The sequence below is a fragment of the Tachypleus tridentatus genome, chromosome 7 (assembly GCF_004210375.1).
Source record: "Tachypleus tridentatus isolate NWPU-2018 chromosome 7, ASM421037v1, whole genome shotgun sequence".
In the NCBI taxonomy this organism is placed as follows: domain Eukaryota; kingdom Metazoa; phylum Arthropoda; class Merostomata; order Xiphosura; family Limulidae; genus Tachypleus; species Tachypleus tridentatus.
Window position 1 is genome coordinate 71,853,716 of NC_134831.1, and position 60,948 is coordinate 71,914,663.

General features: G+C 34.6%; 1 protein-coding gene across 7 annotated transcripts; it reads left to right on the top strand.

Annotated features, from left to right (window-relative positions):
- Window positions 1-2,452: 2,452 nt before the first annotated feature.
- On the top strand, window positions 2,453-59,738 carry neur (E3 ubiquitin-protein ligase neur). 7 transcript variants are annotated; one of them, XR_013030933.1, is made up of 8 exons: window positions 2,453-2,692; window positions 48,661-49,170; window positions 50,013-50,208; window positions 51,031-51,320; window positions 51,736-51,855; window positions 53,460-53,654; window positions 55,020-57,302; window positions 57,369-59,738. XR_013030933.1 is itself a non-coding variant. In XM_076512406.1 (7 exons), exons 1-7 carry the CDS (start codon window positions 2,650-2,652, stop codon window positions 55,208-55,210), a joined length of 1,545 nt encoding a protein of 514 aa, XP_076368521.1. In that variant the 5' UTR covers window positions 2,453-2,649; the 3' UTR covers window positions 55,211-59,738. The 7 variants fall into 7 exon arrangements, 6 of the variants coding, with proteins under 6 accessions (XP_076368521.1, XP_076368523.1, XP_076368525.1 ...); XM_076512406.1 differs by having other exon boundaries at window positions 55,020-59,738; XM_076512408.1 differs by having other exon boundaries at window positions 53,460-53,639; window positions 55,020-59,738.
- Window positions 59,739-60,948: the final 1,210 nt, after the last annotated feature.

Here is a 60,948-nt window from a genome sequence, read left to right on the forward strand (position 1 = left end):
CTTGTACTGACTGATCCTACATCACACTCTTACTCTGTTTGATGTCTTGTACTGACTGATCGTACAACACACTCTGATTCTGTTTGATGTCTTGTACTGACTGATCGTACAACACACTCTTACTCTGTTTGATGTCTTGTACTGACTGATCGTACAACACACTCTTACTCTGTTTGATGTCTTTCCTTGATCTCTGTTAGATTATGACAACCTGTCTAATCCATAAAAAGAAACATTTTATCAAGTTAGTTACTTTCCCAAACATTGTTTTCATGTTCATCACTCTAATTTCATATCTCTATGTCAAACTTATTTCATCCTTTTAAAGTCTCTCAATAAATACGAATAAAAGATCAAAATATTATCTTTAACTGATGTTTACCGAACACCTATCAGTTTGTTAAATCTAACGAACAGCATCTAATGCTAGAAATGTTTTAAAAATCTGGAAACATACAAATAATAAAGAGTTAGGTCTTTAATGTATTGGCATGGCCAAGCGCGTAAGGCGTGCGACTCGTAATCTGAGGGTCGCGGGTTTGCATCCTCGTCGCACCAAACATGCTCGCCCTCCCAGCCACGGGGGTGTTACGGTCAATCCCACTATTCGTTGGTAAAAGAGTAGCCCAAGAGTTGGCGGTGGGTGGTGATGACTAGCTGCCTTCCCTCTAGTCTTACACTGCTAAATTAGGGAAGGTTAGCACAGATAGCCCTCGAGTAGCTTTGTAAAATTCAAAAACAAACAAACTTTGTTTTTCTGTGTATTTTGAACCTATTCTATATATGAGATACGACAAAAAGTACTTTCAAAGATTTTGTTTTCCTCATAAACCTATAGAAGGCATCAATTTTATTATACGAGTATAACTAACTAAAGTACTCCTTCCCTAAATGGAAGTTATGTAAATTCATGATTAATGAAAGGTGATATTGGGACATGAAAAGTTGTTTTCCTTATATGTAATTGTAAAAAACGAAGAAACTGCAAAACACAAAATATGACACCGCAATTTACGTGTGTCTCCACAAAATACAAAACTGAAAATTTTCGTTTATATTTTATGAATCCAATGAACACCCATACTAAATTCGGTGAAGATCCATTCATAGGAGGTGTATGTGTATGTGTTTTCTTAGAGCAAAGCCACATCGGACTATCTGCTGAGTCCACCGAGGGGAATCGAACCTCTGATTTTAGCGTTGTAAATCCGTATACTCATTGCTGTACCAGCGGGTGACCCACAGGAAATGAGGTAGTAGTTAAAAGAAAACGCGATAACGCCTAGAAAAATCACAAAACGGAAAATATAAAGATGAAAATTTGCATTTTACCCAGCCTGGACTTAATAAACCTCCATACCAATTTTGATGAAGATTTTAACTACACTCTGTTAAATAGTTACATGGAGATTCAACAGACAACAGATGATATTATTATACTCATACAGATCAAACATATTCACTGAAATTAAGATATATTTATATCAGATATTTCTATAACACTTTATCACAGTGCTTTGTAAATTGATTGTCCATGCAGTGTCTCAGGAGAGACAGTGTTGATTGTTTTCGTATCTGGTGCTCGGACTGTTTAAATGCGAGAAATATTAAATCTTTCGGTTCTATTATCTTTTCATGTGCCAAAATTTTTAAACTACATTGTTTGCTGCCATTTCCTGAACTTGATTTATTTTAACCATTTCTAGTATTTGAGAGGTCCCGATGCCTTTGTTTCTCTGGTGTTGTGTTTGACTGGCTGAGAAATGTTTGGTCCCGTTCCATATGGAATTTTGTTCATTTTTGATAAAAAGATTTCCATCTTTACCCACTTTTGTGCTAATTTTGGCAAATGTTTTACTATTTTGTTCTTTTGCAATAGTATTTGTCAGGAAACTTTTATATATTGTTTATTCAGTAAGTGGGAATTAGAAAAAAATACGATACTTTTCTATAGACCTTCAATTAGCAGAATTATGAGACTGGAAGGCTATAGTGCAAAACTATAGGGCAAAAAATTGGCCAAAATATTTTGGGTTAAATCAAACAAATAATACCCAGGTGTACAACTTCTGAATTCCCTTAGTATGTGTGCAACGGTTCATGTCTATGCTCTCCGTTTTGAAGCTGTGGCGATCACATACACAGAGAGATATGCTCTTTTATTATTATAGATTAATGTTTGGTTTACTGTCTTAGAATACTTACAATTTCTTCCTCTCTTTTTAAGAAAAGTTTGCAACATTTATTTATATAAATTTACCAGTTTAAAAAGTAGTTATTTTGGATTACAAGTTGGACATACTAACAATATGTCACTGTGTGTTGTAGTAATTGTAATGATGATTTTCTTTAATTAAGATTCAAAAACCAATCAAGTCTTGGAAGTTGTATACGTTTTTCAATAAATAAAAATGAAACGGTATTTAACATAAGGCACAGTGGCCTCTAGCGGTAAACACTCTGAGTAGTAGTCGTGGCTCGGAATTTTTGTTGAAAGGTATCGCTGTGCTACAGTTCGTAGTTGTAGTAGTAATAGTATGAAACTTTATGTTTCAATCAATAATTCTAACTTAATAGACAAGTTCTCAAACCTAATATTATGAAAGAGCTTTTAGCGCTAAATAATTTTATTTGATTGTGGAAGACAAGATGGGAGCAACGACAAGCTCTTCCTTGAGCACGAGTCGAATGTGTAAGCATTTCATTTTTAAAATTAATAATTAATTTAATAAGTAAAATGGCATAAGACTTACAAATAATATTTTTTTCTGAAATTTGAAATCACCGTTATTTATGAAATGATTTATAGAAAGTTTGTAAACTTTCAAATTTACATATGATATAAGTCATATCTAACAATGTACAACCTTTTTTAAGAACTCTCAAAGGAAAAGTCAAGCCCCTACAAAATATTTGTGTATGTGCGTGTGTGTGTGTGTAATAAAAAAATCGTGATGAAATTTCTAACTCGTTTTTTTTATTTTTATATTCTTCTTGGTTTGCCCATTGATTATTTCAAATCAGGGATGTGCATATAAAGCGTTTCAGATATTTGTCTCCCACAGGTCACTGTCTAGGAGGCCTTTAGTTCAGAACTAGCATTCGTTTCGTCTCTAGCTGGGATGTTATTTTTACACACATAAACACTAATTTTAGGTCTGTGAGTGTAATAGACAAGTAAAGATTGTGACAAAAACAAAAGAAAAACTCGAATCTCATGCTTATCACAAATAGTATGTTTCAGAAGTTCAGTGCTATGTCATTTCTGACTTTGAGCTTTGAAACCATAATGAATATTTGTTTTATTATGTAACAATAGTCTGTTTTATAAAATAATGAAAAAGTTGTGTGATGAACTCAGTTTAAATTTTGTACAATACACTTATAATAAAGGACAACATATAAAGGGTTTCAGAATTTGATTCTGAAATCTTGGCTGTCTCAGTCTATATACTTCCAAAAAATTGACTTAAGGTTAAGCTCGCAAAGCTAACAATTATATTTCTATTCAGCTAAAATATAGCTCTAAATTTAAGGTCTTTATGACATTCAACATAAATGATTTGCTTTATCCATTATTTCGTGAGCCTTTAAACTGGTGTTCATTGTTTGAATTTAATATTTGTTTATGAAAAAAAAATGTTTCAAGAGTGGATGAGCATTACTAATTGACACTGTTCTAACATTTATAAATTACAAGTTTACTTTTATTATTTTTATATTGTCTTTTACTTTTTATCTGTAAAAGATTTTCCTGTCAGAGCTATGAAAGCATTTTGTAGTGAAAGTTTTTAAATAAAATATAAATAACATTCTTTCTGTCAGGAAGATTTACTCTAGAGTGAGAAATGCTATGAAGGTCAACAGTGCAAGCATTATAATCTTAGACCTATCTTTAATATTTGGATTTTTTGTGTTTAGATGAGGGAAAAGATAAATATACAAGTATCCAAGTTGAACCAAATAATGAGTTCTTAAGAGCATATGAAAAGTTTAGAAATTACACTACAAGTTGTGTGAAAAGTCTGAAACCATGAACACTTCCACAAATTTTATATAGTGTGTTCCAATGTCTTTGTTATTTAAGAAAAGTTTTGATTAACTTGCACATTCCATACTTTGACAACACCATAATAAGTTACATATCTGAAATTAAGAAAAACTCCAAGTCTCCTATGGTTTCAGACTTTTCAGATACCTGGTTATTTTTTTTCTACATGGAATAAAAAGAATTAAAATATTTGAACTTTTTCTGTAGTACAGAACTAGAGGTAACCTCATTTGGGCATTTAATATTTCAAGTTGCTCCTGGTTTGTTGCACTGATGAAAAGATAAAGTTAAGCTATTGAAGTCCACCTCTGGACTATAAACTACTATCAATACTGATGGGCAGATGACAGAACATTCAAAGATTTACTAGACAGTTTCATCCTCTCGCATAGTTGTACGTTAAAATTCATCAGTTGGTCGGGTCCAACTGCAGTCATGTAACGTTAATAATAATTCGAGTCAGTCAAGCTCATTCTATTACCATGTGATAATAAACAGTACTACATAAGAGATGGGTAATTTGTGGAATTTCATAATTGAGTAATTGGTAGGCTTATTAACTGATTAAATAGAACTAGTTTATATTTATTTGACTTGGATAATTTGAATAAACAAAAATATCATTAAATGGAAACAAACACTAATTTTGATTAGTTGGTCATGACACTGACCAATTCATCTGAACAATCTTATATTAATTAATAATAGAAGAGATAATAATATCAATATTTCTATTACATGGATAGTTAGTATAGTAGGAAACAATGATTTGTAACACTAATTACATGTTATAATTTCTAATTTAGATTGTTTTTTTACAACTCTTAGGTAATCGGTTATTTTGATTGAGTCTTGTTAACACCAGTTCTAGTCTTACCCAAGACTGTTAACAGGTTTTTAGTAACAGTAAATTAACAGGCACCCTCAGCTTTGAGTTGGAAGAGCATTCTTGAGGCAGGTAGGTGAACAATGACAGTAGAAATACTACCAGGGTTAAATGAGTACCTTTTTAAGGTATCTTAACTAATGGCATCAGCTTCTTTCCCAAAATTTCTAGGGTATAATCTTGAGATTTGAAACTAAGGGAGAGATTATCTTAATAGCAAAGTCTACTGCTAATATATCTAGCCAGTGTATCAATGTAAGGAGAATACCCTTAAGTGAGAGACCAACATTGAAGAAGATAGTATTCATTCAATGGGTTTCTAGGAGATAGGGTTAATACTGAACTCCAATCCTTGAGGAAACCACCCAAGTCGTCTGGTGAAAACAACAATAAAGGAAAGATGACAATGATCAGTGTTGTTTTTACAATATAGATCTTGAGAACCTGTCAGTTGCAATCATTGTTAGAAGGACTGGAAGACTTCTGCTGTGGTATTACAGGACAGGCAGGAACTAAAATTATGACTGAAGGTACCCTTGAACTGGTTGTACTACAAGGAAAGGCAGAAAAGGAAAAAGATGCAAAAAAGAAGAGGCTTATTTATACATGGAAAATTCACAGATTAAATGAAAGAAGTCATGAAGTAGGAGTTATTGCAGAGGACATTCAACAGCAAAAGGAAATAAAATGATATGATTAAAGTATATGCACTAATAAAAACAATGGTTGGTAAGCAGTAGGAGAATCTTATAAAGATGTACAAAAGACAGTAGTGGAAAACAATGGCAAATGTATGGTAATGATGGGAGATTTCCATATAAAAAATTGGGGTGGAGCAGAAAAGAGAATGAATTACCTTGAATCTTCAACGAGACATGAAATGGCAGAGAAAATGATTCATTGAATTTCCTTTGTATTAACTTAGCATAAAAAAACAAAAACTACAAAAACAAAATCTGCATAAACAGTCTGAAGGATAAAAATTGAAGATCAACAGATGACAGGATAGAGATCTTACCCATGTGTGTCACCTTTAATCAGCTATTGTACAGCTTAATAAAGCAAAAAATCATAAAGATGTGAGATTGGAAAATGAAGAAATACCAGACATTTCAACACCGAAATAGAAAGTACTCTAAAGCAAATGAATAACAAGGAAGGCCTCAAGATTGGATGAAACTGCAAGTAACATATTGAGACAAGGAATATAAAAAATGATTGCCAGGCTCACAACCCAAAGAATATTGCAGGAATAGTGGATACCATTCATGTGGAAAGAAACAACAGTGACGATCTTGTGTTAAAAAGGAGACAAGAAAGTTGTAAAAACCTACATGTCCATATGCTAACAACCACACATTTACAAACTTTTAACAATAGTTCTACTGGCTAAACTTGTGAATAATTTGGATTCAAACAATTTTGCCATGTCCACTTAAAATGAGTGGAATTAGGTTAATTTTGTTAAAAAGTCACTAATTTTTTAGTCATACACTTGTTTCATTCTAGGGCTTCTTATTTGGGTTTTTGATAGCTGACTTCAGCATTCAGTAAAATGACTAGAAATATTTTTGGTGGTTGATTGAGTTAGAGTAGTTGAAGCATCATCACAATGTTAGATTCATCCTGTTCCCACTTCAGTTAAAATCACATTCACGAACATGAACTGATCTGCCCACTTGATACATTCTGGCCCCTCGCTAGTATGGCGGTATGTCTCTGGATTTACAACGCTAAAATCAGGGGTTTGATTCCCCTCGGTGGGCTGAGCAGATGGCCCGATGTGGCTTTGCTATAAGAAAAAAAACAAAACACATGATACATTCTGTATTCTAATTACGACAAGCAAACTACCATTTTGAGGATAAGCTATAAAAGAACAGTTTTGAAAGTCAGTAATGATTGTTTTGAGTATGTTTCAAAGGTCAGTGCTGATTGTTTTGGGTTCATTTTGAAAGCCAGTTACCCTTGTTTCAAATGGCCCAGCATGGCCAGGTGAGTTAAGGCATTCGACTCGTAATCTGAGGGTCGAAGGATCGAATCCCCATTGCACCAAATATGCTTACCCTTTCAGCCATGGGAGCATTATAATGTGACAGTCAATCTCACTATTCATTGGTGAAAGAGTAGCCCAAGAGTTGGTGGTTGGTGGTGATGAATAGATGCCTTCTCTCTAGTCTTACACTGCTAAATTAGGGATGGCTAGCACAGATAGCCCTCATGTAGCTTTGTGCAAAATTCAAAACAAACAAACAAACAGCAGTGATGCTTATTTTTCTCATGAGACAAGTCAACAACAGATTCAAACCAATCTAGAAAATAAAGTGGAATAAGAAAAGGTATTCTACAACTGATAGTATATAAGCCAGGAGCCAACTAATTGATAAAGTAAATGAATATCAAATAAATGTACGATTGTGACCTTGTTGGAGACAAAGACCTTACTGTTGTATTAAAGTTAATATCCATCACAGAATGATTGGCTCAGATCTTGGACAGTACATATCCAGTTAGAAAATGGTTGATATACCGAGACAATACTTTTAAAATAGAGACAACACAGGAGAAGATGTAGATCTTAGAGATAATGCAAAATCAGACTGGAGTATTTTTAAGAAGTGTGTGTGTGTATATATATATTCAAGAACCAGCTTATAATGATCTGAGAAAAGCTCAGTTTGGTGGAGTTTGCTGAACGTTAACCAATGGAAATACCAGTTTTAGTTACATTTAAATTACTAGATAAACATTCTTTTTCCTTGTGAAGACAATGAGAAACAAGGATGTAAGAAAATATAAAAACATGTCTTGAAAAATATATTGTAATCACTAATAGTTAATAATGGAAAAATCATAATCAAATGCTCTTTCATTTGACTCAAACTATGAATCTCCAATTATTCTGTTTAATTATCATGCCACTGTTAAGAAGTGTGAAGTTGTCCTTAAGTTACAAAAGTTTAGAAAGGAGTTAAATTTTATGAAAATAGCTTTGGTGATTTTTTAAAAGACAAAAACTTAATTGTAATTATCAATAAAACCTTTAGCTAATTTCATAAATTATAATTATATTGAAAAGAGACTATAGTTTGTTCTGTTAATGTGAAGAAAATTTTACTAGAAATTTTTATGAATGATTAAAAAGCAATTATTCAATGATGCTTGAATCTCCATTTAGTGTGTTTATGTTTCTGATGGTAATAGAAAAATACTGAGAAAGTAAGAATATTCGTATTGTGTTCTTTATATCTGTACAGATTTTTTTTTTTCAGAATGTGAATTTAAATTAAGAGTTGTTTTTTTTTACTCTTTATGGAGATTAAAACTTGGATTTAGGAAAACAAGTGCTCACTTAATAACTTAATGCATACTTCAAGCAGTTTGCGTTTCAAGATGTAGTGGGAAAGAAAGTCAACAGAGAAAAGAGAAAGAGGGTTCCCTCCTTGGTTTATAAGTTTAGAAAAAAGTGACATCAGAAGCCTTTGGAATTTTAATCATTATGCCAAAAAGAAGTCATAAATGTATTAAGTAACAGTTTAAGTACGTGAATGTATTTGTATATCCCATATGTGGAACATTAGAACAGTCTCTCTAAAGAGCATTCAGGTGCTGAAACCAAGATGATAAAATTTCATGTAAAGTGTGCTTTTTCCAGAATATACACTTTTAATAAAGGGTATTCTTAATCATTATGGGGCCCCATCTACAGAATTCTGCCTGGGGCTCCAGAATGATAAGAAAATTGTAGATTAAAAGCCATAGCATTGAGGGCACTGCTAGAAACCAGGTTTCAATACTCATGGTGGACAGAGCACAGACAGCCCATTTTGTAGCTTTGTGCACAATTCTAAAACAAACCATTTGTGGGGCCCCAGGCAATTGCTCAGTTTGCCCATTAGGTAAGACCATCTATACTTTATTGTCCAAACTGATGCTCATGATGCAGTTCCACAAACAGTCTGCCAGTCATACGGGTAATATTAAAATAAATAAAAAGTGAAACTAAAAACAGAGATGGTTTTGATATCTAATTATGAGACTTGGTTGCTTAATGTCTATTATTTGTCAGATTACTCTTGACATTTGTTCTATTAGTAAGCTTGAATATAGCCACAGTATGTTTTTTTTTTTTTAATTATTAGTGTTCAGTTCTTGAAACTACAGCTAAGATAGTACATGAAAAGCCATACTCTTTTCATTATTGTACTATAGAAAAATGTTTTTAATTTACCTTGTTTTTCCACCTGTCTGCTCTGATTCATCATGTTGGTGCTCTTGTTTTAACAGAAGTTTATGCTTTCAATTCACAAACTATGAAACTGTATCACAGGGATCTTGATAAAGTGCCATAAGGCACTTTCTAGTTTCATATCCCTTGATCATGTTTGTTTTAAAAAGTGTTATTAACTGTTTACCTTCTGTGATGAACCAGTCTCTTGCTGCTCAACCTCAATAATGACCCTAAAACATTATATAATTGTAGCTTGACCATGTGATCTTATTCCTTTGGTTTGTACGTGAAACATTATCGCTATCAAATTAATTTTTTCTTGTAAAAATTCAAAACAATTCTTTCAGTATCATAAAATGAGAAACCATGTAGAAAATACTTTTTAGTACAAAATAATCAACCCTAAGAGCTTTGAGCTCATATAGCTCTAATTTCTCTTCTTTTCTCTATTTTACCCAACCATGGACCACCTGATTTGACTTAAATGATGATCAGGGAAACCATACTCAGATTGAACATCTTGTTTCTGACACAATATGGAGGTGTGACATTTTTGATATGACATTTCATATCAGTTGCATTGCCATTTATCCATTTTTATTCAGAACTTTCTCCAGGACATGAGTTCAAATCTTTCCCATTCTTTTACATGGAAACTTGGAATCCCTCAGGTCTGTCTTGAATGTCATACTTTTCAATATCAAGATTAATGCTGTCACTACACAACTTCCACCCACTGTTGCAAATGGGCTCTGTTGATGACTTCCACATCACGTACCCATCATTGAATACAAGTTTATTGAGCAGCAGCTTGTGACTGCCCTCAATCATCCATTGAAGTGGACCACAACAAACAGTTTTAACCTTTTCTTTTTCCAAAATCATTTATGTTCATTTTTGCCACCAACAAGACATACACTGCTATCTCAAACATCATCTCAATGATATTGTTCTTTAAGCGGTTCCTCAGGCAAAGTTCTTGAAACATATCTTTGACCGTAGGCTTGCTTTCATTCTTTACATAAAACAGTTATATGTCAAATATAATAGGGCAGCGAACCTTTTCTGTGTCCTATCTTCTATGTCTTGGGGAATAGATTCATTTTCTGTTTTCATTTAATCCAAACTGGACTTATAGGTCTTTTTGGCCTTGAAGATACCAGGCCCATTTATCATCTGGTGCTCTCAACACTTCTCCAGTCTAGAGTTTGTACACTGAGTCCCACAAACCTCTGCTGTTTACAACTTTCTGTGAAGTATGCTTTTAAACTTCAATCCTCACCAAAACACCTCACCTGTGGTTGTATTTGCTTTTCTCTTTTGGGACAGACAGTCTGTCATTCTTCCTTTGTATCTAGCTGCATCTGGTTGAATAGGATCTGTTATTAGATGGCATTGTTGTTACCACTGGTCAGCTCATCCTACCATGGCTCATTAACATTCCTACTTGTGACCTTTTTTAGTCATCTAAGGAAGGCCCCCCTCCATGTGAATTCCTGTACGTGGTGAGGAGACCTCCCAGAGCAGGTTCTTTTATTTCAGTTTACCTCCTCTGGGATCTAAACATCCACCCACATGTTTGCTGTGCGTGGCAATCTGTGAACATATTTTGAATCATATTCCATTCCCAAATATATGGATGGTTCAAAATCAGGTGACCCTGTGGGCTCTGCCATGGTTTGTTGTGGTTCACTGGTTGTACACAGAATCCCCTTTACAGTTTCTATATTCACTGCCAAACTGTATGCCATTTCTCTTGCCCTGGATCACATAGAAGCTAAGCAGTACTTGAAATGTACTATTTATACTGACTTGCTTAGTTTTCTATTGACCCTGAAATCATATTAGTTCTCACTCTGTTCTTGCTGATATTCAAAACCAACTGGCCCATTTCTCTTTAACATCTACTTCTCTCCAATTCTTCAGGATACCCTCTGTGTGGATTCCTGTACATGGTGAGGGGACCTCCAAAGTAAGGTTCTGTTCTTTCAGTTTACCTCCTCTTGGATCTAAACATCCACCCACGTGTTTGCCATGTGTGGCAACCCATGAAAGGGAGGAAATGATCCCGGTGGTTGAGGGGTCCAACCCTGACACACACTACTTTCACCTTGAATTTCTGTAGACAGGCAGTCTTGGGGTGTCCACCTGAAGCGTTTATCCACTCATAAAGATGGAATTATGATGCCGACCAATGTTTTTATTCTCACATTTGCATCACCACATCCACCTTTCACCATCAAGGCAGGTTATCTTAATTGCAGAGTACAGCCATACATTCCAAACCCTCTCCAATGTTTCCAGCATAAGCAGTTCTGTCACTCAAAGTCATCATATCATGGTTCCTTGACGTGTGCTCGTTGTGGTGGCAAGGACCATGATGCCTATGAGTGTGAAATGGACTCTCATTGCATCAGTTACAATGGCTCTTATCCATCCTATTTTCATTCTTGCCTTAAATGGTTGAAAGAAAAGAGGTGCAGCATTTGAAAACAATTCTTAACATCACTTATCCTGAGGTTCGAAAATCGCTGTCCACCACCTCATCTCAGGTGTATGCTGCTGCACTTTGTTACACAACTACAGTGGGAGTGCAGACAAATTTCTTTGTGCCTCCAAAAGAATTGTTCTCCAAGCAAATGGAAAGTCTTTTAACCTCCATGGTTAAAAAAGTTGATGATTCAACTTCAACACTCGTCTCTGTCCCTTACATACATTCCAACAAACCCCAAAGTCTACATTCTTTGGTTCAAGGTACAGGCATTTTCTTGGATATATCTTCTTCCACCCCAAGATGCAAAACAATCATTCACATTCTCAGTCACTAGAATCCCATTTCAACAGCAAAGTCCTACCCAATCGACCCAGGACAGGATCCATGGAGGTCTATAGACCTTCCTTGAATAAGGACAGTAAGGCAAAAAAGACATGGTCTAATATAGAAGGGTTCTCCACCCAATTCATCTACACATGAATAAAAATGACCACCCTGATACAATGGAACTGTTGAGGTTTATGTTCGAATCTGGATGGCATAAAAACACTGATTGCTTCCTACCATCCTGTATGTCTTTCCTTACAGGAAGCATTTTTGAAACCTGCCGATACAGTTACCTTTTGGCAGTTTTCTTTGTACAGAAATGACAGGCTGTGTGATGGACGAGCACATGGAGGGGTTGCACTGTTGATTTGTCAACATGTGCCCACCTTGTCTTTGAGGAGTGCGTCTTTGCCACTCGACACACCCTTGGAGGCCATACACATCCGTGTTTCCTTGGGTCATACCATCACTGTTTGTTCTCTCTACCTGTTGCCTGGAGGAACATAAGATCAATCAGACCTTGATGCTCTTGTTGAACAGTTGCCGTCTCCCTTTCTAATCCTGGGGGACTTTAATGGACGTCATCCACTCTGGGGAAGTGCTGATATTGATAGGAGGGGTTGCTCTGTAGAGCATATGCTCTTTGATCACAACCTTTCTCTTTTTGATACTGGTTCTTCTACTTATTTCCATGCATCTAGTGAGTCCTGTACTGTGATTGATCTCCCAATTTGCTCCCGCTCATTATTCTCCCATTTTTCATGGAGGATTGGCAATAATCCACGAGGCAGTAATCATTTTCCTATAATCTTGAGAAAGACTAGCCATGGTCGATGCCACCCTTCCTGCATGCCCTGGTGGAAGTGGGATCAGGCAAACTGTCCCTCTTTCACTGCTCTTGCAGAACTTGATCATGTCATTGTCTGTAAGCCATCAATAGATGACTGTATGGTAGCAGTAACTGACTGTATTATACAAGCAGCTGCTCAAAGTATTCCTAAAATCTTGACATGTTTTCCACTATATCCTCATTCATGGTGGAATCCTGCTTACCACATGGCATGGAAGACTCAAAACAGGCCTGGGATACTTTCCGTAGATATCCCACACTTTCAAACCTCATCACTTTCCAACGGGCCTGTGCACGTGCTAAGTGGGTAAGACGTCAAAGTCAGAAGGAATCTTGGATTAAGTTCACAACTGGCATATCTTCTATCATCAGTTCCAAAGTCATATGGGATAAGATTTGAAAGGTCAGTGGGCAGTACAATTCTGTCCCCCTCTCGGTCTTTCTCTCTGATAGCCAAGGAGTAATTGATATTTGGAGCATCGCCAATACTCTGGGTAAAAGCTTTTGCCAGGTATCTGGCACTTCTGCTTTTTCCTCGATCCTTCTTAGCCATCAAGAGTCGGGCAGAGCGATCACCTTTTTCCTTTCAAGCTGATTGTCCCTATGACTATAATCATCCCTTTACACTGGTGGAAATGAAACTGGTCCTTCATCAGTCTGGTAGTATATCGGGTGGACCAGATGATATACACTATGACATGCTGTGCTATCTCTCTCCTGCTTCTCTTGATATTCTTCTAATTACTTTTAATTGGATCTGGCAGGAGAATGTTTTTCCTAATGCCTGGTACCAGGCTATTATCTTATCTTTCTTCAAGTGTGAGAAAAAGATCCCAAGATTCCTTCAAATTACCATCCAATTGCTTTGAAGAGTTGTCTCTGTAAGACCTCAAAGAGAATGGTTAATGCTCGTCTTGTTTGGTTTCTCGAATCAAATAACCTCCTCTCACCCACCCAGTGGGGATTCTAACAACAGCACTTCACCTTGGACCACCTGATCCGACTTGAAACGTCAATCAGAGAAGCCTTTCTCAAACGACAACATCTTGTATGAATATTCTTTGACATTGAGAAGGCTTATGACACAACATGGAGGTATGGAATTTTGCAAGACCTCCATATATATGAGTTACATGGCCATTTGCCCATTTTTATTAAAAATTTTTAATGAACAGGAGATTTCAAGTTCATGTGGGTTCAACACTTTCCCGTTCTTTTTTCAGGAAGTTGGAGTCCCTCAGGGCTGTGTTCTGAGTGTCACACTTTTCAGTATAAAGATTAATGCCATAACTGAACAACTCCCTTTCACTGTTGCAAACGGGCTCGATGTTGACGATTTTCACATCTCATGTCAGACATCTCGTCGAACATGAGGTGTATTGAGCGGCAGCTACAAACTGCCCTCAATCTTGTACTGAAGTGGACCATGGCAGACGGCTTTCATTTCTCTCTCTCTAAAACTGTTTGCATGCACTTTTGCCACCAACTGGGTATTCACCCTAATCCTGAACTACGTATCAGTGAAGTTGTGCTGCCTGTGGTCTCTGAGACTAAGTTTTTGGGGCTTATCTTTGACCGAGCTGACCTTTATACCACACATTAAGTAGCTATGGGTCAAATGTACAAGAGCACTGAAATCCTCCATGTCCTCGCAACCACCACTTGTGGAGGGGATTGATGTTCTCTGCTAAAGATATATCATGCTCTTATTTGATCGAAACTCGACTATGGATCACTGGTCTATGGCTCTGCCAGATCCTCGGCCTTAAAGATGCTGGACCCCATTCATCATCAAGGACTTTGGCTCTGCACTGGGGCTTTCTGCACTTCCCCAGTTCAGAGCTTATACATAGTCTCATAAATCTTCTTTGCACCTTCACCATTTGCAACTGTCTTTACTATATGCTTTGAAACTTTGTTTCTTATGAAAGCATCCCATCTGGGTTGTGTTTTCCTTCCTCAGTGGGCCATACTTTTTCAGAACAGATGATCTGCCATTGCTCCTTTTGGCCTTCATGTCCAGGCCCAATTGGACGAATTGGGTCTGTCCTTGGATAACATTGCAGTATCCACTGGTCAGCCCATCCCACCATGGCTTATTACAGTCCCCAAATGTGACCTTTCTTTAAGTCATCTGAGAAAAGCAGATACTCCCAATTGGAAGTACCGTCTTTTATTTACTGAACATCTTTCGAACAATTTTTCCATTCCTATTTATATGGATGGTTCAAAATCAGGTGGCTGTGTGGGCTCTGCCATGGTTTGTTGTGGTTTGGGGATTGAATCCCTCTACAGTTCCTTTGTTCACTGCTGAACTTTACACCATTTCACTTCACCTGGATCACATAGAAGCTAAGCAGTACTGAAATTGCACTATTTATACTGACTTGCTTAGTTCTCTACTGGCCCTGGAATCGCTGCACGTTGGTTCACACCCTGCTCTCACCTATATTGAAAATGAACTGGTCCATTTCTCTATAACATCTACTTCTATCCAGTTTTTCTGGATATTGGGCCACGTTGGTATTCACAGGAACAAGCTCACAATGTGAAAACAAGCTTTTTCAGATAAAACCCTGTATTAGACTGGCCATTTTGTTTCTATAAGGATTGGAAAGAAGTCCTAACTAGACTATGCATTGATCACAATTTTTTTTACTTATCATTTTATTTTGTCTGGGACTGATGCAGTCAGGTCACAATAGTTCACATTTTACTGTCATGCCGTGACTATGACTCTCAACGACAGCACTATTTTAGAAATGTTTTGTCCCAAGGTTTACCCCTGACACTGGACATTGTCATTGGCAATGGTGACACTGTCCACCTTACAAATGTTTTTAGTTTTTTAAGGGTTGTGCCTTTTTTAACACTAAGTTTTTAATTCAGAAATTAGACATTGTTTTGTTTTAACATTATTCCTTTATAAAAATTGTATCATTTTACTTCAAATTTTTTTACTGGTTGTTTGACACAGATAGCCTTGTTGCTTTGGACCATAAAACACCAACCAACTGAGGAAGGTGGATACTCCAGACTGGAATGTACCATCTTCTCATTACCGAACATCTTTCAAACCATACTTCTATTTCTGTTTATATGGATGGATTGAAATCAAATGACTATGTGATGATTTGTTGCTTGATGATTTCTCACAGGATCTCCTCTACAGTTTCTGCTGAGTTATATGCTATTTCTGTTGCCCTGGACCATGTAGAAACTGTGAAGTACACTGCCTCTCTTAGCTCTCTACTGGCCTTGAAATTGCTTTACTTTAGTTTTCACCCTCTTCTCATTAATGTTCAAAAATAACTGGCCCATTTTTCTTATCTTCTGTTTCTAACCAGTTTTTTTATACATGTACACTTAGCCTTGTTGGTAGTTGCAGAAATGAGCATGCTGATACCACAACTAAGTCCTTCTGCTCTGGTGCTGTCACAGACATGCCTCTCCCATATATGAACTACAGTTCTGTGTTCAAGACAGGTGACTTGGTGTAAACAAAATGATAACAAGCTTTTCCAGATTAAACCTTCTGTTGCTGTTTAGCCATCTTGTTTTCATAATGATCAGAAGGAGGAAATTGTCCTGGTTAGGTTATACATTGATCTCAGTTTTTAACTCATTGTTTTCTTTTATCTGGTACTGACCCATCATTGTATGGCCTTTGTGTTACTGAAGTTACAGTTGTCCATGTTTTACTACACTGTCATTACATCTGTGAGAGGTGGCATCATATTAGATGTATCTTATCTCTGAAGTTGGGCAGTGTCATCAATGATTGACACTGTCAAACTTAATTGTGTTTTTGAATTTTTACGAACCATTGGCCTTTTTAATTCTATTTGAGTAATTTATCTTACTTTTATACATTGTTTAGTTTTTAACTATTTTTACATTTTAGGGACTTTTACATTTTTACTGGTTATTTGAGGCAGATATTTTTGTGTCTAAAACTGCCATACAGCCTTCAATCTATTATAATAATACTCAGTTTTTGTTTCTCGTACAAGTGTACACTCACCTTATTGTGTAAAAATGCATGTATCAGCATTTCATTTCAGCAGATGTAAATATACATTAGTAGATATTTTGTACAACATCATGCTAAAACTGATCAAATTTCCAAAAAGGTTTAACATTACCTCATAAAATAACAAATTTATTTGTTAATAGTTTTAAGTACAGTGAAGGTTAGCCTTAACTGAAAGCAAAAAACTTGTACAACATATGGTATTCTCTTAAATACAGCCTGTAATTCATAAAAGCTTAATGTTAGGCCTATGACAAATGTACCTACAGATTTTGGTGTATGTGATTAGAATTATTTTGTTTTATTTTAGAAACATCACATTCAGAGAATTACTGTTGCAATAAAGATACTAATTGGGCCTTTACTGGTTTACATTATTATTCTTCATAAACTTATTCTGTGTTCTCAGTGTCATTCAGAGAGAAAAGTAAAGTTTTTAAAGGTGCTTCTGCTGTGGAAATATTTATAAATTTTAACTTGAAGATTTTGTGTATTTTAACAGTTTATAATGTGCAGTAAAATTTTTGGCATAAATATTTACATAAAATTTATGTAATGCATATAAATTCTTTCTATGCTAAAACTAGGTATCTTTCTAAAGTTCTATAATCTTAGTTTTCTTTAGTTTCCCAATTAAATTGTCATCTATAAAATCAGTTCTTTGGTATTTATTGTGAACAGTTGTGATAAGACTAGAATGTAGAATTATATAATCCATTGTTAAATTTGTTACAGAAAATAAAGATTAGAATAACTCTTTTTAAAGTACTGTGAATCTATTTTCAAATCTTATTGATAAAAGAGGTTTGGGATAAGCCTCAGTGTTGGGTATTAAACACAGTGTTGATAAAGCCAGTATATTTTCAATTAAGCTAAAAAAAAAACTAGCAGATAGCTCAACCTAAATTGTTCTGTCTAGGGTTTATACACAGAATCATATGAATCTACTCTTTGTATCCAGCATTTTCAAACTGTCTTTGCCATGTGCTATGTAACTGCAATCACTAGTTTAGCATCCTACTTGCCAGCTTGTCTTCATGCTTTGGTGAGATGTGTTTTTTTACAAACATATAGATAGGCTATTTATACCTTTGGCCTTTCTATCCATGTAAGGCAAAACATAAAATAAGAGAAATCTGACATTTGATTAAACTGGCAATTTTGAAAAGCAGCCCATCACTTCAAAAGTTTAGTTCATAGCTTCAAAGGTTGAAAGTTTCAAGGGAAAAGAAAAGTTTAGGGTAGACTTGCACATTTTGAGGCTAACTGTGTAGTGCTATTTTCTACCTCAGAGGGGCACAATTAGCTGTTGTTACCTGATGATATATCTTTCATTAGATGAATATTTCACAATGTGTGTGGCATAACAGGATTTTTATTCATTTGTTATTGAAACCACAGAGTTCTACAGTATTTTTAAACACTGCTGTTTCTTCTTGTGTTTCATGTAGCTACCAATGAGGATACCTAAACGATGACTTATGGCAAGGTAGTCATAAAAGCTTTTCTATTACTAAGTATCATTAATTGTAATTCTTTTTACATTTTTTAGCAATTCTTGTGGTAGAAGTTATTTAATATGAGGAACAGCCAGTAAATGAAATGTCTGCCCTTTAATTAATAGAAATACATGAAGCGGATTAATAAATAATGAAATAGTACAAGTTATTAAATAAATATATTTCTGATATACTCTAAAATCAGTGGTCTTTGAAATTGTTGGATTCAAAACCATGAATATTGAACTTATGCATTATAAAAGGCAGTAAGTCAGGTAATTTGCAGACCAATAGTATATAATTAAATTAGTATTAGCAAGAAATAAAATTTTTAGACATACTTGAGATGTCTTTGCCAAAAAATTATATTGGTGCTGTTAGTTTTCAATATTCATTTTTTTATAGACTTAACAAAGATAAATATCCCTTTACTCAGACAATTGTAAAGAAGGAAATATTTTGTATCTATTGCACCCTTAAGAGTACATTTTTTTATGCATTCCAAATAGTGTATTGGGAATCGTAAACTCAATGAATGTGCTTTGACAGAAGAAGCTGTTACTACCATCTCCTCTATGATTTGTCTACAAGTAAACACCTCTTTAAGTTAGAAGGTTCTTCCCAGGTTTTACAGATGACTTGAAATCTGTGGGCTCCCAGAGCATTAATAAATGTTCATTCTTTCCATAGGGACTGGTTCAATGTTATCTTTTACAGAGTTTAATACCAATGTGTGGTGTCAATAAACTGAGCATTAAAATATTTTATAATTCTGATGTTTATATTACTTAACTTTTAATTTCAAAAGAAAAAACCTCCATTGTTTCTGTTAGATGATGTATCTGCTCTCTAGATTCAAAATTATAGATGCTATATTTATCTTAATATGATTTTCAGACTGTCCAAGCAATTAGAAACCTAAATTTTACATATTTGTAAGCCTAACTCTAAAATATGAACCTCCTATCTTTTCTATTTGCTGAAGTATTGATAAATTTGTCACAACCACCAGAGAAGCCCCTCCTCTCTTTGTCTTTTTATACTCTTTTGCTAATAGTCCTTACAAAAGTGATTGATATGTTTATAGCCAACAGGAATAACAATATATTCTCTGTAGAAATCTGAGTCATTACTTAGATTTTTCATATTTTGGTTTTGATGATCATAGTACTTTGCTAAACCTTAGATGTTTTTAATTGCCCAGCCCTATAAATTAATTGTATAAAAAGTGATAATAATAATAATAAAAAAAACATTACAATTTGCCAGCTTAATCTAGTTCACACCATAAAGGTCATTGTTCTTGATTATATATATACACAGTATTTCAACCACTAATGTGTCTTTCCCAGCCAACCCAGTGAGCCCTGGTATAGGGAGAAAGGCCTCTTTTGCAATGGATATAGCAGATATTGTGTGGTTGACATATTATTATACATTATTCTCTACTTTCACTTGTAATTTCTCAAAATTACCCTGGAAGTCATATATGAAACATTGAAGGCCTGTCAGAGGAAAAAAAAATTTAGTTGTGTTCACGAAAGGTAAATTACTAAGGATTTCTTACGCGTGAAATACTTTATATTATAAAGCATTCAGAGCTGTCTTTCATCACAGTAATGCTTTATAGCATATTATAAAGCATTAATGTGATGAAAGACAGCTCTGAATAATTTTATGAAAAATCCAGTTTGTTTAGTTAAATTTTAACTATCAGAACAAAATAACTTATTCAGAAGTATTTGTATGAACTTAGTTATTTCATTTAAAAAATTATGTAAAATGATAAGGAAAGAGGCTTCAAACCTGTCCACACTGTTATCATTTCTTGCATCTGTAGTTTTATGTTTATCATTAGAGACTGAGTTTTTTTTACTGTTTTAAATTTTAGTCTGATTTACAGCAAGAAATTGGGTTTCTGATGATAAAATTTGCTACACTTTGTGTATATTCGTCAACAAGTCAGAAAAAGTCTGAATACAAAACATCTCTTGATTGGTTGTAAATTAGAAATGGTTGTTGTTAAAACGTTAAGCATGATGAAAATGTAAAACAGTCGTATAGCAACTTTTTTATTCATTATTTTTATAATAATAATACACGGGTGAAATTCTCAAAAGTAAGGCCCTTCAGTGGTTCAGCAGTATGTCTGCAGACTTGCAACTCTAAAAACCAGGTTTCGATACCGTGGTGGACAGAGCACAGATAGCCCATTATGTAGCTTTGTGCTTAATTCAAAACAACAACTCAAAAGTATCGTAGGGGTACTCATCTAGGGAGGAAGTCCATAAAAATATTTATTACTTTTCAGTTGTATGGCAATTAAGATATTTCCTTCCATCAGGATAAGAAAAAAGTTAAAGCATAAAAGCAACCATAATTGAAGTTTACTTTTTAAATTTAATATGTAAACTGTACACCCAATGAAACATCATTAACTTTACTTTCCATTTCCTCCAGTTTTATTACATTCATATACTTTTGGTTTACCATCGTCTTTTCTCATTCAAAATTAATCTTTAACTCATGCTACCTATTTTGAACTTCATAATTACAGATTTTAACATCTTTTACAAGAAGGAAAAAATATATTTTAGACTCTTTTAATAGCTTAGTGTTTGTTTCTGATAAGAATTGCTGTATATGTCAGCTATGTTCATTTCTTCACCTGTTTTTTTTTCTATCGTTTTCTTGTTAAGGCCAAGTGGTTAGGGGTAACTCGGCTCGCAATCTGCGATACACGGATTCAAACATGCTCGTCTTGTCATTCATGGACACGTTATAATATGACTGTAAATCTCACTTTCCGATTGGCGGTTATTAACTAACTTCCATTTTTGTATCTTTTGTAAATTAGAGACAAATTGCTCAAATAGCCTTCGAGTAGCTTTGCGCAAAATCCTACATACAAACACTCGTAAATATCCATGACGGTTATTTCTCATACTTCGTTTTGACCTAGCTGCATTATGACCTTCATAGTTTACTGCTGTTGTAGACATTTCACGTCGATGACTGAGATTTTTCTCTTTCTGTGCCATGTAGTGTAATTCAATTTTTCGTGTTTTTTTTTTTTGTCAGTTTTCTTTGTTGTAGAGTTCTACTATTTTGAGAATTTTTTGAACATCAAAAACCGAAATATTTTAGTGGAGCTTGTCGACGCGTTTATTCCCTCCTAACCATCATTACCCGAAAGTCCGAATAGCAACTTTTAACTTAGATCAAAACCGAAATTTGCATCGCTAGGTGGACGATTCTAAAGCAATAGAGACTTTATTTTACACACTTTTTTTTTTGTTTTTAATATGGTCTGCTTTAGTAAAATTTCTTATTTTGTGCTTATGAAAGGTATGAAGTGGTATCCTGTTGTAGCGTAGGAAAATAATTAAGGTACGAAAATTATTTATGTAAGAACGGCTAGTTTGGATTTTTTCTCAATCCGAACAACGTTTTTTTACGAACAACGTTTCGACCTTCTTCGGTCATCGTCGGGTTCACAAAATCACTGATTATTTAAGGTACGGTTAACTCTAGCCATTGTGTGTTGAATATGAAGGTTGTTCCTCCTATCTCTTAAAACACCTCAGTATTCCTAATTATGAAAACAGTTTTAGTAAGAAACAGAATTATACGATTTAGAAGATAATTTTTGTCCGCAATAATTACAAGTTTTGGATCATATTAAACGTTTCGCTGAACAATAATTTTTTGTCAGTTTTCCGTTGAATAACTTCATATTTATAAGTTTTTAATGGTTGATTCTATATTTGACAAACATGACACGAGTTTTCTGTAAATTTCGGTTAAAAAAATAACGAGTTCAATCTAATATGGAATAATACTCAATTTCTTTGTGTTCGCTGCAAGCAGTTTCAAGCACCTGAATATAACACTTTCCTCTATCACGTTCAGTTCTCATATCAAAGTGATTCATCGATTCGTAGGTCAGGCATGGTTATGGTTTAGGCACTCGTAATCCGATGGTCGCGGGTTCAAATCCCCGTCGCACCAAACATGCTCGCCCTTTCAACCGTGAGGACGTTATAATGCGACGATCAATCCCACTATTCGTTGGTAAAAGAGTAGCCCAACAGTTGGCGGTGGGCGGTGATGACTGGCTGCCTTCTCTCTAGTCTTACACTGCTAAAATAGGGATGGCTAGCGCAGATGGCCCTCGTGTAGCTATGCGCGAAATTCAAAAACGAAGAAACAAATCATCCATTTGTGTTACAACTCAAACTTCTTAAATAATAAAGTATTAAATGTGGCTAGTTATTTGAGCTAATAGACACTAAACAGTAAACAAAAATTGTTTTAACCGTTAATATGATCTTATATCAAAGATGATAAGAATATTTCTAATTGCTAGCTTTTGACCCTAGAACGTATCAAAGTGTGTGGGTGTTATTAAGCAGCCACCAGATGGCGCAGTTCAAATTTCATTACACTTCTAAAACAGGGACGAAATGTGAAAAGGAGGAGCTATTGGCTCCACCTACAAAAGAAACTTACAAAAATTAATCAATTTTACGCTTTTACTATGTGTTCTATAAACATATATATGTATGTATGTATGTATGTGTGTGTGTGTGTGTGTGTGTATTCAATAAAAGGTAAACCACATAGAACCTATTTAAAATTTGTCTCGCCTCCCAGAAAATTAAATCGCAGATGGTATTGTTGTTGTACAAACAGGAAATGGATCGTCTTAGCGATACATAGTGTTTGGTAAAACATATCCCAGCTGGTTTTGGGAGCCATGGTATTAACCGGAAATTCTTGTTACCACAGGCTATGACAGATATACTTTTCACCTTTGCTTGCGATCATAAGTTCTGAAAATTAGTAACTAAATTTTGGGGGATCTGATACGCAGTATATATGAAATAATAATACGTATGTTTTTGTATTCAGTAAGAATGAAGGGACGTTGATTGTATAGGTTTCGACAACTCCAAAATCCTCTATTGTACAAAGTTACCTGACAGATTTTTCACAACTACTCTACGTATAAAAACAAATGAATTAGAACACCAAAGTATCGTACATAAACACTTTAATTATTTCTATTACAGTTGTTATTTAAGAACATTACTAGTGCTTTAAATATTTTATTAAAGTTAGTTAAAGCCAAATAATTTATAAAGTCTTTACGAATCATGTAGTAATAAAAAGATAAAAGGATAGGGATTTAGTGCGCTGTAGGAGAGCTGTCAGTTTAACATTTACAGAAAGGGCATTTCAAGTATGTACTTTTGACTTGGTTATTGCTAAGCAGTAAGCTATCCCATGGGCTGTCTGTGCTCTGCCCATCTTGGGTCCGTCACACCAAACATGCTCACCCTTTCAGCCGTGGGGGCATTATAATTTTACGGTCTATCCCACTATTCGTTTTACGGTGGGTTGTGATGATTAGCTGACTTCTCTCTAGTTTGACACTGCTAAAGTAGGGACGACTAGCACAGATAGCCCTTGTGTAGCTTTTAGCGAATTCAAGAAACAAACAAAATAAACCTATCATGGGTATCGAAACCCGATGTTTAGCGTCACGAGTCAGGATCCCGACAGATAAATTTTGGGATATGTTTAAGCGTATCTGTTAGGCTTTTTTTTATGTAGATATTTGCACAAAGCTATACTCACTTACTTTTAGCACAATCCGCTAACTCGTAGATCCAAAGTTTTGAACGCAATTTCTTTTTACTTTTGTCATAATGTAATAATGACCCGCTGGCAGTAATAAATACCAATGGTATATATATCTTACGACAACAGAACGTTTCGTAAAATTCGGTAAAATAGAAATTGCATGATATAGTTTGTGTGTGTTTTACTAAAACCACATGAGGCTATCTGCTGCGTCTTGCGAGAGGAATCAAACTCCTGATTTTAGCATTGTAAATCTGTAGACTGAACATTGTCCAAGTGGAAGATTATAGTTTGTAATGTCAGAATTGAGGTAACTCTGAACAAATAAAATATAACTAATCCTAGGAGGAATGATATTGGTGATATTGATGTTAGATATTTAAGACATGAGAGAGGCTGAAGTAGAAAAAAATGTGATGCGTGGCCAACATATTTGTTTTTAACAAAAACATTTAGGCCCGGCATGACCAAGTGGTTAAAGCACTAGACTCGTAATCTAAAAGTCGTGGGTTCGAATCCCCATTGCACCAAACATGTTCGCCCTTTTAGCCATAGAGGCGTTATAATGTAACAGTCAATCCACTATTCGTTGGTGAAATAGTAGCCTGAGAGCTAGCGGTGGATAGTGATGACTAGCTACCTTCCCTCTACACTACTACATTAGGAACAGCTAGCACAGATAGCCCTCGCATAGCTTTGCGCAAAATTCAGAAACAAACAAAAACGTGTGGGAAATGAATTCTTCCATTTTCCTTAGACTTCAAAATCGTATTTAAAGTAGACTACACTGGATGAGGGGGTTTAAAAGAAAGATAAGCAAGGAGATCATTAAAAGTATCCAATTCACTTATTTCTCATTAAACACGCCACAAATACTCCGTTCTTTAATTAATGTATTTGAGACTACAGGAAGTAACTCAGCAAAAGCAAATTAAAAATAAATGTCTACATGCACTAAATAAAATAGTTCTTCGTTTTAGTGCGTGCAAAGTTCTTTTTTGTAATCGTATTAAGTTCTGTATCGTTTGTGATTATGAATAATTTATATAGTTGTTCCATATTTTTATTTTAAAAAGAGCCATCTTCTCATTTTTAAAGACTCCGCATTTTCAGTATTATTTTGTAAAAAGTTATACATTTGTATGCATCCTTTCATGTTTTTTAAAACAATTTATTTTGCAAGAAAGCGCAAAGGGGTCGTTTTATTTCTTTATTTCGTATTTGTTACTTCTTTGTTTCTTAATTATTGTAAGAAGTTGAGAATTAAAGTTAACTGTAAGATTATATTAACCACATAACCTGCTGTATTTAAAACTGACAAGACCTTTCCACTGGTACTGGGTTTTCATCAAATCGAGTGTGATACGAGGGACATAATGGTGTTCGAAATTATTTAACTTATCAAAAACTGTTTTAACAACACTGCTGTGAACTGTAATTGTTGTCAATTTTATTTAGATCATTTACACCTGAAAATTAGGTTTCTGATTTATCAACATAAAATTTATTTAACACACAAATTGAGCATTATTCGCCATTACGAAAAATTATACAAGGTAGGGTTAATATTAATCTCAAAGATATTTGCATGAGATTAATTACAACCGTCATATATTGGTATGTTTATCGCTTGATATTTTATGGCATGGCCAGGTGGGTTAAGGTGTTCGACTCCTAATCTGAGGGTCGCGGATTCGAATCCCCGTCGCACCAAACATGCTTGCTTTTTCAGCCCTAGGGGCATTATAATGTTACGGTTAATCCCACTGATCGTTGGCGGTGGATGGTGATGACTAGCTGCCTTCCCCTCTAGTCTTACACTGCAAAATTAAGGACGACTTGTGTAGCTTTGCGTGAAATTAAAAAACAACAACAAAAAAACTGTCACATTGCACCAATAGGGGACCAGCATGCACACGTATCCTCGTTCTACAGGTTATACACCTTTATCTTGTTGAGAACAGCGGGTACAAAATGTTACATATAAAGTCACAAAGTGTACGCTCATTAGTTTTAACTTTAATCGTTAAATAAATATTTTTTATAACGTAAGGCTTTTAAAAATATGATTTAATTGTTATGTTTAAAAGATGAGTTTGTTTAAAACAACTGTTTCGACAGTGCTTCTGTAGCTTGCGTTAAGGACAGTATTACTTTTGTTTGTTGGTCAACTCAAATTCAGTTTGATTATCTTTAGCTTTAAAAATCTATCATTGAAAAACATAAATTGTGTACGTTTTTCTCTGTTTCAATAAATAAACAAACTTCTTATTCTTAAGCCTACAAACAGCTTTTACTCCGTAGTCATAGTCGAGTAGGCTTTTTTTATTTTTGAGTTAAACAGAGATGTTTTTCGAAGTTCCCAATTATTTTCCACTTTATTGAGTGTGATCATATTGTTATTACTAAGATATTGTTTTTCTGCACCCAATGTTTGTTTTTTAATTCTGCGCACTTACTCGAAGACCGAGTGATATTTTGGTTACATGACTTACGAGGGTCGTGTGATACTTCGAAAAATAACTGAATTATTTCACGATTTTTGGATCTGAAATCGAAAGGGTAAAAAATGTGTGATTTAAAAAAAAAAAAAAAAACGTTTTAATCGCATATACTAAAGTTGTCACTTCTTCGACTTTTGTTTAAAATATTCCATATTTTTATTTAATATTTTGTAACATTTTTTTATTCACAAACTGTGGATCACGAGCTTAAGGAGGAAAACATTGTAAGGTTAATTTTTTTTATAACAAACAGTGAGCCTATATGTTATTACAGTAGCCTGTAGATTTCCGCAACAGTGACGACAGTACGGTGGCCTAGTTGTGCCACTCGTAACCTCTTTCAGCATGAATAAGGGTTCTAAATAAAGGATGTCGTTAATGGCAAAACTTAATGCAATCTTCATTAAAAAAAATGGCATTTTTTTTTTTGTGCTGAGACTGGAACAGCTGTGCTAGTCCAGACAGAGACGTTCATTTCATGGGAATGCAATAAGTCACCACATTCACGTTTGTTGTTTCAATACGTTTTTAATATTTTATTATGTGGAACTTGTAAATATGGTAGAGGGGTGTTTTGTGAGTGCGAAGACCTTTGAAAAGAGATAATGATAAATGTTTGGGAACATTGGCGCAACGGCAAATTACGCTGTAATAAATTCTTAACACCATTAAAACGTACTTAAAATTCAAAATTTGTTTCAAGTGAACATTTGTACATTTAGAAAGTAATTAAAATCTAGTGGTAATTATTCCTCCAGCTCCATATCTATTTATGCCCAGGGTCTTCTAGTTCCATCATGGGCCCAGAAGAAATTGATATGCATCCCTCCCGCAATATTTTTTGGAATGTTGGTGTTTAAGCCTATAAATGATTGAAGGCTTTATAATTGTAGTTGCACTAAGCTGAGGGTGCTTTCCCACCGCCGCCGCCAGATTTTATGTTAAGCTCAGTATGATGTTAGCCAATACTGGTTTATTCTAGAATAAAAATTGTTTAGTAACAGTAATTATTTTGTCCACGTTGCCTTTTGTTTGTTTCTAACCGATTTTTTTTTCTCTCGTTTCTCAATTCCATTAGCTGGGTCATAATCATATGCTTGAAACGTGTTTTCTGTACAAACGCCATTAAGACCTTATGAAAACTGACCTCTCTGTTACTGCAACGTTTCACAAACCCAGCTGATTATTTCGTAATATTAAAAAAAAACATTTCTTTATATCGTTAATAATTGTAAAATAGTACACTAACACTACGAAAATAATTGTTTTATCGAAAAACACACATACAGTTTAAATATGAATCCTTGTGCAGTAACTTGTAATTACTTATTTTTTACGAGATGTTTTGAAGAATTTTTTGTCTCAGGAGGTCAGTTGTGTGTGTATATAGAATGTTAGGAATGTTCTGATATTATCGTTTGTTTAAACAGCGATTGGTAATTTAGTATTGATGCTTATCCGCAAGATATACGTTGAAACGAAATATATAAAGTTAAAGAACATAGACGTGTCAAGTTTTAATTAATTGCACCCATACTTTGTTTTTACATCATATGGTTAACGTACCGGTCTATAGATACCATATCACGTGGTTCGCGCTCTGTTGCCGAAAAAACAAAGCATAAACGCGAGCTACAATTTGAGGCCATAACTATGTCATAAGTGACAGTCAAATTCTACTATTCAGTCTGCCGAGATGACCCTAAGAATTGACAACAGATGATATTAACTAGTTTCCTTCCTTCTGGTCCAGCGGTTTCGAATAGGGGTCGACGAATCACACAAGAGGAATATAATTCAACAGAAGTAAGCGCACACGGATCAAATCATTGTAACATCAGTATTAACCAGACTCGCCTTTCTACACTTTAGTGCGGTGGGAAAAGCTTACTTTCGTGAGCAAAATTCTGTAACGTTGGATATAATGTTTGACTAGTTCAGCATGAAGCCAGTTTCAGTATTCTATCTGCATTAGGGGCGCAAGTGATACTAATCCAGTCTGGCAGAATAGTAAGTGGCATCAGAAAACGAACTGTTTTGTCAATAAGTTCTTTAAACACTCCGGGTTTTTGAATACAAAGCTACATTAATTGATCTATTTTAAACTCTTACCTCAATGTCCCGTCCCAACAAAGCTCCAACAAGTGGTTTGCTTTTTCTCGTAGGTAAACCAGCGGAAAACTCCCAGTTAAGAATGTATTTTCCCTCATTGGCTCAGAAACCATATAGCGTAGTTTTAAGCTTTTCCACTTACTTGTAAGCATTACTTCCATTTTCAGTAGCTGAGAAATCCACAAAAATCTTCCTTTCGGTCAGTATGAAACCTTTTTGAAGGGCCACAGTTTAGGAACCTCTTCTCCAGGCTGTCATTTAAAAATTAAAGGTGACGACTGGAGATAATTATTGGGTGACTTTGCGCAAAATTCAGCAAACATTCATACATTACTAATTTATTGAAAACTCTTTAAATTTTAATTGAATTTATATTTTTCTTTGAAATTATTTCTTTGGACACAATCCATCACACAAACGTTGCCTCTTTAACCATCCAGGTATATTTTTCACAGTTATTATTAGTATTGTCATATTTGGGAAAAATAGAGAGTATTGTTAGATTAGATATTTTTTTTCACTCCAAGACTTTATGTATTTGGTTTTCATCTCTTTAACTGGTGAGCAGTACACACAGCTTTGTGTTTTACAGCAAACGAATAAACAGAGCTTTCGTTTTTTAGTTTGAATGAGCTGAAGTGGTTTTATAGAGAGTGGAACTTTTGAAGAAAAAATATTCTAAGGGCTAAATGCCAAAGAATCTTGCATTCTTTCCGTCCTACAAAATACACGTAAAAAAGTAATATTTATGTTTTTACAGCTGACTTTTGTTCAGAATGGTGTATACCGTGTTTTCCATCTAAACTCATCAAATATGTTAATTTGTTCATGTATTTCATGGTTTTTAATGTTTAATTATTAGGATTTTGCAGCACATAATGCAAATTTCTTATTACGATCTGGTAGAAAAATATATTTTTTGAATATTAACCAGTAGAATGCGTCAAAATTCAACAAAATTTATAGAACTGTGGTATTTTAAGCCACTGCCTCAAGTTAAGGACTATTAAATTCATATTAGACAATCTGTCGGCAGATACATAATTTATCAAACAGTAAGTAACTTTATGTTAGAATGAGTATAGGAGAATACAATAAACGTGTGTGTTATAAATTTATCGATATAATACTTAGTTTTGTATATCTTGAAAATCGCATCTGCATTATTTTAACAGATGTAAACAAACGAAGTATGCGAATATACTTTAATATATTGGAAAATTTGTAAACGAAACTTCCTTGTCAACATTTTTTATACTAGCTGGAGATCCCCCCCCCCAGTGGCTCAGCGGCATGTCTGCGGACTTATATTGCTAAAAACCGGGTTTCGATACCCGTGGTGGGCAGAGTACGGACAGCCCATTGTGTAGCTTTGTGCTTCATTCAAAACAACTGGCTGGATAACCCGTACCCTGAATGCAAGCTGTGTAAATTCATGATTAATGGAAGGTTATCTTGGGACATGATGGGTTGATTCCCTTTATATGTAATAAAACACCCATAAAGACTACAAAGCACAAAATGTAAAACCGCAAGTTTACGTGCATCTCCGCATGGATCCAACAAACCTTCATGCCAAATTTGGTAAAGATCCACCAACAGGGGGTAAAGTGGTTTACGAATTTCCATGAGTGTTTTTGTTATTTTCCCCGAAAGAGAGCCGAAGACCGCCTGCAGTAGTTACCTGTTGTAATCACTCACACCACTCTACAGTAGTATATTGTCTGTCAATCAGTCAACAGGCACTCATGACATCACATAAGGGGACGCTTAACGTTGCAATTTGTGGTCTCGTGACATCAATAAAACGTGCGCATGCCATAAATCACAACAAATATACGCTCTGTAGGCTACAACACAGCATAACTTATGAAATTCAAAAGCAAGAAATAAGAACATTTGTTGCTCTTAATTTTGAATTTTTTTACTCTTCAATCAGTAAAATTTCGAGGACTCCGCAGAAGTCCGTCTAATACCTAAATCTAGTAGTTAAACTGTGTTGCTGCTGAAAACTTGAGTAACGTTAAAAAGTTGCATTAATTTAAATACGGTTATTTCTCTCTGTCTCTCTGTGCTTGAGAGTTTGCGTATATATTTTTGGTTTAAAATTTAGAAATACGTATTGTTAAATGCTGGTGTATACGTGTTAAACCATTTTCTAAAACTTATCAGCGGACGACCGCCGGTCCGTGGGATTTTATAAAATCCAGTAGAATTTTCGTATTTCAGTCGTAATTATTTTTTCATCGATACCTAGAGGTTCGTGCATCCTACTTTCGTCAATACAAGGATTGGAGTATAGCAGAAGACCCTCCAACCAGCAGCACAACAGTATGTCTACGAACTTAAATCGCTAGAAATCGGGTTTCGAGACCCGTGAGGGGCAGAACACAGATAGTCTTTTGTGTACCTTTGTGCTTAATAACAAACAAGAATAACGTATCAAAAAAACAAAAAAAAAACGAACGCGCTACACCACCGCCTCATACGCGCGTGTATCTGTATGGGTGTGTGTGTGGGTGGGTGGGTGCATGAACAATATTTCGGTGGAATGGCTTTCGTCAAGTCCTGTGCAAGTGAAAAAGAATGGCATTACCTGTTTAAGGTAAACGGCGCTTTCATGGTTAAGATGGTGCAAAATAGAACTGTATTCGAGGATGGCTACAAAACATATTACAGGATAACTTGCTGGATGGACAATTAACGGAGGACAACTTGTCAAAACCAATCACCACCAACAGTTGGGTTTTTACTAACGAATACGAAAATTGACCGTCACGCTATAACGCTCCAACGACTGTGAAGGGTCATGTTCAGTGACATAGATTCGAACCTGCGATCGGGGTCTCAATGGTAAGTCTGAAAGCTTGGAACGCTAAGAATCTGGTTCCAATACCTGCGGCGAACACAGACTGCCAATTGTATAATTTTGCGCTTAACAACAAACAAATTGTATTTGAACTTTTGTCTATACTATTATTTGCGTACCATTTCAAAACACGGAGAAGGCAAAGAGGTGAGAATTGATCCGAACACTAACCCCTTCCCCATGTTAATCACCTGTGAGCCCGTTTGGTTAAAATCATTTCAGCAGTTCAACAGTCATACGTGGATTCAAGAACATACATACTTTTGTGAAATAGTGATTTAAGTACAATTCAGAAATAGAACCCTACATTTCATATCGTGACTACAGCCTAATTTGTTATTATTCCAGCCTAGAAATAGATGAAGTAACACTCATTAGCCGCCATGATATTAACTGTGGATTTAATTAGTTTAATATCCAGCGTATTGATGACAGACGAGCACGTCGCCATAAGGCCCGGCATGGCTGGGTAGTTAAGGCACTCGACCAGTAATTCGACGGTTACGGTTTCGAATTTCCATCACACCAAACGTGCTTGCCCCTTTCAGCCGTGCAGGCGTTATAATGTGTACGGTCAATCCCACTATTCGTTGGCAAAAGAGTAGCCCAAGAGATAGCAGTAGGTGGTAATGGCTAGCTGCCTTCACTCTAGCCTCACAATGCCAAATTATGGACGGCTAGCGCAGATAGCCCTCGTGTGGCTTTGCGCCAAATTCAGAACAAACAAACAAACAAACAAAAACGAACGTCGCCATAATTTCAACAGATTCATGAAGAGGTTGGCTTTAAAGAAAGAAACAGTAGAACCAATTCGTTTCATAAATGTTTTAAAGAACACCTCAAAATACAGTGTACTAAAATAAAGAGAAATGGTTTTGAAGTTCTTTACTTTGGGAAGAGGGCACTCCATTAAAGATAGTCAAATTGGATTTTATATTGGATGTTTTTATAATACTTACATTGGGTTTTATTTGTGAATTATTCAAGTATTACATCTTAGTCTTTCATCTGGCCAACATTTTTTTTTTTTTTTAAGAAAATTGTACAAAGTGCTGGAAAGTGGTTGCCATCATTATCAAGCATACTCAAAGGACACTTTGAGTTCAACGAGAACACTGTCGTTGAAAACGTTGTCAAGAAATCATTTAGTTCATCTTAAGAAACAAACTTGTTTAACTTCTAGGGTAAAGTCACTTCAAATTGTCAAAGTTTTCTCCCAGCAAACGTAAAATTCCTAAACAAATCAGTAAAGCGTAAATATCGGCTCTACCACTAGAAGTCTCCGACGAGGAACTGATGGACGTGTAGTTTTCTTATAACAAGTCACGATTCTTTGCACGTGACTTGTTAAATTTAGTCGTCACTTTCCACTGAGCAAAGCAGCTAGCTATGCAGAAATGCTTCTGTAATATTCCAGAGATTTTCCAATTTGCTGACGTAAGTTTGCATAGTCATTAGGCTTAACATATGATGTTAAAATCGATTTTTTATTTTGTAAACTTGGTTCGGTTGCATGAGCCCAGATCTTTGTGAAGTGTTAAACCAATAAAAAAGTTACTGTTTACTTTCTTCTTGTAAAACTAATGAAAGTAACTTTCTACTTATTTTTATCAGATGTTGGAATAAGTGTCAGCGTAGAAAGTTCGATAAAACATGAGCACACACATAGGGTAAATATAGTCCTTTAACAAAGTAACATTATTATAACGTACTTTATTTATAAGATTCTTAATATTCTTTTAAAACAGTTATTTCTTTTAGAATAAAAAAAAGTTGCTGTAAATTTTAAAGGTTAGCACTGGATGAAATAAAATGCAAGTGCAAATGGATGCTGTTTATCAAATAAAAATGGAATGTGTCTTCTGGTGGCACAACGGTAAATTGGAAGGTTTATAACACTATAATTCAGAATTCGATCCTCGCGTATCTGTCTACTGAAACAAATAAAAATAAAGAAGCAAGTTGGATTTAAAAAATATTTTGCTATTACACCCTCCTTTCTCCTAGGTGGCTCGGCAACATGTCTTAGGACTAATTACGTGCTCGACGCAGCAAATAGCTATGAACTTGTGGACAAATAATGTAAGATGTATAAGTGTTTATCATCATCTCTGTGAATACTTTCTATACGTAATTTAACATTCACAAATTTCTTACACTGCTATGGACTTATAAATTTCTCGAAAAGCTACACGAGAGCTATCTACAGTCTAATTTAGCAGCGAAAGCACCTAGTCATCACCATCCACCATCAGTTCTACTCTTTTGCCAATGAACAATGGGGTTGACCGAATATTATAACGCCCCCACGGCTGAAACAGCAAGCATATCTGGTTGGACGGGGATTCGAACCTGAGACCCTCAGTTTACGAGTCAGTCGCCCTAATCACCTGGCAATGCTGGGCCAGATTTTGAGCTGATGGTGCATGAAACCTCTTTGTATTTGTGATGAGTAAACTATTTTATAGTTGAAATACATAGAAATGTGTGAACAACTTTTCGGACAGTTGATTTTTACGTAATAACACGTAATTGTTTCCAATAATTATTAAATAATTACATTAATGGCTAAATATTTAGTGTCAGTCGTGTCCTGAACGATATATTTTCCAATGTGGGCATATACTTCGTTTTTATTGTGGTTATTTTTTAATCTTATACACAGTGATGTACATGTTCTTGTGGTGATAACCACTTGGTGTCGCCACCGTTTTAACTGCCGATATCAAATGAATAGAGAGAGGATCTCAAATGTATAGTTATACCGCCTTGGACACATTATGGGTATGAAATGGTATATGTTATCAGTTGGTTTAACCTGTCCTATGTATAGTAATTCAGCATTATGAGTGAAACACTTGCTTTGTTCTTCGATACCACATCCTATCCACCAGGCCATATTTCAATTAACGTTTGTGTATAATTACAAAAATTAACTAAAAATTTTAACACACTGTTACTTGAAAAGGGGGTCAAAGGACGCCAGAAGGTAGTTACCTGTTTTAACCACTCGCATCTTTATACGGTTGTCTGTCAGTCAGTCAGTGAACACTACAATAATGTCACACAAAGATCGCTTAACGTTGCAATTTGTACTATAGTGGCGACAATAAAACGTGAATTTGCCAAGGTTCACGAGTATATTTATGTGATCTTTAGGGTACAACACACACAGAATGATATATAGGCTTCAAAAGCAAGAAATATAAATATTTATTACTCTTCGGTTTTTATTTACTCTTGAAACAGATCACTTTCGGGAACCCTGTCGAAGTACATCTAATCATAAATTCCTTTGCTTTCTGTTTCACATCATATCACAATATCCTGTTGCAAGGCTTTTCCCAATTATCGAGTTCAGGTGATGCTAGGCCTATAACATGTGGATGCGGTATAATTTTTTGATAACAAGGATAATATTTTATATTTTTTTTTAGAAGTGCACTGCGTATATATATTGTTAATCGTATTAAGTTCTTTGATGATGACAAGAGCTTGTCGGAACCCTGTACATTTTTTATTTGTGATAAAGTGTCTATCATTATCCATTTAAGCCGTTTACAAACTATTTTCTAAAAGTTATAAACAAACCTGTTTACTATTGAACTATAGGCGCGTCAAGGCGTATTATGCCTGGCATGGCCAGGGGGGTTTAAAGCGTTCGACTCGTAATCTGACGGTCGTGAGTTCGAATCCCTTTCACACCAAACATGTTCGCCCTTTCAGCCCTGGGGGTGTTATAATGGGAAGGTCAATCCCACTATTCGTTGGTAAAAGAGTAGCCCAAGAGTTCTGGGTGGGTGGTGGTGATGAGCTACCTTCCCTCTAGTCTTACATTACTAAATTAGGGACGGCTAGCGCAGATAGCCCTCGTGTAGCTTTGCGCGAAATTCAAAACAAACAAGTGTGCTATGTGTTTTCTTATAGCAAAGCCACATCTGGCTATCTGCTAAGCCAAACGAAGGGAATCGAACCCCTGATTTTAGCGTTGTAAATCCATAGACTTACCGCTGTACTAACGAGGGGCCAAAACAAACAAGGCGTATTCGATTACTTGTACGCCTAGTTGAAACGAATACATGAATTATGAAAGATATATATAAATTAAAATATGATAATGGGTATTTTTAATTTTTTTTACATGTGTATGTAAAGTATTTGATTCGTATATGAGGTTTATGCGTGATAAATTCTGCTTGTATGTGTTTTTAAGTTATGGGAATTGAGTCCCATGAGTCGTGAATCAGTGTTACTTGTCCTGCTTGGTTTTTGCTGAAAATTATTTTCTGATAATTCAGTCTGTTTTGTTTCTTTAATAAGCACCATGGAATTACTTTTAGTCTGAACCAGCAAAGTATGAGGTCTGTCTATCCGTGCGTGTTGTATATATGGGAAACTGTGAAAGGAAACGTACTAGCTCGCAATGTCTAACAAAACCTAAACCTAACTGAAAACTGCAGTTTCGAGCAGCTAGTTAAATGTCACGCTCACATCAGCCCAGCTGGGATCGATGGTACATTGTTTTATATGACTGAGATGCGCGCGCGCCCTTAAAAGTTATCTTTTTTTTTTTCTCCTGGTTTCGTAATGTAAGAAAAGGCTTAAAGATATATGCATATATCGCAAAATTACACCAGACAATTTTCTTCACCCGATGTCTTGCAGAGGTTCATCAGGCTGGGCTAACGTGAGCTGACGTTGCTCAAAACTACAGTTTTCTGTTAGGTTTTGGTTTTGTTGCCGGTTGTGAGGTTTTATGGTTTCATTTCACAATTCGCCCCACTGATATGTGGAGAAAACGTGAATAAATTGAGATGAAAAACCGAAATAATTTGAACTTACGGAATTCGAAAATTTCACTCCAAAGGCGCGGTACGCACATTATACTCTCGGTAGTGGTTTATTACAGTGCATTATGACCAGTTTATGCACGTGATATATTTATATGTCAGTTACATAAAACACCTAGTAACTAATTTACTAATCGCCTAACTTCACAAATAATTTTACTGTTGATGTCTTGTTGCACTTTTTTTTTTTATACGCATGCGTACAAATATTTCCAAATACTTGTCTTTATGAGCCAATGTGGCATTATCCCTTCACGGTTAGTGGAACCGTCCACCAGGTGTCTAATACAAGGGAACCACAGCTCGATGCGTCTCCATTGACAGTCAGAGGGACGACTTTGCTAAGCTCTGTTACACGGGCGTTTTCGAACCCCCTCCCGTTAGTGTGAGAACTTCCGCTAGTAATTCTTTACAAAAAAAAACACTTTTTGTATTTTGCCTTCCACCCAACATTGGTTGCATATGTTCAGATTTTTTACTGCATATCGTACGTACGGATCACGTTTGTAAAATCTGCGCCTTTCTGTTTTTTAAATCATCGTCCCTCGCTCGTGGCTGTCGCGAAAACACTACGTACACCTAAGGCTCGCGCGCGCATCCCTGTGGCATAGGAATCGTTACAAAACCTTATTCATCCGTCTAAGTAGAGCATCGGCATATAGAATAGGAGTGTGCGCAGTGAGGGGCGGCATTTGATGCCGTCAAGTGCGACGGAGGAGAGAAACTTCCTCCCTGCACCCTATTCTTGAACGTCCGGCGTGTGCTCTGCCGATGAATTGAATCACGAGGCCTGTCGGGTGGGGTTGTGTCGCCGTTTCCGTCCTTTCCTCCAGCCAAGACTTTCTCTGAGCATCTGTGAAATATACCGACATGAACAATGAATGCGTAACGTCCACGAAGAAAGAACTTAGGGTCAAGGTGCGTAACTACGTTAGTCTTCCCACCCACGGAAGAAAGGTCGAGTGATTCGGACGAAACCCCAACATCTCCGAAAACTGGGTTTCTTAACCCTTCCAAGAAAAGCGATACATTTACTAGTCAGTGGAACTTCTCTCAGGACAGAATCTGGACGTCATGAAGGTACTAAAGAAGATCAAGCGGTTAGGTCAGTGTTTCTATAGTGTTAATGAATTATTAACTAGACTGTACTGACATGGTGTTACACGGTTAGGTCAGTGTTTCTTGTAGTGTTAATGAATTATTAACTAGACTGTACTGACATGGTGTTATACGGTTAGGTCAGTGTTTCTGTAGTGTTAATGAATTATTAACTAGACTGTACTGACATGGTGTTAAACGGTTATGTCAGTGTTTCTGTAGTGTTAATGAATTATTAACTAGACTGTACTGACATGGTGTTAAACGGTTATGTCAGTGTTTCTGTAGTGTTAATGAATTATTAACTAGACTGTACTGACATGGTGTTAAACGGTTAGGTCAGTGTTTCTGTAGTGTTAATGAATTATTAACTGGACTGTACTGACATGGTGTTATACAGTTAGGTCAGTGTTTCTTGTAGTGTTAATGAATTATTAACTAGACTCTACTGACATAGTGTTATACGGTTAGGTCAGTGTTTCTTGTAGTGTTAATGAATTATTAACTAGACTGTACTGACATGGTGTTATACGGTTAGGTCAGTGTTTCTGTAGTGTTAATGAATTAACTAGACTGTACTGACATGGTGTTATACGGTTAGGTCAGTGTTTCTGTAGTGTTAATGAATTAACTAGACTGAACTGACATGGTGTTATACGGTTAGGTCAGTGTTTCTGTAGTGTTAATGAATTAACTAGACTGTACTGACATGGTGTTACACGGTTAGGTCAGTGTTTCTGTAGTGTTAATGAATTATTAACTAGACTGTACTGACATGGTGTTACACGGTTAGGTCAGTGTTTCTGTAGTGTTAATGAATTATTAACTAGACTGTACTGACATGGTGTTATACGGTTAGGTCAGTGTTTCTGTAGTGTTAATGAATTAACTAGACTGTACTGACATGGTGTTATACGGTTAGGTCAGTGTTTCTGTAGTGTTAATGAATTAACTAGACTGAACTGACATGGTGTTATACGGTTAGGTCAGTGTTTCTGTAGTGTTAATGAATTAACTAGACTGTACTGACATGGTGTTACACGGTTAGGTCAGTGTTTCTGTAGTGTTAATGAATTAACTAGACTGTACTGACATGGTGTTACACGGTTATGTCAGTGTTTCTGTAGTGTTAATGAATTAACTAGACTGTACTGACATGGTGTTATACGGTTAGGTCAGTGTTTCTGTAGTGTTAATGAATTATTAACTAGACTGTACTGACATGGTGTTATACGGTTAGGTCAGTGTTTCTGTTGTGTTAATGAATTATTAACTAGACTACTGACATGGTGTTATACGGTTAGGTCAGTGTGTCTGTAGAGTTAATGTGTTGTTGACTAGACTGTACGAACATGCTGTTATATTTGTAGACATTGGGTTATACGGTTTGGTCAGTGTTTTGTAGCGTTAATGAATTGTTAAATAGACCACGAACAAGCTGTTATATTTGTAGATATCTTATTGGGTTATACTTTTAACCTTTTTGCTATTGAAGTGAAATGCGTTAAAGTATATTATCTAGAGAGGGAATAAAAGGGTTGAATCCCTTGTACTGGATAGCAATGCAAAGACAGCGTACGATATCAAAAATACGAAACTCGAATAGGTTTCGCAAAATGCATTATAATTTGTCAGAGCACCTATTTATAGTTTCTGTTCTTGAGAGAGGTGCACGAGACAGGAGAAAGGAAAAGTCGATATTAAACATATGTAGAGGATATATGTCATTTCCTTTCCATTTCATATGTATACCAATTAAATATATTTCATTTTATTATATTGATAGATGTGGCAAAAAGATATTAACATTTCCCTATATCTGTATTTGTTTCTTGACCAAAGTTTTCATGAAGTTTGTTGTTAGTCAATGTGATGTAACACACAACATTAGAGAAACAGTTTCAGTCTTTATGACGAAGATGTCTTTATCTGAAAATATTTCCAGCTCGAATGAAGTGGAAACATTTTCTCAGCCCACAGAAACAATGTCATCTTCTTTACGAGGGAATTTTAATTTCAATAACAATAGTTTTGGTCCTCTTGCCCAATAAACTTCCTTATTTACATGTAGCCTCTAACTAATGCCCTCGTATCTGGAATATCACGATATGTCTGTATTTTTCACCCATGGATATAGATAGCTTACAGCACATAAACTTGCACTTCAGAATAGCAAAAATATTGTATAACTTCCATGTTTTATAGATAAATTACAGGACATTTACTATTCTGCAAAGAAAGTTAATTTTTATATCCTAGTTTTTACTCGGATATAAAAAGTGCAAAAATTAATACGTTAATTTTGCAACTGCTTTATTCACACGTTTAGGAAAAAAATATCTTTACAAGTTGTATATAGCGCAAAATTTCACCTAGCGGCTAGCCACACAGTTATATATAACGACTAAAGAGTGACACGGTAATTGTTTTACGTCACGTTTTGTTTTTTGTAATTGCAGGATTGTTCATTAAACATTTAGTGTCCATAATTTCAACAAAATATTACCGTACATATTTGTTCTAATTCGTTTTTAATTTATTCATTAAAACTAATGTATTAATCGGTACATCCTTTATTTGAAATAAAATCGAATATAGAGAAATAATTGATTAGCATTTTACTTTTTCTAGGCTAGGACGATCCACACACCCTCAGTTAGTCTGTCTCGGATTGACTGCAGTATTTATATCGATTTTTCTCTGACTGTAAAACAGCATTCCACTAGTGCACTCGTTCATCTTACAAGATGTGTTACAACACAGTAAACCAGTCAGTATAAACACGGCAAGCGAATCGTTTGTTGTCTTCGTGGCAAGTGCACCTGTATTATATTTGTGTGATTATTTTACAGGTTTAGTTATCATTTGTGTCGTAACTTCTTTCTATCTGTATTTGTGCTCATATTTGCAAAATTAATTTCCGTGTAAACACGTTCACATTACCATTGTGTCAGTAATCCCGTGTTTAAAATAACAGTAACTTGACAGATGTTTTTTGTAGCAACAGAAATCGCAGATATAAACAGAAATGATAGATAGATAAAAGAACTGTTAAACAAATCGTATGCAAAACTGTGCCTTTCGCAAAATGGGTCTATGGGACGCACGTATAAACAGGAACTCGGCGTATGGACATCTGTTTCCGTGAGTCAGGAGGTTGAAAGAAAATGAGACATGTAACAATGAGTGAAACAGGAAGTCAGTTTCACCATGTTTGTCTCGGCCACCCTCATTGTTAACCGTACTGTGAGCAGCATTTAGAATGAGCGATTGACCAGATGGTGATAACTCGCTAATGCATGACGACAGTTTGGAATTATTATGCAGACAATTTCCGTTTCGTGATCTCTCGTGAAGAGATTTGTTGTTGTTTTATTATTATTATCGTAGTCTTTCGGTTTATATTCCTAGCTCTCTCCTTGTGTTACATTCCCAGGTTTCCTGTAGCGCTGCCACAGTACGTCTTTAAAATATCACTTATTGATATCCAGCAAAACTGTAACAGTGGCGATATATCTACAAAACATGTTTATCTAATGCTTAGCAAAACATGGTTAAGTAATATATCCATGGTAGAATGGCAGTAAGTTCGTGGATCAACGTTAAAATTAGGGGCTCCATTCTCCCCAGTGGGCATAGCAGACAACCCGATGTGGCTTTGTTATAACAACTGACACACACATGTATCTGCAACGCTGTAACCGTAACAAGGTTGCCTGAGTGTAATCTATGAGATATTCGTTTTTGATATCATACGTTTACGGAGCTCCTAATTTTAGTTGTGACATATCAATTTAGTATGTCACTGGTAATCTTTTAACTGCGGTTGACTTCATATGGTGCTGTTTTGTGTGTAACTTTAAACCCTTCAACTACGGATGACATCATATGATGCAAGTATTTTGCGAGAAACATTTTAAACGTCCTGGCTGATATAAAACGAGCCCGGAACAATGATTTATACGTGTGAGATGTATACTGTTGATATCACAACACAATATCACGAAAAATTCACTTCCAAACGCTATTAGGTAATTGATAATTGAAGGTTTGTAATAAGAAAGAAAACAAAGCGTGGGATGGCCAGGTGGTTAAGGCGCTCGACTCGTAATCTTAGGGTCGTGGGTTCGAATCCCCATCACACGAAACATGCTCGCTTTTTCAGCCATGGGGGGTTATAATGTTACGGTCAATCCCTGTAGTCTTACACTGCTAAGTTAGGGACGGCTAGCGAAGGTAGCCCTCGTGTAGCTTTGCACGAAATTTAAAACAAAACAAAACCAACAATCAGCATTTAGGAGCACACAGCGTTCTCTTTGATTCGAGCCCTGGCTTAGTTTTAACCTTACGCACACATTTCTTTTTAGTTGTTTTACCATATTACAGACGTATCGTCACGCATTAAGAGAGATTCGTATGTTTGTGGAATACAGAAATCTCTCTTCATCCACCTTTGAAAAACTTTTTTCCATGTTTCAAGATCTCTAGAAAAAGGCGTTTTTAAAAAAAACGCGACTCTCTTTTGATTGGCGCAATCCAGAAATACATCGCTGTGATTGGATTATATTAAAATTCACTCTTGTTCAAATTCAAACCTCTATACGCACTCTTCAGGATGTTTTCCCTCGAAGCGGGGCAATCTGTCGACTTGTTTCCGTGCTGTTTACTAAAGGCTACAGTTACATCGTGTTGTCCAATTTATTATTTTGTAAATAATTAAACAATTCGGTGAAATAATTTATTTTTATAAGGAAAAATACTTGGGGTGTGGAAATGGCGCTAATCACTGACAGTGTCTGGATTACTGATGGTCTTTTGTTTAAATGTTTTCGTACCTGGAACCAACAGTCATGGACCGATAAGTAATTTGGTTCATGAATACTAAAAAATATTAACGTTAAAAACGAAAAAGACCGACAGAGTCCAGATCTTCTGACAATTATACGATTAAAAGAAGTACAGAATTGCAGACGTAATCGCTGAAGACAAAGAATGGCATTGTGATTATTACTTTCAACTACTTCACGAATATTTTGATAGATTATTTGGGGTTTCCGTTTGATCAGTAGATAATGGTCTACTAATTTTATCTTCCTCACGAATATGTTAATAGATTTGGGGTTTCCGTCCGATCAGTAGATAATGGTCTACTAATTTTATCTTTCTCACGAATATGTTAATAGATTTGGGGTTTCCGTCCGATCAGTAGATAATGGTCTACTAATTTTATCTTCCTCACGAATATGTTAATAGATTTGGGGTTTCCGTCCGATCAGTAGATAATGGTCTATTAATTTTATCTTCCTCACGAATATGTTAATAGCTTTGGGGTTTCCGTCCGATCAGTAGATAATTGTCTACTAATTTTATCTTCCTCACGAATATGTTAATAGATTTGGGGTTTCCGTCCGATCAGTAGATAATGGTCTATTAATTTCATCTACCTCACGAATATTTTAATAGATTATTTAAGGTTTACGTTCGAACTGCAAGCTGGAAAAGTACGAACGTTAAACTTAAAAGAAGAACGAAAAACAAACGATGCTTATTTTAAACCTGTATGTATATATTAACCATACCAGTTGGGAAATATTTGGAGTGTCATGTTTGCTATTGAAGAAGTGTGGTGTGTTTGTGAAGTGTAAACCTTATCAGTTTAGTCTTGGAAATTGATGTTTGTAAGAAACAGTCTTGTACAAACAAACACGTTAGTTCCCACTCCTAGTGAGGGGAGCGCCATGTGTGTGTGTGTGTGTGTGTGTGTGTGTGTGTGTGTTGAGAATGTTTCGGATTATATTATTGTTGTCGCGTGTTGTCTTCTTGACATTAAAGTGTACTGATTTTTAAACAAGGAAATGTAGCACACGTGCATTTGAAAATTCTTAATAAAAGTGTTCATTATTTATGTGAAGGTCTGTTGATTTACTCACGATACGTGTAAATGTTTTGTTTTTATTTCGTCTAAAGATACCTGTCATTTGACACTACGAGTCGGACGTGTAAGCAACTGGTTATTGTGTTGTAGATCCGTAGGTCCATGGCTCAGTTCTTGTCGTTTAATAAAAACATTTCGCTTCACAGTGTGAAGCGGTGTGTGCATTATAAGATTGTCGATCGTATCCTATTATTCGATTAGTCTCCGAGAGTTTGCGGTGAATACAATTATACTAGTATCCGGAACGAACAGGTAAACACCGACAGTGTCTTTGTTTGAGACTATTTCCTTATTACATGTTTAACTGATGTTGTTTGTCATTTTTAACGTTCTTTATGATCACCTATTTTAACTATTCGCACCACTATCTAGTAGTGTGTTGTCTGTTGATCACTAAAATGACGTCACATAAAGGACGCTTAACGTTGCAACTTGTACTTTCGTGACAGCAGTAAAACGTGCGTGACATGAATCACGAGAAGAATTATGGACTCTGTAAGCTACAGCATAGCTTGACATATGAACTTCAAAAGCAAGAAATAAAAATATTTGTTACTGTCAATTTTGTTTTTATTTACTTTTGATACAGAAGACTTTCAGGGACCTTGTGGAAGTACTATTATTATATGCCTACTGAAATGTTTCTAATCCTTACTGTGTATACACACCTTTAATTAAAAATTTTATTTGTATTTACGACGCACATGTGCGTCTTAAGCAGTAAACATGTTAAGTAGAATATAAACAATAGACAATCAAACTATAATGTATACATATACAATCAAATTTAGTTAGAACACGTAAATATGGATAGTAGAACAGTAAACATTCAAGTCTAATCTGATGATGTAAACGACCCGGCATGGCCAGGTGGTTAGGGCGCTCGAGTCGCAGTCAGCGGATTCGAAACTTTTTCAGTTGTACGAATATTATAATGTGACGTTCAAACTCATTATTTTTATTAGTAGAAGAATAGCCCAAGAGTTCGCGGTGGATGGTGGTAACTAGCTCTCTTTCCTCTAGTCTTTCACTGCTATATTAAGGTCGGCTAGGGCAGCCTTCGTGTAGCTTTGTGTGAAATTCAAAACAGTGTGATCCTTATTATATAAATTGAAAAACGATTGTATTTCTGCCAATTTACTTCAAATATAGCACGTGAGTTGTTTTGATATTATTTATCTACTATTTTGTTTTCCCTCTATCTTTTTATTTGTTATTATTACTAAAATTTTCACAGGATTATTAAACGAAGAAAATCCAAAGTTGGCTTCCCCAACCCATAATAAAGTTTATAATTACGGAATTTATAAGGTGGTAAATTATTTGATATTGTTATAACAAGACAGGAAATTTATTCTATATAAACTTTTGATCGCTATAAAGCTAACGCAAGCCTCAAAATTAGATTACTGAATAACAATTATACATTGGAAATATTGTTTGGGTCCTAATTCCGATTTATTATCACTAAATGACATACACTGCTATCTCTTTCAGAAAAAAAGTGTGAAATTTGATGTGTAGCTTTGCACAAATTAAAAAAACATGAGGGGTGTGTGCGTTGCCCGTCCCAACTTTAGCAGTGTAAGAGTAGAAGGAAAGCAGCTAGTCATCACCACCCACCGCCAACTCTTGGGCTACTGTTTTACCAACGAATAGTGGGATTAAACGTAACATTATAATGCCCCTACGGCTGAACGGGCGAGCATGTTTGATGTGACGGGGTTTCGAACCCGCGACCTTCAGATTACGAGTCGAGCGCCGGTTTTATAACCTGACCATGCCGAGCCACGGCTCATGTCAGGCTTACGTTAAAACCGTGCAATGCAGTTACACAAGTGTGTATACAGAGCTGTTAACGTTTCGTTTTATTTATAGCCAAGTCATTCATATTGGCAATTCCTTGGGAAGTATCATAGTGTAATAGACCGGCCGGGTGAGATACAAGACATGAACTTCAGGGGTCCATTGACTTGTATCGTGACTGAGACGATAAAAAGTACAGTACAGGAAGAAAGGCTTTGTTAATACTAGAATAGTACGACTTCCTCGAACGCAGCCTTTATCCACCACGCGGAATTTTCTCATTATTAAAGGCTTAATTGAAACGGTGTAACATTCCTCTTGTATTTTCTGTACTTCCCGAGATGGTTGTTATGTGATAATAACACCGAGTCAAGGACGCATTGCCTCAGGTGAAAGTGCTGGCTCGGCAACTGATATTGGAAAACAACTATTGTTGATTTTTGAATGTGGATATATGTATATTCGAATATATTTATTGCTTGATAAAAAAAAAAAGACAGAATGAAGCGCATAGATAAATAACATACTTTTTAAAACAAAGTAATAAAATGTGTTCAATTTATTGAAAGCTGTTCCAACGTGGGTGGGTTCCATGTGTTTTTGCTTTACCAAAACTTTGAAACGTTTTTTTTACGTAGAAACTTCGCACTTGCCTTTCAACAATCCCATTATAGGTAAACGTCTGGAATTATTCTATATTGATTTAATAAACTGATTCAAAAAGTGCAAATAAATAGCTTACAGACAATAATTCTTGCTCCCTTCCAAGTGGTACAGCGGAATGTCTGCGGAATCACACCACTAAAAACCGGGTTTCGACACCCTTGGTAGGCAGAACACATGTAGCCCATTGCGTAGCTTTATGCTTAATTGTAAATAAAAGCTCCCCGCTGGTACAGCGGTGACTCTACGAATTTACAACGAGAAAATCAGGAGCTCGATTCCCCTCGGTGGACCCAGCAGATCGCTCGATGTGGCTTTGCTATAAGAAAACTATCAAACAAACAAAGAAAAAGGAAAACATAATTCTCACAGTCCAAAATATGTTTACGTAGCTTAGCCTATATACTAAATCTAACCGGATATACGGTTAGGAGGAGATACTTGTATTTTGTCTGCGTCACCGTTTTGTATAATGTTTAGTGCCACAGCGTTCATAGTACGTCGGTGCTATTCGTTTATAAATGCAAGTGGATATACGAAACCATCCGGATACATTAAACCATTATTGTTTTCAAAGGTTTCGGAATGGGTTTATTTTCCCATGAACTCTTGTTATATTGAAGTAACACAATATGTGTAGGTAATACCATTCTCAGCCAGGATTGTTATGGAATGCAATACGGAATAGTGTTACATTGTTCTTTCTTGTGTTAAGTCCTCATTAAACCAACTTTCTGCTGATAGAAATGACGGAAGATTATCATTTTACAGCTTTAAATACTTTCCCTGAAATAGCGCCACCTTCATAGAAATAAAAATAATTATCTAGCCGCGTGATGTCGTTATATAACTGGCATGAATTACTTGCTGGTTTTTTTTTGGAGTTTTGTCTAGTTAGTATAATTTCCTTTACGAAATCGATTACGTAACAAATTGTATAGTACGTTCTAATTCGAGATGGTATGGATGTAACTTGTATAATATGACTAGAATAGGTGTGATAGTTCTATTTGTCAAGTTCTCGTTCGCAGGACCGGAAGTTACAGCTGTTCCCATCTGAAGTATTTTACCATGTGACGAAGACAACGTTTGTTTGTTTGTTTTTTTCCAATGGCAAAAACTTAACATTACCATAATTACTTCCTGGATCATTTCCCATTAAAAATAAATAAATAATATGGATTACGAAAACTGGTCAGTAGTGTTGTTTCAAACATTTTTGTAAAGTCGCGATAAGCAAATTAAAACAGTTATTTCTTTTAGCAAGGCTATTGTGAGATGGATCACACGTGCTCAAAAATGTGGCCTGGTTGTGAGTTTCAGCTGCTACTGTTTAGTGATTCATACGTTTCTTTTCTCGTGCAATGTTTTTTTACATGTCCTTAACTATGAAATTTTACAAAATAAAACGCTCTCCTGTCTGTTCTGTAGTAAAAGAACACACGTGTAAATATTATTGTTAAAGCCAATGAGAATGTAATTCTGTGTATATATTTGACCCTTGTTAATCTCAGGTTTAATGGATATTAAGGAACTTTTATAACAAATTATTGTGAGTTAATTGTTGTAGTTGAGTAAAAAGAAAAGTCAGTTTCGCTGAAAAACATTAATGTAGATTTTAAAAAATTACAGTAATATTGAAATAAACCCTTTGTAGATTTTTGAAATTTTTGTGACTTGCTATTTTGATGTGTTAAAGTTAAGGTCGTGTGAATCGAGGCAAAATTCGTCCTTCTGGTCGCCATCTTTAGTAACGATTTGATTAGATCATGTTCGTTTGTTTGTTCATTAACATAAAACATCAGTTGATCATTAAAAAAGTTTCCCACTGCTACTAGTTATTTTGTTTTTATTTTAAAGCCACACTTTTGAACAATAGTAGCCTCGTCTGTTGACTGTAATGATTCAAATGTAGTAATCTAAGGTGAAAAAGCCTTTTAAATGATGTGATAAAAATATGTACTCGGTTGTTTTAGATCTACTTGGAATTCACAAATTAAAGAAACTATACCACCAAAGGTGTATTTATACACCTTCATATACGTTACTTTCTACTGCTATCTTGTGGTGTAACAACAAAAAAAACATATGCAGACACACCCAACCCCAATCTTAGATAGAAAGCAATTGGGCCTCCTACATTTCTCTATAATTTAGTTACAATTTTGGCGAACTGATATCATTAACTTAATAGTGCAACCACCCTTCAATTCAAACAAATCATATTGTAAGTTTCTTCCCTTATAGGCAGTTCTAAAGCTTATCAGGCCTTTTGAAATATTCTTGCTGCCGGATTGAATACAAGTTTCAATCCACGTGTACGTACATAGCTCGCTTTGATTGAAAGTTGACATGACATAATGTATCACTTTTATACAAAAATATTTTTCCTTATTACATTGTGTGTGAAGCTGTCAGTGAAGCATTTGACAGATACAGTACTGTTACTGCTCGTGACTGGCAGGCCCTGCTGATGAATTTAGAATACCTGTGGCTTATGACAATATTGTGTGTGCACGTGTTCTAGGAAGTATTAATGATGGCACAACCAGGGATTTTTTTTTCTTTTACCCATTATATCATTTATAAGTCTTCAGCATTGCTTATATATTCTAATGTGTATATTAGCGTAGTTTATGTATAGAAATGTTCCAAATAAAACGTTTTTAAATACTATATTCTATAATATGAATTATTGATGCACTGTTCCACAACATGAAGTCAACTTTTTTCATCTTGTATTTCAGTATTAAACGAAGAAAACGTGAAGATACATGAACTGAACTTTTTTTTGTTTTTCCAGCTTCTTCTTACTCCCGTAGTCCTAGCAACCAAAGGACTAACAACCTACCACCCCTCCTCTTCCACAGTGTACATGGAGAAAACATCAGGGTGTCAAGAGATGGTGCTGTGGCCCGTCGGACGGAGAGTTTCTGTAAGGGTATTGCATTCAGCAGCAGACCAGTTCAAGTAAACGAACGTGTTATCTTAAAGTTTGCTGAAACTTCCAGTAGTTGGAGTGGAGCTCTACGTTTCGGATTTACTGCCAATGACCCCTCAAACTTTCGTTCAGCCTTACCCAAGTATGCTTGCCCAGACTTGACTAATAAGCCTGGAAATTGGGCAAAGGCCCTTGGTGAACGGTTTGCCAGGAGAGATACAGTTCTAATTTATTTTGTGGATGACAATGGTGATGTTCACTTTTCTATTAATGGGGAGGAGAAAGGAATATTTTTCAGTGGAGTAAACGTGAGCACGCCCTTATGGGCGTTACTGGACGTCTATGGAAACACTGTGGCAATGGAACTTGTGGGTAAGCTTAATTCTGTTTTAGAATCTTGGTTTGACCAAAAAGTCAAACCTATGGAATCATAGGTATTTCAATGGATTTTACAGAATGTGTTGCACATTCTGTTCTTGATAATTGCAAACAAGTTCAGAGTCAGTATTTCCATTCCTTTTTAATGCTGTAAAGCATATTTGTGTCATTAATAATGGTCCACAATACCAGTCTCTTTCAATGTAGCTATCAACTTCTCAATAGCTCTGCTAGTGGTGTTTTTCTGTCATTAAATTTGGCAGCAACCTTCCGATAAGACCAAACTTCTCTGTCACACAGCAGAATTAACTCTACTTTGACTGATTCATAATTAGTTGCATATTTGAAATTAAGAAAAGTCTGCAAATTACCTATGGTTCCAATGTTTTTGGATATGCTGTATTGTGGGAAGTATTTCTGTACTTGTGAGATGTAAAACTGTGAGCATTTGTCGTTGTTAAAATCTAACTTACGAAAAACAGAAACTTCTAATATGTTAATCTTTGTTCTAAATATTGAAAAATTATATATATATATATTAGTGTATAGATAGTGTTTGTTGTTGCTAATGTAAACAAATTTTTAACAGCAAGTTTACTTGTACAGAAATAATTGAAAGCTACTTGAATTTCATCCAGAAAGACTATTTTGCTGATGTTGTACTTACCAATAGTATGCAGTTCTTTAAAGATTTATATAAGCTTTGTCATGCTACAGTCTTCAAATGTACCATTAAGTATTTCCACCAAGGAAAACACACCATTTATGAATAAAATTATGTAAAAATACATTCAAGTTAAAGGAATAATAAACTTCCAAACCTCTTTGATGTATAGATTCAAGACAACATCTGAACAACACTAGGAGGCAGCAGAGTACTCCCGATATTGATTCTATCATTCCAGCCTTTTCAGCTATTACTTTGGAAACTTCGGAGCCTGAGCTACCTGTTAGAGTCTATCGAGGCATAACATTTTCACAGTTACAGTTCCACCGCACTAAAGGTTGCAACATAAACCTTTCAAATGACAGGTACAACATTTTCTCGATTATTTATTTTCATGTATATCATCATTTTTCCGTTATGTATATTCTGTGTTTGTGGGTAAAATTAAAAATTTAGATCTAAGCATTTTGCTTTTTTTTCTGTCTAAAGATTTTGAACAGCTAGTATACTTGTATGTATTTTTAATAAGCAAATTTCAGGCTTAAAAACTTATGATTTGAACATTTTTACAGGTTGTGTTCTTGGTATTCTCTTTCCTTGCTTCTGTAACATGTAAACCATAATGAAGGCAAAAGTTCCAATGTAATAGAAGTTTTATTTACCATTTGTTAGTTTATATCTTTCTGTTTCCTGATGTTCATAAATAGTAGTAGTATGTTCAATATTGGTGTGACTAGCTGTATGTGGGTTGTACTTCTGTAGTCACCTCCAAAACCTAGGGTACATTTTATAATCCTACATTGTAGCTTGTACCATGGGATCCTTTAAGTCGATGCAGCATTTATTTGTTTTTGTTTCAGCTTTTTATGAGTTAAAATAACAAATTATATAAAATTTATGCTTGAATCTGTCTGTGCTTGGTGAAACTTGATACTTACAGAATTGAGGTAAAACCAGACATCTGTATGTTTCACAAGTACACTATTATGATCATGTTTTCCTTAATGATGTCTTTACTGGTGAAACTGTGGTTTTAATAAATATACTTGTGAACTATACAGTTATTTTGTTTTTCCTCAATTCTGTATGTATTTTTTTCTGTTTACTTGAATAATTTCCATTATATGATCCATTGCAAAAAAAAGAACAATCAGGGATACTTAATGAAAATGTTTAATGTTTTTCAGGACGGTTGCAGAAAGAAACGATAGTCATTATTGTTATGGGTACGTCTTCACCTCTCGCCCATTACGAGTGGGTGAACGACTTGTTATCCAGGTCACTAAGACAGAGCAAATGTATGTTGGGGCTCTAGCCTTTGGGCTGACAAGTTGTGACCCTGCCACTGTAAATGGAATCGATCTACCTGAAGATGCAGACTCCCTGTTAGACAGGCCAGAGTATTGGGTGGTGAAGAAAGATATTGGTAATTCTCCTCAACTTGGAGATGAGTTGACGTTTCTAATTACTAACAGTGGTATGTTCTCTACCAACTGATTGAAAACAATTTAGAAGCTAAAATACATTATACTTATTTAAAACAATTAGCAAGAACTGACAAATCGATTTAACTAAATTAAGAATTAGGCTTGCTGATGAATCTAATGTTACAGAGTTGAGTAAAATGCTATTTGTTACTCTTTGTTTTAATGTATAAACTTTGAAATGTCTTAAGTAATCAGTACCTGGAGAAATGAATAAAATGACTTAAGTGGCTCATCTGTGTGTAAAAGGAGCTATAAAGTAAAATGTGGAGAATGTCAAATTCTTAAATATCTAATGCATTGCTAATACAGTTACTTGTGTTAGCACTTTAGAGTTTAACATTGAAAGTTTAATTGCAGTGTTTACTTAAACTCTCAAGAACTGATAAATCTGGGTTCTTTTATTAGGTGAAGTACAGTTTATAAAAAACAGGCAAGCTCCAACCACTGTGATGCATGTCGACCATACTCTTAATTTGTGGGCTTTCCTTGATCTGTATGGAAACACAACTAGAGTCCGACTATTAGGTATGATATACTTTAATAAAGTATTACATAAATAATTATTCGTCTTCTGATAGATTTAGCGTGTGTAGTAAGCAGACATGTTTTGCTTCTGCACTCCCCTTTTTATTTTCTAAACTAAACTACCAGTTTCAGGTTGTTCATTAAAGGTAATGGATATTATGTATTCATCTCTGTGTGTGTGCATTTGTCAGCAAGAATTCTTTAAAATGACTGAATGAATTAGGATTAAAGTATACAATTGGACCATGGCCCAACTTAAAAGAGATTAGTTTCATGGTTAAGGTCATGAAAATCCAAATGACCCTTATCTTTTAACATGGGGGCCATTTTTTCACACTGTTTTTGCCCTATAACACAGTAAAAAATGATTGTATTTTGATGGAACTTAGTGGATATATCATAGTAGTATTCCTCATTGTTATGTCAAAGTGACTGGTCTTTTGATAATGATAGACATGTGTATACAGTTTTCTGTTTTTTGAGGGCTGTACATGATCAGTACTGCATGATGGAGGTATGATCTCTACTGTATGCCACTCCAGCTAAACACAAGTTTATACCACAAACATCTGGTATATCTATATAATATTACAAATTCAACAGATCTTAGAAACCCATGAAGATGAAGTGTAAGAGTTTGAGTCTTGGTGACACACAAACTTTGTTGTAAACTGATAGTGACAAGACAAAGTCTTTGACAGTACACGTGAGAAATAGGCTTAACTTTTACATGTATCATTGGTGATACATTGGAGTGTAGTTTCGAGAGATAATTACTTGTATGACAAGTTTTTGATTATGTATGTTTGAATAATTTTTTAAAACTGTCATTTGAAGCTTGTTCTCACCTAAGGTTTAAAACATTTTATTAGATGCAGACAATAAGTATTATAAAGTGCTACAAGAGATCTGCTAGTGTTGATAATAGTGCAGAATTAGAAACATTGATAAAATATTGTCAGATTAAATTTCTGTACTTACACCATTTTTTTAAATGATAAATTTTCATATTAGCAAAACCATTTCTAGTTGGCAAGCCTAGAAACAAGTAGCATGTTTTTGTTAAAAGTGAAGCATTCCTTAGAAATTTTTAATTTCAATTTGTTTCTTGGAGAAACAAAATTAAATGAAAAAATTTTGTTTTACTTTCAAATTTTTAGGCTTAGTTTCTACAGAAATAAATGTTGATATTAATCTTATTTTTAGATGCAACATAGCAGCTCACAGAATCACTAAGTTTGTTTTTTTTTCAACTACAAACGTTTAATCCATAGCCTAGTCATCTCTTGATCAATATGAGATCCAATTACAGTTTCAGACCCAGAAGATCAAACTCTTTCAAATGATATATTTAACCATGCCTAAAGTGTCTTGTAGATTAATTTACTCTTACCATGAGTGAAAGAATTTCATTTTGAGGGTAGGCTGGTAGACATCCTGATGAGTAATCAAATCATGCCCCATACTTAGTATTGCTGGCACACAAAAACATAGCTGATATGAATAGGAAAAAAAATCTTAGATTAATTTAATTCTATATAAAAAATTTCAAGTGCCAAGACTATTGACAATTCCCTCTTATTACTTAATTGTCTGTTTTCCAGGTACAACAACAGAAATTCCAGCTGTTCAAGGCTCATTAACCCGTAGGTCATTAGGAAGCATACCTTTAAGCACTTCAGTAGACAGCGGTATGTCTGGCGGCTTTAACGAGATTGATAAGTCACCAACTGGTAGCCTCACTGTACGACTTCCAATGCAAGAAGGATCTAGTACAAGTGGTGGTGAGATTATTCTGCGTATCTTGATTTTGTATCTTACTGAAAAATAACAATCATTTTGTTTTTGTTTTATCCATATGCAACAATAGGTTTGGTTGCAGTTAGTTAGAAATAGTTAATTCTTGTAAGTCTAAGTCAGTTCTACTGAATTTGTTTTTAGTGAAATAAATTGAAATGTTATGACATTGATAGTATTTATTCATTTAGATTTTGAGTCAGATGCTTCTCGTACAGTCAGGGTAATTGACATTACATTTTATAACAAAACTAAGCCTTATTGTTACATGTACCATTCAGACAACTTTTAATAATTAAATAGCCAGAAAATTATGGGTTTTTTTCTCTTAATTTTGAGGATGAATATATGCATAACAGAATTTTTTATTTCAATCTTTTGTTGATAACAAAAGTATTTTCTGGCTGTGATCTGCTGTGTTAGTTGTTTTAATTGAAAACACCTCTTTGATGTTGAAGAAAAGATATTAATGATGTTGTGGCATGCTTAGATATTGTTTGATTTAAAAATATGTAGGGTGCTGTACAGATTAAATGTTTTTGAGAGATGTTTTCTTTGAGTTTTGTGGCCTGGCATGGCCAGGTGGTTAGGGTGCTTGACTTGCAATCAAAGTCATGAGTTCGTATTTCCATTCTGCCAAACATGCTTGCCCTTTCAGGCATGGGGGAGTTATACATATTGTTTGAGATATTGTACCAAGAAATTTATTAACTCGAGTGTGCACATGATTGGTTCAATTGGAGAAAGAGTATGAAGTATAATTCTGAATTTATTGCTATCTACACATCATGTAGCAAACTTTAGTAAAATGAATGTGTTACAAAAGTGTGTACTCCAGATAGATCTGGTGATCAATAACATCAGTTTGACTGAGTCTTTCGTATGTACTTTCTTCTAACACACACTGTTGCTAAATTAGCAATTTAGAATAAAATAAACAGTAGATAATTGACATTAAATGCATAATACAATGTTGAATGGCAGGACATCTCAACATGCTCACTTTGACGTTAGTCTATTCTTGTAAAGTTAAGGAAGAAAATATGGTCCTACTTAAAGTGTATAATTAATTGGCATGGCTTAGTTTTCTCCTCTTTAGAAATAACTTACTTTGTTTGATACGACAACTCTCAAAATGTTTGTGATGAATTTTATTATTTATTAAAAACATAAAACTGATATTTTATCCTTTTTTCTTACAAGTACAAAATAATTACTTTAATGTGCTGTTGTCATTTTTGTTCTCTAGTTGAAAAATAACAGCTTTGATGTGCTTTTCATTTTTTTTGTTCACCAGTTAAAAACTAACACCTTTGGTGATATGCTATTCCCTTTATTGACAAGGTGCTATTTTTTCTGTTTTTCAGATCCTGGTGACAACTCAGGAAATGAGTGTGCTATTTGTTATGAGAGGCAAACTGATAGTGTACTCTACACATGTGGGCACATGTGTATGTGTTTTGAATGTGCTGTGCAACAATGGAAGGGACAAGGAGATGGCCAGTGTCCAATCTGCCGGGCACCCATTCGAGACGTGATTCGTATTTACAAGTCCTGAGTCAACCTGTATAATCTAGAGTGAGATGTGCTAATTTCTTTAAGACTGTAAGTGTTACACTTTAAGGAACATGTGAAATGAGCTTTGTAGCTTGTGTATTAGAGCCAAGCACATGTGTGCTTTCCTTCATCTAATAACTTTAAGGGAGAAGTCAAAACTTAATTAACTAAACGTGTATTGGAATTGTCCAAAACAATCCACGTGAGAAGTGTGATGGCTGATTTATTGGTCCAAAGTTTCAATCTTTTATAGATGTTTAAAAAAAAAAAGCAGTAGCAAAAAACTAATTTTTTGGTTATGCACCAAAATGTTGAAATGTTTTTGTAATCTATCATCTTCTGTTTATATGTTCTTTGGAATAGTGTGTTTTATTAATCATTCTTAGGCTGATGTCTTGTGTTACTAATTTCAACTGATATTAGCTCCAGGTACACTTTATTTCATGAAATCATATGGCATAACATCATTAACTACATGGTATTAAATATTCATTGATGGTGAATGCTGTGTGCAGGTCCTTCTGTGATTAGGCCTATCCTGTTTAAAATGCATCATTAGTTCATGTGGATAAAACTGATAAATAAAAAAAATGCTGTGTTATTTCTAACATAATGAAAATTAAGACATTTTAAATTATAACAAGTAGTCCTGTGGGATTGTATTCAGTCCCTTGTAAATAATCACATTTGGAATGTCTATTACTTTTTTGAGTTCAAATAAAACATCTGACTTTTAAATAGCTAAACCCCCACTATTCTGATTTCAATATATTCTACAACTTAGCTTCCTCATTGAAAGTATTAAACATAAAGAAATGATAACATTAAAAAAAAGACCTCTTTTTCAGTGTAACTAATAGTGTAGGAGAGATTTTTACTATTATCTGTAATATTATTTTGAACCACATTGTCAGCTGCAACTTGTGTTTTGTCTCTAACCAAGTTATTACACAAGACGTTTCCAAGGTACTTATTATATCCAGACACATAAAATAAATTGAGGTAACCTAACATTTGAAATGAGATACATAGCATAAAGGGTGTTACGTAGTGTAGTACCACTTTCATGTCTTGCTTATTGTAGTGGACACATGTAAGGTGTGGAATTGAATAGAAAGACATTGAGTAGGAAATGAAATACTAGCACTGTATACTTGTAGTAAATACTGAAACATCTCTTTGCTCTTATTAAAAAGACAGGTGAAAATGTACTGTAGAGTTATGAAGCTGAATGTTTTATACATTTCTTTACAAAAACATCTTTTGTACAAAATTCCAGTTTTGTTTAACATTTTATGTTTTTGAAATTTTCTTTGATTTTTTTTGTAAACTTCCTCTCAAAAATGTACAAACAACTGTTATGTGAAAAACATAACAATCAGAAAACTAATTCACAGAAAAAAATGGTCAGTCATTGAAAAAAATAAAATAACAAAATACTGACCAGAATGACTACAAAGATATATGTAAAAATAATTAATTTGTTTTACTTCATGCTTAGAAATGTTAACTGTAAATAATTCAGTTTGCAGGTTTGTAGTTATTTAAATAGCAACATGTTCCATTAGAATTGTGTTATATTAATAATATATTGAAAACTCCAAAGGGCTGGACTTATCATGAGAAACTTCAATTCACCATCTTTATTTATTATTTAATAAGTTCAAAATAGACAACAGTAAAGAAGTCTTTGAAACACACATGTGCTTCCACTGAAACACTTGTACAGTCTAATAAAAAACAAGAAAAATATTAGATGTAGTCTATACTGTTGACTATTGTAAAGTACATTATACAATGTAGTGTTGATAGTTGATATACATTTTCGTTTACCTGTTTTGTTTTTTAATTTGAATTTCTTTGTCTTTGATTTCATGAAAGAACTTTACTTAAAAAAAAATCAAATTCATCCAACTATGAGCAACTTTGTTTACTCAGTGAGACTTAATTTTTTATAATAGTTATTTTAATTGCAGAATTGGTATCATCACCATGCTAAAACATTAAGTCATTACTAGGTATGCATGGGTAGAAAAATAACTTTCTAAACCAACTATCTCTCATATGTAGTTTTTAACAAAAGTTCTCTTTAGGTTATACAGGTAGTCAAAACAGGATGTCTGTTATTAAATTAGTAAATAGTAAAAAGTTCTCTTTAGGTTATACAGGTAGTCAAAACAGGATGTCTGTTATTTTTAAATTAGTAAAATTAAACTAGCTTGTTTCATGTAGTACAGTAGAACTAAGGGCTTCATTTTAAACATTTTTTTTTTCACTCCTGTAAGACGATTCAATGGTTGGAAGATTTCTTATAAAGTTGTATACTGTATATAGGTACTATAACAGTCAAAATACATAATTTGAAAATTAGTTTTTAAAATGTTATTGTAACTCAAACTTGTGGTTTTACTGCTTTCCAGAACATTGGAACACTGTGAATTCTTCTTTTGCTTTATTATAAATAATAAGATATATCTGAGGTATAATAATGCATAACATTACTTGTGATATAGGTTAAAAACCATTATTAATGTGTTGACGTTCAATGTGTGTTTGTATTACAGTTGCAACATTGTCTTAGAAATTAATGTTCTTTCCCCCCAGAAATTTATGAATTTATTATGTTTTATTTATCTTGCACGTGCTTCCCTTAATGCTATTTTAGCTTTGTTCTTTTCATCTTTGTGACATTTTCACTAATGTTTTTGTTCAATTTCAAAATAATTTCCATCTTTAATTAAAGCCTCATCATAGCTCTTGTGTTTACTTTGGGAAAAAGAAAAAAATTCAAATTCCACAAACAACTTTACTATGACTTTACCTTGAATAAAGTGGCTGTAATATTCAATATAATTATTGCTAAATGATACATTTATATGTTATCACATCTGATTTATTAATTGCTCATTGTAACTGGTGCCATCAAGCAAATAGAGTGAGCAGTTTAAGTTCTAACACAGTACAATAGATCAATATGTATATCTCTACTTAGATAATGTTCTTTGTTGTCAATAGTTGAATTAACATGAAACAAGCTTAAGAAAATACAAACATGTAATAAAAGGTTCTTACTTTTTGCTTAAATAAAAATGAGGCACGTCATTGGTATGGAGTTTTAACAGAAGAGAGAAAAAGTGTGAAACCACAATAATCTTGGCCATTGTCAGGAACTAGCGTTATAGAATATTTATCTCGGATTGACCATCAAATAATAGGTAGCTTTTATAGTAGTTGTCATTTCACAATTTCTGAATGTGTGTGTGTGTGTGTGTGTGGTGGTTGATCTTGTGGAATTAGAACAGGTGTTTCCTGTAATTTTTACATGTAAATTTAGACTTATGATCTATGTTGCTATTCTCTGCTTCATATTAATTATTTTCAGAAACTTGGAGATTAAATTCTAGAATTCTTTTGTTTCAGTTCTTTAATTTTTGGATTCATCTCTGGCTTTTACCCTTCACCTTATTTGTTATTTTATATTCCAACTGATGTATGCTTGTTTTAAATATTATGTAAGTATTATTAGTTAATGGAATATTTAAATAATTTGTGTTTTAGCTCATAATTAATTCAAAGTCTGTATTATAGTCTGTCTTGTTCAAATTGTAGAATAGTTACGGTCATCAGCATTATGACTCCTTTATATATATATAAACTAGTACTATATGTAGTTGTTAATTCATTAATGAATGCAGAAATGTATGTAACATAGTAACAGTTGAAAAGGAAACAGTAAAACTTTAGTAAATGAATATTTGAATGTTTTGTTTTTCACTAATAATTGGGCTTCTATGACAGAATGGGTGTTTCTGTGGTGGTACTAAACAGTTTTTTTGGGTTAATGCTTCATAATAAACCTAAAAATGAGAGAATATAGAAGGGCTGTTTATCAGATGGTTTGTGTATATATAATTAAGGCTCCTGGTGTTGAATAAATTTGATTGACAAAACTAAGTTATTTGGTTAAAGAAAATATATTCCTGTAGAATACTATTGATGTTTCGTATGATGGTAGCCACTTTATTCTTAAAAAATATATATTTCAAGGCCAGTTAAACTTTACTGAAAAAGCAACTTTTTCAATGATTTTATCTCCAGAAAAATCTGTAACATCAATTTTTTTTCTGAATGTTAGCCTTCATTAATTTTAATTACTGTGCAGTTTAATTAATAGTGTATTTCCCCAGTAAATACTTTGCTAAGTAATTTTAACTTGTTACAATAATTATGCATTACAATCAAGTCAATGAAATGAAAGGTTGAGGTTTGCCATTTTTTCTCTAATCTATTGCAATTTATAGTCAGAATTTGAAAATTGTTCATTTTTCAACTGGTGTATATGAAAATGATACTTGACTTAAAAAATGTTGAAGTTAGAGTAAAGAAATTTGCAATAATTTAATCTGCCAAATAGGTTGGATGACGGTTGTATTATTATAAACTGAGTCACTATGTGTAAACTGTTTATTTCAATAATGTTAATTTAAAACTGAAAATTAATGACAATAAAGTTATTTTTCAATTTGAAATCTGTTCTGGAGTGCTAAAAAAGTTGGAACTGTGTCTGACTTGAATATATAATTTATTTCAACACATTATTGTTTTTGGAATTTGAATCTTGCTCCTTAATTCGTTTTGTATTATTGTATCTTAATTTTCTCTGGCAACTATATACATTGGCCAAGTTTATGCCGGCAGCGTCAGCTGGCATTTGATGAAATATGTTATCACAACAATCGCTATATTCTTATTACCTGCATAAACAGCCGAAATAAACGTTTAGTTTCTTTTATAAAGCATTAGAAGCTAGTCAAGCTGATCATGTTACTATGAATGTTTATATTTTTAACGGGTCCGATCGGAGTTTAGGTGAGTGTTAAGTACTCTGCCAAATAATCTATGTTTTAATTTTTACTAACGCCTATGTCTGTAAAAATGTCAAAATAAAAATTTAGAAAAAAAAAAGATCATTTTCATTCATTCAATATTTTTTAATAGTTAAGACATTTGTGTTTCGAATTTTAATTTTAATCATGCTTAAGTGTTTGTTAGTCTGGGTAACAGTATTGTTGTGTTTTAAATTATATTTCAGCCAATCACAATACGAGCTATCAGCAGCTGATGTACTCTGGCGCTATTCATACAGTCCAGTGAGAGCAGTTTCCATAATTATACATAAAGTATTAGACATAATTAAAATTCGAACTTAAAATCATTATACATTAACAATTACTTGTTCTAGAAGAATTGTGTATACATGGTACCATTGGAAACAGAATTTTATTCTGTGCAATATATCTAAAATGCGTGAAATTCTACTTTGGGGAAATACCACAATATGTAAACTAGCTAATTATAATTCATTAATTAACAAATTCGAGTTTTTAATTTCATAACTATTATTCAAAATAATAGCACATTGACATTTAAATATCTTTCATGTCGCCAAGATGAAATAAAACGATTTTCCGTCATCAGTGTGATAACAACGGTATAGGTATATCGAAGTTAACTCATGGTATTTAGTTGTTAAAGCACTAGTCAGATTGTCTCGTTAAATTTACGGATACATTTCTAGTACAAATACTTTAACAATTCTGATTTGTCTGTGCAACTACAGGGTGGCCCGTAAGTCCCTACCCATCCATATATCTTGTGTATCTGTGTGCTGTCCCTCATTCTCGCTACATATTATGCGACGCCATGTTCTGTGAGACATTTTCCTCAACATAGCAGGGG

Excerpts from the sequence above, each read along its gene's own strand:
- neur (XM_076512406.1), top strand. The coding sequence starts at position 2,650 with ATGGGAGCAACGACAAGCTCTTCCTTGAGCACGAGTCGAATGT. Across the intron at positions 2,693-48,660 it reads CTTGAGCACGAGTCGAATGT|CTTCTTCTTACTCCCGTAGT; the intron begins GTAAGCATTTCA and ends TTGTTTTTCCAG. Across the intron at positions 50,209-51,030 it reads ATAAACCTTTCAAATGACAG|GACGGTTGCAGAAAGAAACG; the intron begins GTACAACATTTT and ends AATGTTTTTCAG.